The sequence below is a fragment of the Lissotriton vulgaris genome, chromosome 3_2 (genome assembly GCF_964263255.1).
Source record: "Lissotriton vulgaris chromosome 3_2, aLisVul1.2, whole genome shotgun sequence".
Taxonomy (NCBI): Eukaryota; Metazoa; Chordata; class Amphibia; order Caudata; family Salamandridae; genus Lissotriton; species Lissotriton vulgaris.
In genome coordinates, this window is record NC_141690.1 from 269,885,068 (window position 1) to 269,957,156 (window position 72,089).

Here is a 72,089-nt window from a genome sequence, read left to right on the forward strand (position 1 = left end):
GCATACCTGGCACACGTACGGACATCATAGAGGGCGTTGGGAGGAGCAAGGGAGGGATAAACTTCAGGATAAAATGCTGTGTCAAACCCATCGTTTGATGTGATCACAAATTTCTACCGCCCTAAAGCCATCACTGGTACTGGGAGAAAGTTGAGCTTGCTAGTATTGCTTTACATTTTGGCGTCCATTGGTAAATCCACTTGCATGTATTATCCTACGTACAACAATGTAATACTGGCCTAATGGTCTTTTCTGTTGGAAATGTTAATGGATGCTGTAAAGATAAAAATAGTTAAATAAATAATAAGAAATAAATAATGCATGTAAAATCCTACTGGCTGTTTCAGTCGTTGCAACGACTCAGCGTTATTGCCATATATGGCATTGCAGTTGCTAATTTTAATTGTCATCTCAGCATCAAAGAACCAGAAATGCTCCCCCATGACTCAATGATGACACACAGAGGAAATGGGTAATGATGCAATGCACAACATATAACCCAGGTGGAGGACCAACCGTAGGCTTGGAATCTCTCAACCATTAAACAATGAACATACAAACTATGGAAATACAAAACAGGAGGACTATGGACACAACAAAAGAGTGGGCACCTCCGGATTATAAGACACTGGAACATGCAAAATATGGGGATCGTAGACTCAATCTACAGATCATGAAACTGTAGAAGATTTAGAGCAAAAGGATCATGGACATGACACAGTGAGAACCTTCGGCTCATGAGGCAAAATAACACACAAAACTAAGACAATAAACTCAATCTATACAGCATGAGACAATGAGAACATGAGGACCAAGGACAATCTACAGCTCATGAGACAATAGAAAACATGAGGACCTCTGCAACCGACAGATCATGAGACGTTGGAAAACACGAGGACCTCTGCAACCTACAGAGCATGAGACAGCTGAAAATAAGATCATCTCTGCAACTGATAGATCACAAGACAGTAGAAAACACGAGGACACGACGACCTCTGCAACCTACAGATCATGAGACAGAAGAAAACACAAGGATCTCCGCAACCTACAGATCATGAGACAGGAGAAGACAGAAAGATCTCTGTAACCTACAGATCATGAGACAGTAGAAAACACGATGATATCTGCAACCTACAGATCATGAGTCAGTAGAAAACACGAGGATCTCTGCAACTGACAGATCATGAGACAGTTGAAAACATGAGCGCACGAGTACCTCTGCAAATTACAGATTACGAGACAGTAGAAAACATGAGCACCTCTGCAACCTACAGATCATGAGACAGTAGAAAACACGAGAACCTCTGCTACCTACAGATCATGAGACAGTGGAAAACATGAGGACCTCTGTAACGTGCAGATCATGAGATAGTAGAAAACACGAGGACCTCTGCAACCTACAGCTCATGAGACAGTTGAGAAATGAGGATTTCTGCAACTGACAGATCATGAGACAGTAGAAACCATGAGCGCACGAGTACCTCTGCAACCTACAGATCATGAGTCAGTAGAAAACACGAGGATCTCTGCAACCTACAGATCATGAGACAGTAGAAAACACGAGGACCTCTGCAAAATACAGATCATGAGACAGCAGAAAACACAAGGATCTCTGCAACTGACAGATCATGAGACAGCAGAAAACACAAGGATCTCTGCAACTGACAGATCATGAGACAGTTGAAAACATGAGCGCACGAGTACCTCTGCAAATTACAGATTACGAGACAGTAGAAAACATGAGCCCCTCTGCAACCTACAGATCATGAGACAGTAGAAAACACGAGTGCAACCTACAGATCATGAGACAGTGGAAAACATGAGGACCTCTGTAACCTACAGATCATGAGATAGTAGAAAACACGAGGACCTCTGCAACCTACAGCTCATGAGACAGTCGAGAACATGAGGATTTCTGCAACTGACAGATCATGAGACAGTAGAAACCATGAGCGCACGAGTACCTCTGCAACCTACAGATCATGAGTCAGTAGAAAAAACGAGGATCTCTGCAACTGACAGATCATGAGACAGTTGAAAACACGAACACAAGAGAAAATGGGACTTTCCAAACATGTCAATCATGGAGAGTGGGAACGTACCCAGTATGAGACAACAGAGCATACACAGTGTGAGGATTGTGGACAAGCCCCACAGATCATGTGACCCAGTCCCTCTTCGTGCTCTGACAAAAGGTTACCTGTAGATTCAGAACCTGTTGATAAAGATCACAAAGGCCATGGATATCTTTGACATCATAACAGGGTTAGAGTCTCTGAATCATTATGCATCAGAGCTCACAGAAGATCGGACCGACCATGACCACAGCATCAGTATCTAGGCAGCTTAATCATAGGATGATTAAGTACATAGGAGCTGGCACCAGGAACATGTGGCCTAGGACTGGAAAAGGGAAATAAAAGGGCTCAAGCATCACACAATAGAGCATACAGACAATGAAGATCATCAACCAACAACAAATCGAGAACCTCTCATCATCAGTCATTGGAAGACAGAGAACTAAAGAGCATTCACCAGCAAGGCATGAGACCATGAAACACAGAGAGTATGAAGAGCCTAAGCCAGTGACCGTTCGAGAGCCTCTCCATCATGAGACGTTAAAACACACAGAACATGATGAGCACAGAGAAGCAAAGACTGACGACCTCTGCGCTGTGAGAATTCATAAGACACAGGACATAAAGAGAGCGAAGCACCAACAGACTGAGAACCTCTCCATCGTGACACTTTAGAAGACTGTTGTATCCTGGTTCTAATATGGTTCATGCTATGCCATTGGAGTTCTCCCTGAATAATGTAAGATAGAATATCGGGAGTGAGAAGCTACAGTTGGAGAAGGGATGAGCAGCATTCTAGCTGCTCCTGGAGGGGCTGAACTAATGGAATTGTAACTACTACAATAAATACTCTTGAAACACTACACACTGTCTGGAGTTAGTTAAAACAATTTTATGGCGATGAGGATGGGATTCGAACCCACGCGTGCAAAGCACAATGGATTAGCATGAACCATATTAGAACCAGCATACAACAAAGATACAGGACATAAAGAGAACAGAGTTACAGCACACTGAGAATCTATCCTTCATCAGACTTAAGAAGACACAGGACATAAAGCGAACAGATTAACAAAGAGAACAGAGAAGCAGTAGACTGAGAACCTCCCCATCATCAGACTTAAGAAGACACAGGACATAAAGCGAACAGATTAGCAACAGACTGAGAACACAAAGAGAACAGAGAAGCAGTAGACTGAGAACCTCTCCATCATCAGACTTGAGAAGACACAGGACACAAAGAGAACAGAGTAGCAACAGACTGAGAACACAAAGAGAACAGAGTAGCAGTAGACTGAGACCCTCTCCATCATCAGACTTTACAGGACACAGAACAGAAAGAGAGCTAAGCACCAACAGACTGAGAACATCTCTCCATCGTGAGACTTTAAAAGACACAGGACACACAAAGAACAGAGTAGAACAGATAGAGAACCACTTCATCGTGAGAATTTATAAGACAGCAGACTGAGAACCTATCCTTCATCAGACTTCGGAAGACACAAGACATTAAGAGAACAGAGTAGCAACAGACTGAGAACACAAAGAGAACAGAGTAGCAGTAGACTAAGAACCTCTCCATCATCAGACTTTAGAAGACACAGGACACAAAGAGAACAGAGTAGCAACAGACTGAGAACCTATCCTTAATCAGACTTAGGAAGACACAAGACATTAAGGGAACAGAGTAGCAACAGACTGAGAACACAAAGAGAACAGAGTAGCAGTAGACTAAGAACCTCTCCATCATCAGACTTTAGAAGACACAGGACACAAAGAGAACAGAGTAGCAACAGACTGAGAACCTCTTTATCATGAGACTTTAGAAGACACAGGACACACAGAGAACAAAGTAGCAACAGAATGATAACCTCTTTATCATAAGACTTTAGAAGACACAGGACACACAGAGAACAAAGTAGCAACAGACTGAGAACCTCTTCACCGTGAGACTTTAGAGGACACAGGACATAAAGAGAGCAGAGTGGCAACAGACCGAGAAACTCTCCATCCTGAGATTTGAGAAGACACAGGACAGAAAGAGAGCTAAGCACCAACAGACTGAGAACCTCTCCATCGTGAGACTTTAGAAGACACAGGACATAAAGAGAACAGAGTAGCAGCAGACTGAGAACCTCTTTACCGTGAGACTTTAGAAGACACAGGACACACAGAGAACAGAGTACCAACAGCCTGAGATCCTCTCCATCATCAGACTTTAAGAGACGGAGGACTTAAAGCAAACACATTAGCAGCAGACTGAGAACGTCTCCCCTCCAGGTCTCTCCACCTGCCGCACGGCCCCAGTGTGCCAGGTCACCACTGCTGCCACAGCCACTGCTTCCTGATCGTGTGCTGACGCGGCCTCTAGGGACTTCCCTCAGGCTCCCTGCTCGTGTGCCGCCGCTGCCTCCAGGGACTCCGCCCTCAGGCCTCCCACCTCGCCGCCACCTCCGCTCTTCTTCCTGCCGTTTTTCCTTTCCTTTTCCGACCCCCGCCGCTGCTCCCCTGCGGCCCCGCCCCGCCCCCTTCCTCGTCCCCGATTCCCATTCGCCGGCCGCCCCGCTCCCGCCTCCCAGCTGCTCCTCCCTCCCACTCTCCATTTATGGCAGTCCGCACGTACGCGCAGCGGTCACGCGTGGCGGGAGCGCCGATTGTGCGCCGAAGGTGCGCCAAAGGCATGCCCGTCTGCACCCGTCCACGCCTGGACTGCGCCCAGCGCCAGACCCCCTGGCCCCTGCTGACGCGAGACCACACGACGGACCTACGACGCCGCCACCCTCAACGCACTCAACGCCGGCCGAACCCCCGCATGCCACCAAGCCACCCCGAAACGCACCCACGGACCTTTCACCTGCCAAGCCTGCAAATTCACCTGCCTGCGGACCTGCACCGCACCCGCCAAGCCGAGCACCAGCAGCAACCACCTCAAGTGCATCCTGCTCAACACCTGCTCCGTCCACAGACACGCCGTCGAACTCTGGAACCTGCTCGACAGGTCGTCACCAGACGTCGCCTTCCTGACATGGATGAACGCCTCCTCAGCGCCCGACATCGCCATCGCAATGCCAGACGGATATAAGATCACCCGGAGGGACCGCGTCAACCAGACTGGAGGAGGCATTGCCATCATACACAAGAACACCATCCGCATCACGATCAGCTCCGACGACACCTTCGCCGCCGCCGAACACCTCCACTTCCAGATACACACCGACCCCAAGACCACACTCAGAGGCACCCTCATCTACAGACCCCCGCAACCACGCACACAATTCAGCGAAGACATCACAGACTTCATCAGCCCGCACGCCCTCCCCTCCACTGACCACATCCTCCTAGGGGACCTCAACTTCCACCTGGAGAACAACAAGGACAGCAGCACCACCACCCTGCTGGACAACCTCGCCAACCTCGGTCTCAAGCAACTGGTGAACACCCCCACCCACTACGCCAGCCACACACTTGACCCAGTCTTCTCCTCCAGCAAGTACATCTCCTTCAGCCACTCCACTGGACTTCATTGGACTGACCACAGCTGTGTCCACTTCAGCTTCAGAAGAACCATGACCCACCACCACCCGCAACAGGTCCCTCGCAGGAACTGATACAAGATCACCACCGACCAACTCACCGCCTCCCTCAGCCAGAACCCTCCCGCCAGCACAACGGACCCCAATGAAGTGGCCAGCAACCTCACACAGTGGATCACTACTGCGCAGACGACCTCGCACCACTGAAGACCCCTCCCAGCAGACACGGCAGCAAGAAAGCCTCCTGGTTCACCGACGAACTTACGAACTCCAAGAAGAACTGACGCACCCTCGAGAAAGCCTGGCGCATCGACCAGACCACAGACAACATGACTGCCCTCAAGAACGCCACCCGCAAACACCACTAGCTGATCCGCACCACCAAGAAGACAGCATTCAAAGAACGACTGGACAACAACGCCCACAACAGCAAGGAACTCTTCAGCATCGTCAAAGAGCTCTCCAACCCCAGCGCCGGATACAACAACATCACTGCATCGCAAGACCTCTGCGACTTACTCGCCTCGTTCTTCCACCGCAAGATCGCCGAAATACACAACAGCTTTGGCACACCAACCACGCACCCAACCACCGAACCAACGCCCCCCACCACCACCCTCTGCGCCTGGACCCCGGTCAGCACCGAAGACACCACCCGCACGATGAACACCATCCACTCCAGATCCCCAACCGACCCCTGCCCCCACCACGTCTTCAACGAGGCCGACTCCATCATCGCACCCCAACTCCGGGACATCATCAACGCCTCCTTCAACACCACCACCTTCCCGGAAAGCTGGAAGTACGCCGAGATCAGCACCCTCCTGAAGAAACCAACAGTGGACCCCTCCGATCTCAAGAACTTTCGCCCCATCTCGCTCCTCCCTTTCCCTGCCAAAGTCATTGAGAAGACCATCAACAGACAGCTTGCCACCTTCCTTGAGATGAACGGATCCCTCGACCACTCACAGTCCAGCTTCTGAGCCAACCACAGCACCGAGACCGCCCTCATCGCAGCCACTGACGACATCAGATCCCTGCTCGACAACGGGGAAACAGCGGCCCTCATCCTCCTGGACGTCTCCGCAGCGTTCGACACTGTCTGCCACCGCACCCTAGTACAGTGCCTCAGCTACATCGGAATCCAAGATAAGGCACTGGAGTGGATCATCTGGTTCCTCACCGGAAGAACTCAGAGAGTCCGCCTCCCCCCGTTCACATCAGAGGCCACTGAAGTCATCTGCGGCGTACCACAGGGATCATCGCTCAGCCCCACCCTCTTCAGCGTCTACATGAGCCCCCTTGCAGCCATTGCACGCCAACACAACCTCAACATCATATCCTACACCGACGACACCCAGCTGATCCTCTTTCTCACCAACGACCCAGCCACCGCCAGAACCAACCTACACGAAGGGATGAAAGACGTCGCCGAGTGGATGAAGAACAGCCACCTGAAACTAAACTCAGACAAGACGGAAGTCTTCATCCTAGGATCATCGCCCTCCGCCTGGGACGACTCCTGGTGGACCCCCGCCCTGCGCACCACTCCCAAGCCAACGGACCACGCACGAAACCTGGACTTCATCCTGGACTCCTCCCTCTCGATGACCACACAAGTCAACGCCGTCTCATCATCGTGCTTCAACACCCTGCGCAGGCTCCGCAAGATCTTCCGATGGATCTCCCCCGAAACCAGAAAGACAGTCAACCAGGCGCTCGTCACCAGCCGACTGGACTACGGAAACACCCTCTATGTCGGAACCACAGCCAAACTTCAGAAACGCATCCAGAACGCCTCCGCACGACTCATCCTGGACATCTCCCAACGCAGCCACATCTCCGGCCACCTGAGAGACCTGCACTGGCTCCCCGTCAGCAAGAGGATCACGTTCAGACTCCTCACCCACGCACCCAAGGCTCTCCACGACTTGGGCCCCAAGTACCTCAACAACCGCCTGACCTTCTACATGCCCACACGTCAGCTACGGTCGACCAGCCTTGCCCTCACTGCCGTTCCACGCATTCGCAGAGCCACCGCCGGTGGACGATCCTTCTCCTACCTGGCAGCCAAGACATGGAACTCCCTCCCCATCCTTCTTCGGCTAACCCAGGACCATCTCTCCTTCAGGAAGCAACTCAAGACCTGGCTTTTCGAGCAGAAACGGACCCCTTCCCCCAGCGCCTTGAGATCCTTACGGGTGAGTAGCGCGCTATACAAATGCCATGATTGATTGATTGATTGATTGCGAGCTTTGACAACATACAAGACATAAAGAGAACAGAGTAGCAACAGATTGAGAACCTCTCCATCAAACTTTAGAAGACACAGGACATAAAGAGAACAGAATAGCAACTGACTGAGAACCTCTTTACCATGAGACTTTAGAGAACACAGGACATAAAGAGAACAGAGTAGCAACAGACTTAGAACCTATCCATCATCAGACTTTAGAAGACACAGGACATAAAGAGAACAGAGTAGCAACAGGCCAAGAACCTCTTCACCATGAGACTTTAGAGGACGCAGGACTTAAAGAGAACAGAGTAGCAACAGGCTGAGAACCTCTCCATTGTGAGACTTTAGAAGACACAGAACATAACGAGAAGAGAGTAGCAACAGACTGAGAACCTCTCCATCATGAGACTTTTGTAGACACAGGACATAAAGAGAACAGAGTAGGAACAGGCTGAGAACCTCTCCATCATAAGAGTTTAGAAGACACAGGACATAAAGAGAAGAGAGTAGCAACATGCCTAGATCCTTTCCATTGTGAGACTTGAGAAGACACAGGACATAAAGAGAACAAAGTAGCAACAGGCTGAGAACCTCTCCACTGTGAGACTTTAGAAGACACAGGACATAAATAGAACACAGTAGCAACAGACTGAGAACCTCTTCACCATGAGACTTTTAGAGGACGCAGGACATAAAGAGAACAGAGTAGCAACAGACCGAGAACCTCTCCATTATGAGACTTTAGTAGACAAAGGACATAAAGAGAACAGAGTAGCAACAGGCTGAGAACCTCTCCATCATCAGACATTAGAAGACACAGGACATAAAGAGAACAGAGTAGCAACAGGCCAAGAACCTCTTCACCTTTTAGAATTTACCGGACGCAGGACTTAAAGAAAACAGAGTAGCAACAGGCTGAGAACCTCTCCATTGTGAGACTTTAGAAGACACAAAACATATCGAGAACAGAGTAGCAACAGGCCAAGAACCTCTTCACCATGAGACTTTAGAGGATGCAGGACATAAAGAGTACAGAGTAGCAACAGACTGAGAACCTCTCCATCATGAGACTTTAGTAGACAAAGGACATAAAGAGAACAGAGTAGCAACAGGCTTAGATCTTTTCCATCGTGAGACTTGAGAAGGCACAGGACATAAAGAGAACAGAGTAGCAACAGGCTTAGATCTTTTCCATCGTGAGACTTGAGAAGACACAGGACATAAAGAGAACAGAGTAGCAACAGGCCAAGAACCTCTTCACCATGAGACTTTAGTAGACAAAGGACATAAAGAGAACAGAGTAGCAACAAGCTGAGAACCTCTCCATCATCAGACTTTAGAAGACACAGAACATAAAGAGAACAGAGTAGCAACAGGCCAAGAACCTCTTCACCTTTTAGAATTTACCGGACGCAGGACTTAAAGAAAACAGAGTAGCAACAGGCTGAGAACCTCTCCATTGTGAGACTTTAGAAGACACAAAACATATCGAGAACAGAGTAGCAGTAGACTGAGAACCTCTCCATCATCAAACTTTAGACGACACAGGACATAAAGAGAACAGAATAGCAACAGACTGAGAACCTCTTTACCATGAGACTTTAGAGGAAACAGGAAATAAAGAGAACAGAGTAGCAACAGACTTAGAACCTATCCATCATCAGACTTTAGAAGACACAGGACATAAAGAGAACAGAGTAGCAACAGGCCAAGAACCTCTTCACCATGAGACTTTAGAGGATGCAGGACATAAAGAGTACAGAGTAGCAACAGACTGAGAACCTCTCCATCATGAGACTTTAGTAGACAAAGGACATAAAGAGAACAGAGTAGCAACAGGCTTAGATCTTTTCCATCGTGAGACTTGAGAAGACACAGGACATAAAGAGAACAGAGTAGCAACAGGCTTAGATCTTTTCCATTGTGAGACTTGAGAAGACACAGGACATAAAGAGAACAGAGTAGCAACAGGCCAAGAACCTCTTCACCATGAGACTTTAGAGGATGCAGGACTTAAAGAGAACAGAGTAGCAACAAGCTGAGAACCTCTCCATTGTGAGACTTTAGAAGACACAGAACATATCGATAACAGAGTAGCATCAGACTGAGAACCTGTCCATCATGAGACTTTAGTAGACACAGGACATAAAGAGAACAGAGTAGCAACAGGCTGAGAACCTCTCCATCATGAGAGTTTAGAAGACACAGGACATAAAGAGAAGAGAGTAGCAACATGCCTAGATCCTTTCCATTTGTGAGACTTGAGAAGACACAGGACATAAAGAGAATAAAGTAGCAACAGGCTTAGAACCTCTCCACTGTGAGACTTTAGAAGACAAAGGACATTAATAGAACAGAGTAGCAACAGACTGAGAACCTCTTCACCATGAGACTTTTAGAGGACGCAATAACATAAAGAGAATAGAGAAGCAACAGACCGAGAACCTCTCCATTATGAGACTTTAGTAGACAAAGGACATAAAGAGAACAGATTAGCAACAGGCTGAGAACCTCTCCATCATCAGACTTTAGGAGACACATGACATAAAGAGAACAGAGTAGCAACAGGCCAAGAACCTCTTCACCTTTTAGACTTTAGCGGAGGCAGGCCTTAAAGAAAACAGAGTAGCAACAGGCTGAGAACCTCTCCATTGTGAGACTTTAGAAGACACAGAACATATCGAGAACAGAGTAGCAACAGACTGAGAACCTCTCCATCATCAAACTTTAGACGACACAGGACATTAAGAAAACAGAATAGCAACAGACTGAGAACCTCTTTACCATGAGGCTTTAGAGGAAACAGGACATAAAGAGAACAGAGTAGCAACAGACTTAGAACCTATCCATCATCAAACTTTAGAAGACACAGGACATAAAGAGAACAGAGTAGCAACAGGCCAAGAACCTCTTCACCGTGAGACTTTAGAGGATGCAGGACATAAAGAGTACAGAGTAGCAACAGACCGAGAACCTCTCCATCATGAGACTTTAGTAGACAAAGGACATAAAGAGAACAGAGTAGCAACAGGCTTAGATCTTTTCCATCGTGAGACTTGAGAAGACACAGAACATAAAGAGAACAGAGTAGCAACAGGCCAAGAACCTCTTCACCTTTTAGAATTTACCGGACGCAGGACTTAAAGAAAACAGAGTAGCAACAGGCTGAGAACCTCTCCATTGTGAGACTTTAAAAGACACAAAACATATCGAGAACAGAGTAGCAGTAGACTGAGAACCTCTCCATCATCAAACTTTAGACGACACAGGACATAAAGAGAACAGAATAGCAACAGACTGAGAACCTCTTTACCATGAGACTTTAGAGGAAACAGGAAATAAAGAGAACAGAGTAGCAACAGACTTAGAACCTATCCATCATCAGACTTTAGAAGACACAGGACATAAAGAGAACAGAGTAGCAACAGGCCAAGAACCTCTTCACCATGAGACTTTAGAGGATGCAGGACATAAAGAGTACAGAGTAGCAACAGACTGAGAACCTCTCCATCATGAGACTTTAGTAGACAAAGGACATAAAGAGAACAGAGTAGCAACAGGCTTAGATCTTTTCCATCGTGAGACTTGAGAAGACACAGGACATAAAGAGAACAGAGTAGCAACAGGCTTAGATCTTTTCCATTGTGAGACTTGAGAAGACACAGGACATAAAGAGAACAGAGTAGCAACAGGCCAAGAACCTCTTCACCATGAGACTTTAGAGGATGCAGGACTTAAAGAGAACAGAGTAGCAACAAGCTGAGAACCTCTCCATTGTGAGACTTTAGAAGACACAGAACATATCGATAACAGAGTAGCATCAGACTGAGAACCTGTCCATCATGAGACTTTAGTAGACACAGGACATAAAGAGAACAGAGTAGCAACAGGCTGAGAACCTCTCCATCATGAGAGTTTAGAAGACACAGGACATAAAGAGAAGAGAGTAGCAACATGCCTAGATCCTTTCCATTTGTGAGACTTGCGAAGACACAGGACATAAAGAGAATAAAGTAGCAACAGGCTTAGAACCTCTCCACTGTGAGACTTTAGAAGACAAAGGACATTAATAGAACAGAGTAGCAACAGACTGAGAACCTCTTCACCATGAGACTTTTAGAGGACGCAATAACATAAAGAGAATAGAGAAGCAACAGACCGAGAACCTCTCCATTATGAGACTTTAGTAGACAAAGGACATAAAGAGAACAGATTAGCAACAGGCTGAGAACCTCTCCATCATCAGACTTTAGGAGACACATGACATAAAGAGAAGAGAGTAGCAACAGGCCAAGAACCTCTTCACCTTTTAGACTTTAGCGGAGGCAGGCCTTAAAGAAAACAGAGTAGCAACAGGCTGAGAACCTCTCCATTGTGAGACTTTAGAAGACACAGAACATATCGAGAACAGAGTAGCAACAGACTGAGAACCTCTCCATCATCAAACTTTAGACGACACAGGACATTAAGAAAACAGAATAGCAACAGACTGAGAACCTCTTTACCATGAGGCTTTAGAGGAAACAGGACATAAAGAGAACAGAGTAGCAACAGACTTAGAACCTATCCATCATCAAACTTTAGAAGACACAGGACATAAAGAGAACAGAGTAGCAACAGGCCAAGAACCTCTTCACCGTGAGACTTTAGAGGATGCAGGACATAAAGAGTACAGAGTAGCAACAGACCGAGAACCTCTCCATCATGAGACTTTAGTAGACAAAGGACATAAAGAGAACAGAGTAGCAACAGGCTTAGATCTTTTCCATCGTGAGACTTGAGAAGACACAGGACATAAAGAGAACAAAGTAGCAACAGGCCAAGAACCTCTTCACCATGAGACTTTAGAGGATGTAGGACTTAAAGAGAACAGAGTAGCAACAGGCTGAGAACCTCTCCATTGTGAGACTTTAGAAGACACAGAACATAACGAGAACAGAGTAGCAACAGACTGAGAACCTGTCCATCATGAGACTTTAGTAGACACAGGACATAAAGAGAACAGAGTAGCAACATGCCTAGATCCTTTCCATTGTGAGACTTGAGAAGACACAGGACATAAAGAGAATAAAGTAGCAACAGGCTGAGAACCTCTCCACTGTGAGACTTTAGAAGACAAAGGACATAACAAGAACAGAGTAGCAACAGACTGAGAACCTCTTCACCGTGAGATTTTACAAGACACAGGACATAAATAGAACAGAGTAGCAACAGACTGAGAACCTCTTCACCATGAGACTTTTAGAGGACGCAGGACATAAAGAGAACAGAGTAGCAACAGACCGAGAACCTCTCCATTATGAGACTTTAGTAGACAAAGGACATAAAGAGAACAAAGTAGCAACAGGCTGAGAACCTCTCCATCATCAGACTTTAGGAGACACAGGACATACAGAGAACAGAGTAGCAACAGGCCAAGAACCTCTTCACCTTTTAGACTTTAGCGGACGCAGGACTTAAAGAAAACAGAGTAGCAACAGGCTGAGAACCTCTCCATTGTGAGACTTTAGAAGACACAGAACATAGCGAGAACAGAGTAGCAACAGAATGAGAACCTCTCCATCATCAAACTTTAGACGACACAGGACATTAAGAAAACAGAATAGCAACAGACTGAGAACCTCTTTACCATGAGACTTTAGAGGAAACAGGACATAAAGAGAACAAAGTAGCAACAGACTTAGAACCTATCCATCATCAGACTTTAGAAGACACAGGACATACAGAGAACAGAGTAGCAACAGGCCAAGAACCTCTTCACCGTGAGACTTTAGTGGATGCAGGACATAAAGAGTCCAGAGTAGCAACAGACCGAGAACCTCTCCATCATGAGACTTTAGTAGACAAAGGACATAAAGAGAACAGAGTAGCAACAGGCTTAGATCTTTTCCATCGTGAGACTTGAGAAGACACAGGACATAAAGAGAACAGAGTAGCAACAGGCTTAGATCCTTTCCATCGTGAGACTTTAGAAGACACAGGACATAAAGAGAACAGAGTAGCAACAGGCCAAGAACCTCTTCACCTTTCAGACTTTACAGGACGCAGGACTTAAAGAAAACAGAGTAGCAACAGGCTGAGAACCTCTCCATTGTGAGACTTTAGAAGACACAGAACATATCGATAACAGAGTAGCATCAGACTGAGAACCTCTCCATCATGAGACTTTAGAAGGCACAGGACATAAAGAGAACAGAGTAGCAACAGGCTGAGAACCTCTCCATCATCAGACCTTAGAGGAAACAGGACATAAAGAGAAGAGAGTAGCAACATGTTTAGATCCTTTCCATTGTGAGACTTTAGAAGACACAGAACATAAATAGAACAGAGTAGCAACAGACTGAGAACCTCTTCACTGTGAGATTTTAGAGGACGCAATAACATAGAGAATAGAGAAGCAACAGACCGAGAACCTCTCCATCATGAGACTTTAGTAGACAAAGGACATAAAGAGAACAGAGTAGCAACAGGCTGAGAACTTCTTCACCATGAGACTTTAGAGGACGCAATAACATAAAGAGACTAGAGAAGCAACAGACCGAGAACCTATCCATCATGAGACTTTATTAGACAAAGGACATAAAGAGAACAGAGTAGCAACAGGCTGGGAACCTCTCCATCATCAGACTTTAGAAGACACAGGAGATAAAGAGAACAGAGTAGCCACAGGCTTAGAACTTTTCCATCGTGAGACTTGAGAAGACACAGGACATAAAGAGAACAGAGTAGGAACAGGCTTAGATCCTTTCCATTGTGAGACTTTAGAAGACACAGGACATAAAGAGAACAGAGTAGCAACAGGCTTAGATCCTTTCCATTGTGAGACTTGAGAAGACACAGGACATAAAGAGAACAAAGTAGCAACAGGCTGAGAACCCAAATAGAACAGAGTAGCAGTAGACTGAGAACCTCTCTATCATCAGACATTAGAAGACACAGGACATAAAGAGAACAGAGTAGCAAAAGACGGAGAACCTCTAGAGAACAGAGTAGCAGTAGACTGCAAACCTCTCCATCATCAGACTTGAGTAGACACAGGACATAAAGACAACAGAGTAGCAACAGACTGAGAACACAAAGTGAACACAGTAGCAGTAGACTGCGAACCTCTCCGTCATCAGACTTTGGGGGACACAGGACACAAAGAGACCGAAGCACCAACAGACTGAGAACCTCTCCATTGTGACACTTTAGAAGACACAGGACATAAAGAGAACAGAGTAGCAACAGACTGAGAACCTCTTTATCGTGAGACTTTAGAAGACACGGGACACACAGAGAACAAAGTAGCAACAGACTGAGAACCTCTCCATCGTGAGACTTTAGAGGACACAGGACATAAAGAGAGCGAAGCACCAACAGACTGAGAACCTCTCCATTGTGACACTTTAGAAGACACAGGACATAAAGAGAACAGAGTAGCAACAGACTGAGAACCTCTCCACCATGAGACTTTAGAGGACACAGGACATAAAGAGAGCGAAGCACCAACAGACTGAGAACCTCTCCATTGTGACACTTTAGAAGACACAGGACATAAAGAGAACAGAGTAGCAACAGACTGAGAACCTCTTTATCGTGAGACTTTAGAAGACACGGGACACACAGAGAACAAAGTAGCAACAGACTGAGAACCTCTCCATCGTGAGACTTTACAAGACACAGAACATAAAGAGAGCAGAGTGGCAACAGACCGAGAAACTCTCCATCCTGAGACTTGAGAAGACACAGGACAGAAAGACAGCTAAGCACCAACAGACTGAGAACCTCTCCATCGTGAGACTTTAGAAGACACAGGACATAAAGAGAAAAGAGTAGCAGCAGACTGAGAACCTCCAGACTGAGAACCTCACCATCGTGAGACTTTAAAAGACACAGGATACACAAAGAACAGAGTAGAACAGATATAGAACCTCTCCATCGTGAGAATTTATAAGACAGCAGACTGAGAACCTATCCTTCATCAGAGTTAAGAAGACACAGAATATGAAGAGAACAGAGTAGCAACAGACTGAGAACACAAAGAGAACAGAGTAGCAGTCGACTAAGAACCTCTCCATCATCAGAATTTAGAAGACACGGGACATAAAGAGAAGAGAGTAGCAACATGCTCAGATCCTTTCCATTGTGAGACTTGAGAAGACACAGGACATAAAGAGAACATAGTAGCAACAGGCTGAGAACCTCTCCATAGTGAGACTTTAGAAGACACAGAACATAAAGAGAACAGAGTAGCAACAGACTGAGAACCTCTTCACCGTGAGACTTTACAAGACACAGGAAATAAAGAGAACAGAGTAGCAACAGATTGAGAACCTCTTCACCGTGAGACTTTAAAAGACACAGGACATAAAGAGAACAGAGTAGCAACATGTTTAGATCCCTTCCATTGTGAGACTTGAGAAGACACAGGACATAAAGAAAACAGGGTAGCAACAGGCTGAGAACCTCTTCACCATGAGACTTTAGAGGACGCAGGACATAAAGAGAACAGAGTAGCAACAGACCGAGAACCTCTCCATCATGAGACTTTAGTAGACAAAGGACATAAAGAGAACAGAGTAGCAACAGGCTGAGCACCTCTCCATCATCAGACTTTAGAAGACACAGGACATCAAGAAAACAGAGTAGCAACAGACTGAGAACCTCTCCATCGTGAGACTTTAGAAGACACAGAACATAAAGGGAACAGAGTAGCAACAGACTGAGAACCTCTTCACCATGAGACTTTAGAGGACGCAGGACATAAAGTGAACAGAGTAGCAACAGACCGAGAACCTCTCCATCATGAGACTTTAGTAGACAAAGGACATAAAGAGAACAGAGTAGCAACATACTGGGAACCTCCAGACTGAGAACCTCTCCATCGTGAGACATTAAAGGACAGCAGACTGAGAACCTATCCTTCATCAGACTTAAGAAGACACAGGATATGAAGAGACCAGAGTAGCAACAGACTGAGAACACAAAGAGAACAGAGTAGCAGTAGACTAAGAACCTCTCCATCATCAGACTTTAGAAGACACAGGACACAAAGAGAACAGAGTAGCAGTAGACTGAGAACCTCTCTCTCTTCAGACTTTAGAAGACATAGGACATAAAGAGAATAGAGTAGCAACAGACTGAGAAGCTCTTCATCATGAAACTTTAGAAGACACAGAACATAACAAGAACAGAGTAGCAACAGACTGAGAACCTCTTCACCTTGAGACTTTAGAGGGCAAAGGACATAAAGAGAGCAGAGTAGCAACAGACCGAGAAACTCTCCATCCTGAGAATTGAGAAGACACAGGACATAAAGAGAACAGAGTAGCAACAGGCTGAGAACCAAAATAGGACAGAGTAGCAGTAGACTGAGAACCTCTCTTTCACCAGACTGAGAACCTCTTTATCGTGAGACTTTAGAAGACACAGAACACACAGAGAACAGAGTAGCAACAGGCTGAGAACCTCTCCACCATGAGACTTTAGAGGACACGGGACATAAAGAGAACAGATCGAGATCATCTGCTATGTGGCAGTGGAGCACACAGAACATGAGGACCACAGACCAGACAACTGAAAATATACAATAAAGGATTCATGGACCTCCAACAGACTAATACCCTGCCCGCCATGATACTCTAGAACAGAAAGAACAAAGAAAGCATGGACACGCAACATATTAGGAACGTCTCCATCATGAATTATTAGATCAAATCCAAACAGAAGGTCATGGATCTTCTAAAGACTTTAACCTGTCCATCATAGCACAACAGAACACACAGACGTTGAAGGGCGTTGACCACTGTTCGATTGCAAACGATTCCATTATACGACAACCCAACATGGAGAATGCACAGATTGTGCATTAAAAACAGATCGAGAACTGCTCCATCAAGAGGCTTTAGATTGATAACCGTCCATTAGAAGGAGCTAAAGCATACAGAGCAGAGAGACCAGGAAGTAAAAAAACACTAAATGATCAGACAAAAGAGAGTAGAGAACATGGTGGGAAAGGTTCAACAATGCAAAACATGTACATTTTATCATCGAATATTGGAACAGAAACAAAACAAAGACAAGTAAACAAAGTAGGGACAAGTAATTAACAACAGATTGAGAACCTCACCCTACTGAGAACCTCATGATGAACAGTTTGAAAACATATCCATCATGAGAAAATTGAACATGAAGAAAACATGTGTTATAAATGAGAGACCGAGATTGCTTCCATCATAAGTCACACGGACATGCAGAACACATGGGTCATGGACCAATAACAGAACAGGAGCATCTCTATCATGTGGCATAGAAACATACAGAACTAAAAAACATAGACCTCCAACAGGTTGAAAACAGGGATCATAGATGGAAAATAAAGGTATAAATATCTCAATGTACTGGAATCTAACAATCACCACACATTAGAATATCTAGAACATAGCGATAATGACGAAAAAAGTCGTCAAACCCTGTTCAGATATCAATAAATGGAACTGAGAGAGCATGGGGAAATAACAGATTCCAAATATGTCAGTAGCAAAGTAATAGAACAAACACAATCAGGGACCTGTAGACCAACAACAGAGTCCAAACCTCTTCACTGATCAGATAAAAGAACATATTGAACAGAGAATCGTCCCTCAGTTAAATGGATTTCATGGACAAACATCAGATCTAAAAACTCTTGCGACAGTAGGAGTAGGCCTTTTCTCATTCCTGATCACAGACCCTACTTGTGGAATCCTCCACGACTGTCCACTATTGGTACTTCTTTCTAGTCTTCATATTCACTCTCTCTCTACTATTTATGACATAATGGGCATCGGACCCTAAGAAGCTCTAACACCCTCCTGTTGCAACCTTCCAAATTCTAAAAAGAAAAGAACCTACAACCGTGCCTTCTCTGGTCTTGCACCAAGAATATGGAACGCTCTTCCTCCTGAGATTAGATCTAATCTCGCTACCGCCTCAATCAAAAAACAAGTTAAATGTTTACTACTGAATGACCATCTACAGCAATAGTCCCGAAGCCACCTTAACTAACTTTTATTTCCTGTTGATATTCTTTGATATCTTTGTTCATCACTGAAATTATGTCTTTCCACGTGCTCCATAATATTTGTTGCTCTTGTTGTACTTTACTTATCCCACAAGATGGGTTGTTGCTTTTGTTTTTTTATATTTGTGCTTGTTAAGGTCCTCTATGGTGTTGTATTAATGCCTCTACCTCCTTTCACTTCCGCTCCTTTGTACAGAGTTCTGATACCCATACGGGTCATGTATGCGCTTTATAAAACTTTTCAAATAAACTGCCAGTGCTATGCTGACTTCAGCCCGCTATATGTACATGCTTTTAACTAGCCCAATAATGTTGAAATGTCATCAAACTGTCTAATTACCATGAACATGGACATGTCTAATAGCTGATCTATCTCAAGCATGAAAAGTGCTGATTGTTGGACCACCCAAAACTGCGAAAGTCCAGTATCATTTATTTTGCTCCCCCACTCTTTATTCACTCTTACTCCTAGGAATATGTTTTGAATGTGTTCTCTTCCTTGGGTACCAGTCTTACACTAATTGTGTACATCGAATATGTTCGACCAAATATCTAGATTGGACAACGCCCCATACTTCTCTTCATTGTACAATATGGACTACAAACATATTGTCAATGTAAGTTAATGAGGAGTCAGTATAGTAAATCCATTCTCCCCAGAGTTTGCTTTCTTTGACGATATGTTCAAAGTCGACATTTGTGCAGTTGATATAAGTGAAGGTCAATATATTTTTGACCTAAATATTTTGAGACCAAACTGTACAGCAGTGATGTCATATATGCTTACTACTTCCAATTGAAATGAAGAAACTCAAACACTTTCTTCTTCTAACCCATCTGGATAAACTTCTCATAGCAGCGACTCATTACTGCTAGGATTGACTGTGTTGACTCCCTACACTCTGGGCTGCTGGCCAATGCTGTCATTGAACATCTAAAGGGTCCAGAGCATGACTCTGGGCTTCATTTAGACCTCGGCGGACGGGTTACTCCATCACAGCGGTGACGGATGTCCTGTCAGCCAAAATATAAATTCCATAGGATCCTCTGAGGTTAATATTTTGGTGCACGGGATGTCCGTCGTCGCTGTGACGGGATGAGCCATCCGACAAGATCTGAATTACGCTCCATGTGTTTAATATGTGGCCTGAAGAAACATACCATCAATATCCTTGGCTTGCATTGCTCTTAAGGTACAAATTAAGGCATATGTGTTGGTTACAGATGCCTCTTTCCCCTCTTGTCTATGAGGCAAAACTCAGCATTGGGCAACACAGATCCCTTAACAGGTCTACACTTTGGTTAACCTACTTCAGAAGTATAATAAAAAATGACGGATACCTAGGACACTAGGACTCCCATCTCTGGAAACCCTCCCCATAAAGCAACCAACCATCTTCAATTCTGAGTCCACCTGAAATCCCCCTTTTTAATGTTGTGTTCCTCTTTCTCTCCAGTTGTGCAGTATTATCAGTGCCAGGAGGTGGACCACCCCATAGTGCACCCTTTTCAGATAATACTTCAAAAATAGAGTCAGAACATTCCCACCATGAGACAATGCTAGACACGGCCAAGGTGCTGTAAGTGAAGACTCCTAACAACAGACATTGGGGTTTAGGACCTCCTCCAGGTATAGGAGGCAATGACTGCCAGCGGGACAATGTGCTTTTGGTGTGTAACCTTGCGTAAACGAGGGACTACGAAAGTTTAGTTTCTTCATGTCCATATTATATGACCGATTATTTTGTCATCAAGAAGAAGGTCAAAGACTTCTCAATATGGAAGGAATTGACGATGAGGACAGTGATGAATACTGACTACTGGAAGAACCAATGGACGGCAAATAACTTGAAGATGTTGACAACAAAGATGTGACGCTTTGATGGGTAGAGTAAAAATGTGTGGCCTGAAATGCTATCTGAGAGGATGAAGAACTAGGGGATGACCTAAGCATGGATCCCAACGACTGTGTGACCGAGGTTTGAGCAGGATCCGCTGCACCGGCAGGTCATAGCACCATGGCAAGAGGATGATTCACAGCTGAATGACCTGAGGAAGTCATCTGATTGGTCCCATCAGCCAACATCTGCAGCACACACAGGTTTCTCAACGGGCTGAGGAGATGCCAGAAGGAACAAGGGAGAAGTGGAATAGTGCGGACATGGACATGTGAAATGGAACAGGTCTTGGTAGGGCAGAGGAGGGCAGCTCCCCAATGCCTTTAGCTGAACCCAGGAAAGGAGGTGTAACTCAATCGGATCTCTTCCCCTTCCAGCAGTTTCCTGAGGAGCAAAACATAAACACAAGCATAATTTAGAAACAGTCTATGGTCTTGGAGTGCTTCCTAATACTGCATTGTGCATTAGCAACACCAACAATCTTGGTCTGAAAGATATATGAAAGGCTGTCCCATATCTACAAACTTCAGCTAATTCTGAAAAGCAAGTCTAACATTGAGTGTTTTTCATAATTTCAAATGAGGATAAGGAACGCCCTATTTGATTAACGTTAGGTTTGGGATCAGTGGGAAAAACAGAAACCATAAACTAAAGAACGTATCCCACACGGCCTGCCTTTCTGCATTTCCGCATTTGGTGGCCTGACCAAAGACAAGTTCAAACAATTTATAGTTAATACATTTACATATATTTTATTTACTTTGTATTATGAATTGGTAAATATATACTTCAGTGCTTGTTCATCTCATATCCACAATATTATTTACAATTCTCAAGATCATCAGATTTTTACTTTTTTCTTCATGTATCAAAAAACATTTTTACAAAACGTTTGTGAATTTTCCATAAAAACCTTTTACACTGCACAATATCACGATTTTCTTACATGTATGTACCATCGGCTTTAGACATCCAAAGAGGCACTCCACCCAGGGTAGAGGGTAGAGTTTGCCTTCTCAGCAGGTTAGAGTAGAGAGTAGATGTTGCCTTCTCAGCAGGTTAGGTTAGAGGGTATATTCTTACTTATCAGCAGGTTAGGGTAGAGGGTAGCGTTTGCCTTTTCCGCAGGTTAGGGTAGAGAGTAGAATTTGTCTACTCAACAGATTAGGGTTGAGGGTAGATTTTGCCTTGTCAGCAGGTTAGGGTAGAGGGTAGATTTTTCCTTCTCAGCAGTTAGGATAGAGGGTAGATTATGCCTTCTCAGCAGGTTAGGGTAGAAAGTAGGTTTTGCCTACTCAGCAGGTATGGGAAGAGAGTAGATTTTGCCTTCTAAGAGGGTTAGGGTAGTTGGTAGATTTTGCCTTCACAGCAGAGTAGGGTAGAGGGTAGATTTTGCCTCCGCAGCAGGTAAGAGTAGAGGGTACAGGTAGCCTTCTCAGCAGGTATAAATAGGTGTTGCCTTCTCAGCAGGTTAGGGTAAATGTTGCCTTCTCAGCAGGTTAGGGAAGAGGGTAGATTTTGCCTACTCAGCATATTAGGGTAGAGGGTAGATTTTGTCTACTCAGCAGGTTAGTGAAGAGGGTAGATTTTGCCTTCTAAGAGGGTTAGTGTAGTTGGTAGATTTTGCCTTTACAGCAGGGTAGGGTAGAGGGTAGATTTTGCCTTGGCAGCACGTTTAAGTAGCGGGTAGAGGTTACTTTCTCAGCAGGTTAGGGTAGATTTTGCCTTTTCAGCAGGTAAGGGTAGAAGGTAAATTTGCCTTTTCAGCAGGTTAGGGTAGATTTTGCCTTCTAAGCAAGTTAGGGAAGAGGGTAGATTTTGCCTTCTCAGCGGGCCAGAGTAGAGGGTAGATTTTGCCTATTCAGTAGATTAGGGCGAAGGGTAGATTTTGCCTTCTCAGCAGGTTAGGGCAGAGGGTAGATTTGTCCTTCTCAGCAGGTTAGGGCACGTTATGGCAGAGGGCAGATTTTGCCTTCTCAGGAGTTCAGGGCAGAGGGTAAATTTTTCCTCATGAGCAGGTTAGGATAGTGGGTAGATGTTGCCTTCTAAGCAGATTAGGGTAGAGGATAGATTGTGCCTTCTCAGCAGGTAAGGGCAGGGGGTAGATTTTGCCTTCTCAGCAGGTTAGGGCAGAGGGTAGATTTTGCTTTCTAAATAGGTTAGGGTAGAGGTAGGTTTTGCCTTCACAGCAGGTTTGAGTAGCGTGTAGAGGTTACCTTCTCAGCGGGTTAGGGTAGATTTTGCCTTCTAAGCAAGTTAGGATACAGGGTAGATGTTGCCTTCTCAGTAGTTAGGGTAGGGGGTAGATTTGCCTTTTCAGCAGGTTAGGGTAGGGTAGATTTTGCCTACTCAGTAGATTAGGGCGGAGGGTAGATTTTGCCTTCTCAGCAGGTTAGGGCAGAGGGTAGATTTTTCCTTCTCAGCAGGGTATGGCAGGCTAGGGCAGATTTTGCCTTCTCAGCAGTTTAGGGCAGAGGGTAGATTTTGACTTATAATCAGGTTAGGATAGAGGGTAGATGTTGCCTTTTAAGCAGGTTAGGGTAGAGGATATAGTTTGCCTTCTCAGCAGGTAAGGGCAGAGGGTGGATTTTGCCTTCTCCGCAGGTTAGGGTGGATAGTAGATTTTGCCTTCTCAGCAGGTTGGGGCAGAGGGTAGATTGTGCCTTCTAAGTAGGTTAGGGTAGAGTGTAGATGTTGCCTTCTAAGCAGGTTAGGGTAGAGGGTAGATTTTGCCTTCGCAGCAGGTTATAGTAGAGGGTAGAGTTTGCCTTCACAGAAGGTATGGGTAGAGGGTTGATTTTGCCTTCTCAGTAGTTGGGGTAGAGGGTAGATTTTGCCTTCTCAGCAGTTAAGGGCAGAGGGTAGATTTTTCCTTCTCAGCAGGTAAGGGTAGAGGGTAGATTTAGCTTTCTAAGCAGGTTAGGGCAGAGGGTCGATTTTGCCTTCTCAGCGGGCCAGAGTAGAGGGTAGATTTTGCCTACTCAGTAGATTAGGGCGGTGGGTAGATTTTTCCTTCTCAGCAGGTTAGGGCAGGTTAGTGCAGGTTAGGGCAGAGGGCAGATTTTACCTTCTCAGCCGTTTAGGGCACAGGGTCGATTTTGCATTATAAGCAGGTTAGGGTAGAGGGTAGATGTTGCCTTTGCAGCAGGTTATAGTAGAGTGTAGAGGTTACCTTCTCAGCAGGTTAGGGTAAATTTTGCCTGGTAAGCAGGTTAGGTCAGAGGGTAGGTTTTCCTTCTCAGCAGGTTAGGGTAGAGGGTAGATGTTGCCTTCGCAGCAGGTTATAGTAGAGGGTGGAGGTTACCTTCTCAGGAGGTTAGGGTAGATTTTACCTTCTCAGCGGGTTAGGGTAGAGGGTAGATGTTTCCTTCTCAGCAGGGTATGGGGAGTTTGATGCTTGGTGGTTGCAAGCTATACGGATGTCAAAACCTGGTTCACAGATCTAGTCTTTGGTAGCGGATGTATGTCATTACAACGCATACTTTTACAATGCATACCTTTACAACGCATTTTTTACACTGCAACATCCATTACAACGCATTCCATTACAACGCATGCCATTACAACGAAATCTTTGAAACTACCTTTACAACGCATTCCACTACAACGCATACTACATTTACAACGCTTACCATTACAACGCATACCATTACATTGCATGTATGGTAAGTGTTGGATAGTGTAGGGGTAAAAATTACTATTCTAACTCCAGGGGGTGCAACAGTAGAGTAAGTGTTGGATAGTGTAGGTATGCTTTGTAATGACTGTGTTGTAAAGGTATGCGTTGTAGTGGTATGCATTGTAGTGTCATGCGTTGTAATGGTTGCGTTGTAATGGCATGCGTTGTAATGGATGTTGCAGTGTAAAAGTTTAGTTGTAAAGGTAGTGCGTTGTAAAAGTTGCGTTGTAAGTGTTGTTTCCCATTGGTAGCATCTCCTGCAGCATCAATATCTATGTGCACCTGCTGGCATTCGAATACCCCCTCTCTGGGTCATGTCCCAGTCAGGGGGTACTGATCAGTGTCTGTGGTGGGTACTTTTGCCATTTAGTTTTACAAAAAGATATCCCTCCTGGAACCTCGAAAGGGCCTATGGTGGTGAAATGAGAAAAAGTAAAGGAAGGGGAGAACAACCGTCAGTGATGTAGGAGATGAACAGAACACCTATAGGAGTCTGCACCTTACAGATTAAGTAATGGACCCGGGCTGTAAGGTAGGAAGGGAGGGAGACCCTTTTGTTATTATAGCCCTCGCTCACTCTCGTAGTGTCATGCTTCATCGTCGGGCTCATCCTGGCTCCTAAAGGTCAGGGTGGGCTCGACCGCATTCCAGGGAGCACTTGTGGAGATTTTGGGTAGGGGTGGTGGGGGGGGGGGGGGGGGGGTAATGTTAAACATAACATTTCTCTCCCACTTCTAAAGTATCCTTTATTCGTGGAGTTGGGGTTGATTAAACAAGCATTGAAAATGCAATAGGTCTTACCTTTGATTAAGTTAAAGCCATTTGCATTGCTAATGGTATCGTATAGCAAAGCAAATGGTGTTAAATTTAATTAAAGGCGAGACCTATTGCATTTTCAATGCTTATTATTAAGTGTAAGGCGAAAAGGTTATCAACCTTTACAGTGTAGGCTTTGTTCTGCAAAACCAGCTCAGTCCCTTTTATAAGGAAAAAATCTGAAGTCCAAGCAAGTTTTCCACATGGCCTGGACCAGCACTGAAGGCACGGCCTCCCAAACCGGGTCTTCCTAGGCAGGGGCAACTGCTTGAAGGCCTTTGTGGTGCCCTAGCACCCTCGGTGAAAGGCTGTGATGCGTTAAATGTAAGACTTGTACAGAGGCCATGGGAAGGTGTAGGGCACCTGGAGGTGCACACAGCGTTGGACACCTGAAAGAGGCGAGACTAATGTCGTAATATACCCATCCATGCAAGAAGGGACACTCAACAAAATGGATGGAGACGCTGCTTGGCATAAAGACCCTGATGGAGGACAGGTTAAAGGTCACGCCTGTGGATATGCTGCTTACCAGTGGTACAAGCTCGTCTTTCTGAAGGGGAGCGTAAACATCGAGTTTAGAAGTGAGTAACATATTGGCGCCCTGTTTATTTCAGTGAAAGTTTGGTGAACCCCAGGCTAGAACTTGTCTGATTGTGAGCACTTCGATTAATCTCCTTGTGCCTACGATTGTAAATGTGTAGCCTGTGATACACCTGTGTAATTCAAAAGAAGTAAATCTACACTTAATGTATGTGATTTGGCATCATCTCGCTCTGCTCAGGTAGATTTGTGCTAAGTAACCATGAATCCATGCAATGGGCATCCATTAACACCTGGGGATGATAGGGTGAGACCAGCAGGACTGAGGAAAGATGAGAGAAGAAGAACAGAAGAGAGGCGAGACAGGTGGGAGCACTGAGGAAAGATGAGAGAAGAAGAATAGAAGAGAGGCGAGACAGGCGGGAGCACTGAGGAAAGATGAGAGAAGAAGAACAGAAGAGAGGCGAGACAGGCGGGAGCACTGAGGAAAGATGAGAGAAGAAGAACAGAAGAGAGGCGAGACAGGCGGGAGCACTGAGGAAAGATGAGAGAAGAAGAACAGAAGAGAGGCGAGACAGGCGGGAGCACTGAGGAAAGATGAGAGAAGAAGAACAGAAGAGAGGCGAGACAGGCGGGAGCACTGAGGAAAGATGAGAGAAGAAGAACAGAAGAGAGGCGAGACAGGCGGGAGCACGGAGGAAAGATGAGAGAAGAAGAACAGAAGAGAGGCGAGACAGGCGGGAGCAGGGAGGAAAGATGAGAGAAGAAGAACAGAAGAAAGCCGAGACAGGCGGGAGCACTGAGGAAAGATGAGAGAAGAAGAACAGAAGAGAGGCGAGACAGGCGGGAACACTGAGGAAAGATGAGAGAAGAAGAACAGAAGAGAGGCGAGACAGGCGGGAGCACTGAGGAAAGATGAGAGAAGAAGAACAGAAGAAAGCCGAGACAGGCGGGAGCACTGAGGAAAGATGAGAGAAGTCAAAATAGAAGAAAGCAGAGACAAACAGGAGGACTGAGGAAAGGAGAGACAAGTGAGATTGAGAAAAGGTGTAGCGAAGAGTGAACAGGACAGTGTGGTGAGCGATAGTGATGGAGTGTGGGTTAAGGCATACAAGAGGCAAGGGACCATTTGTTGGGGCATGAAGGAGAGGTGTGGTGAGACTCAGTGAAGTGTGGGGAAGGCATAATAATAATAATAATAATCTTTATTTGGATATAAATATCCTTAAAGAGAGCGCCAACAACAATAGACGTTATTAAGACAAAAAAAAAAAACAATTAAACAACAGTGATTAAAAGCAAATCTTCCAAGAAACTTTGAAACCTAAGAAGTTTGTGGTACTATCAAGTTAACAATATTGGGATTTAAAAAAATGGTCTTGTAGTCGGCGAATAGCTACAAGTTATGATAAAATGGGATCAGATAAAAAGTAGCAGCAACAGTTCAATAGCAGCGGGTTGTGATAAAATGCGATCAGATAAAAATAAGAAAACAGTTTTAGCAGCTTAGAAATGAGTGCAAATTAATTTAAACTATTGCTTGCAAAGGAGAAGCATACGTAAAATTACGATATGCAAAGCGTATATAGGTTGTAAGGCCTATATTTAAAGCTGTGTTTTCGGGGCTTAGAGCTGCAATAATTGCCTGTCTGCAGGTCCGAATACCCAACCTATTCCACTCCGTTTTCAGTTTGCGTCTGCACTGTGGCATGAGGGCAGGGCAGGGCAGAGACAGACCACGTGCTCCAAGGTTTCAGCCGTCTTGCCGCACCCTCTGCACCATAGAACTTCTGACGTACGACGCTAGCAGGGCAAATCTTTTAAGAATTACCAGTCACCCAGTCTAATAGCCATGAAGCTAAGTTTTAGGTACAGGGAGTAAGTGCAGGACAGATAGGTGGCAGGAGATAGCCGCCCATAAGAATTCATAATTGCCCATGCGTGTCTGCGTTTGGCAAAATGGGCTTTGTCAATGATAAGGGAGCTCATTCTGACACATTTCTTAATGCTAGTTTCGAATGCTGTCGTACTGGGGTTGAGGGCCCTGGGCCCAGAGCTCGCCCGCAGACATTTCGCGGATGGAATCCTTGAAGAGGCGACCATACGAGCCCCATGGATTTTTCTCGGTAATGTCTAATCAAACTAGTGACTCTAGTGAGCCAGTGTCTGCTTGTCTAAGTTTGTGGCAAAGATTTAAATATGTGCCGATGTTGGATACTCATAATTTAATAAGCCCAGTTCTAATCTGATCTGGGCAGCAGAAGCGTTTTTTGGCAAATGGGGAACTTTTTTGTAAATATTGGTCACGTGTTGGTTTAAATTGGTGTTTAAATTACCAATGAAAATCTCAATGCCATATGACAAGGTCGGTCCAATTTTTGCTCTCATAACTTCCAGTAAAGGTGATAGACTTGGACCAGACAGATTTTTTGAGAGCTTAGAGAGGGTCACCTTTAGGGTCATGGCTTTTGCTGATATCTCATTGCGCTGTTTAACAAAGTTACCCCTGGGGTCAAAATTGACCCCAAAGTACTTGTATGTCCTTCCTATTGCAAGGCTCGCGTTGTTATACAACCAGCCACTCCCGACGTTACGTTTTCTTCCAAAGATAACCACTTGGGTTTTCTTTAGGTTAACCTCTAATTTATTCGCGGTGGTGTAGTTGTATAGTTATTCCAGAAGCCTTTGCAGTCCCACACGTGTAAGACTCAAGAGAACTAAGTCGTCAGCGTAAAGAAGGTTGCTTATAGGCAAGCCTCCCATCTTTGGGGGGTGACTGTTGATTTCTTCTAGGGCTGCCGGCAGGTCTGCTATAAATAAGTTAAAAAGAAGTGGGGCCAGCACACATCCCTGTTTAACGCCTCTGGTTGTCATGATTTTCAGAGAGAGATGTGTGCCGGACTCCAACTTTACTTGAACCCAAGTGAAGAATGTAACTGAATAATTAACTCTAGAAGTTTTATGGGATCCCCCATTTCTTTAGCTTTTCCCATAGGATAGCCCTGGGAACCCGGTCGAAGGCAGCTTTAAAATCAACAAAATAACAAAAACCAGCCCTGGATGTAGAAGATACTCTGTCAACAATTATAGACAATGTCAGTAAGATAGTCAGAGTGCCAGATTTGGCGGTGAAGCCGGTTTGATTCATTGGAATCAGGTTGTTCTGTTCCGCCCATGTTCTCAGCTCCTTCAAGAGAATTCCTGCGTAGTGCTTAGCCTCAAAGGCAGACCAACTGGATTCTTGAATGTTAGCTGACCCTGAGCTGGACTAGAATTGTGGCGATTGATTAAGGCCCAAACTTTTCTTGCATTGCGGTTTTTGCTCTCCCATATTAATTTGCACCAGAATTGACTTTGGTGAGATTGATTAACTTTTTGTATAGCCTGCCTGAATTATTTTTGAGCAATTTTGTACAGATTTAGGAGCTTGTTGTTTCCTGGGGATTTCGTAAGAGACCGCAGGGCATTGTTTCTGGATTTCTTCAGCACCCTCATTTCGCTTGAGATTGAGAACTGACGACTGGAAGAATCCTTGTGGTGGAACTGTTTAGCTGGGAAGAGGGTTATCAATTGTGAGCAGAGCATCGTCCATGCAGCAGTTGGAGAGAGCGCCGGGTCAGTACCAACTGATATAAGAGCCAGACTTGCCTTCATGACATTGGGGCTTATATCTTCACTCCATCTTAGGCGCTTCAAGTTTTCACAATACGTTCCTGTACATGCTGTTGAGTCAGGTTTATGGAACTCTGGCTTTACATTGAGGGTCACAGTCTGGGGACGATGGTCACTTTCTGTTCGAGGGTGAATACTGAAGTTGCCCAGGTGTTTAAGCAGGGCCGAATTGCAGATGGTATAGTCTAGGTAGGATTGTTTGCGGCCGTTTGTCCAGGACCATTTTGATGGAGTGTCTTCCGTGGATCTGCCATTCATTATCAGGAATCCGGCACTGTGCTGTTGCAGCACACAGAGTTCTCCCAGACCACAGTAGGCTTGGTTTGGTGGTTTTGACTGTGCCTCTGCCTCATTGGATACGAATGGAATAAACCCTTCGTAGTCTTCAGTGTTACCCTGAAAGAGATTGGTGTTAAAGTCCCCTGAAACTATGCAGTCGGAGTTAGGTTGATCCGCAGCCAGGTCGCACACAATTTTCATTAAGCGGATTAGATGGGCCATTTTTGTGCTTGTACTCGGGTTGATGTAGATGTTAAGTAATAGTTTAATAACACTGTGGGGTAGCCTGGAATGGAATAGGGGTAGATTTTGATACCCCATTCCCAAAAGGTAGCCTTGTTTTTCAAGAATGCTCGTGCTCAAGTGGTGGATCTGAATGACACTAGAGTAACCTCGGAGGGTTGTGTTCTCTTGGTGGAAGGAATTCAATGGACTCAATGTTATCCGATCTAAGGGCCTCAAAACCCGGGGCACCATTCGCTAATTTTAATATATTTGACCTGTTGAGGGTGTCATGCTGAACTTTTGACTTATATTCAGGGGCGAAGAGTATTTTGGAACCCTGTAGGTCGCATTTAGCACCCTTACTGCTTGGGCTATGGTTGGACTGAGTTGTTTTATTGGTTAAGAAGCCCACGTCCGATCCCAGTTAAAGTTGGGGAGGATTTTGTGGGGCCCTGCTCCGTATCTGGGTGTTTAAGAGTGAGGTTGTTTTTTTTTTGTAGATTACTTTTGAAAGGTTAGGTCCAGTGTTTAGTTTTCCCAACCAGGGTAAGCTTGAGGAGAGAACTGGTTGGGATTGGATTGTCATTACTGTGGTCATCGATTGAGTTGGGTCATTAGGTTTAACCCATAATGTTTCAGTGGGGGCTGAAGGTCATGTGCTGCTGGTTCTGCAGATGTGGTAATACCATCTTGGCTACGACCGGAGGTCTGTTGACAGGCACTCGAAGGTGAGTCACCCGTGAGTGGGTTTTGACAGGGGGTTGTTGACGTTGATGGTGATTGTGGGACACTTGGGACTTTTTTGTTGACAGCAGTTACGAACAACGGAAATAGTTTGTCAGGGTCGACTGTTGAATTTAGTCTTAGTTTGTTTCTTTGTTTGCGCTGACGTTTGCGCTCTCTATTGCTAATGCGAGGCATGGTGGCAGGGAGTGTTTCAGGGTTGGGAGTATCTACAGCGGCTGAGTTGACAGGCGCCCCTACCACAGTAGTGCTGGTGGGGTGTGCTTGCCCGCTTGCTGCCCAATTTTTTATGGCCAGTGATTCGGTCGGCAATGCTGGAGTAGGGGAGCCTTTAGGGTGGTGGGGGTCGTCTAGATAGTCAATCTGAATTGTTGGGGGTTCTGATGCCCCGATCGGCTGAATCCCGGTTGCAGGTGCAAGCAAAGGATTGGCTAATTCTGAATATACAATTATGGGTTTTTGGGGTAGCTGGTGTAGACATTCTGATAAATTACCTCCCTTCAATTGCTTAACCTCGCTTATGACGGTGGATAGGAAGGCTGGAAGCGAGGAAAGTGAATCAATGATGGGTGAACAGCAGCAGAACGACTGTACTAATTTTGAGGATGATTGTGCTCCTATAATTAAATTATTCGATTTATCCAAATTGTTGTTGATCCCTGCTATGAAGAGTGCTAAAGTGTTCAGTAGATCAACCTGCGTGTCCAATTTATCCGAGTGATAATTTAGGGCAGTGACTGTCAATTGAAAGGTTTGAAGTAGTTGAGGCCAAACGCTCGATTTTGTGGAGACGTCTTGGTGTGGCTCTTTTTTTGGTGTTAGATTGGGTGAGTTTTGAGGGTTTTTGAAGAAAAGGACAGGTCCGCTAACAAGTTGGTCATTTGAGTCAGTTTTTTGTGGCAATTTTAAAGTGGTTATTGTTCCTGCTGATGGTGGGCGTGAACGTTGTTGAGGATTTGTCGAATCTGGGCTCCCCTCTGAAGCACTTGGGACGTGTAATGTGGGGGGACTAAATATGTCAAAATTGGATGCCGGGTTCTTTCGTGCGTGAATTTGTGGGAAAATTAAATGAGAGTGAGGCGCTGGGATAACCTCCCTAGGCACGTCAGAGAATTGAGGTAGGGGTGTTGAGAGATTCTCAGATTGCTGTGGTTGCAGTACTTGAGGACTTAGGTTGTAGGTTAGGCTCACAGGAGGTGATTGCCTGGAGCAGGCCTCTTGCTTGTGAATGCCATGTGGGGGAAGTAGCTGACTTAGAGAAGATTGGTAGCTTGGTGAGGGGTTTTGAGTAACCCTCGCAAAGTCCTCCGAGACGATGTTCTGGTCGACGCGTGCAGACCCAAAAATGTACACATCCGGGGCAAGAACAGACTTATTAGTTGATGTTGACAGCGTTTGTAGCGAGTATGTGGTTGACTCTGCAGATAGGTCGGCGTCGCAAGGCTTATTTACCTCTCAGGATTGAGGGAAAGAAGGGAACTTAACCCCACCGGGTCTTTTTTGAAGTAGTCCAAAAGGGTGAGGGATTTTAAACCATTCAGAGATGGTACACATGAGGAGTGCGTACTGCTATTGTCAATTTGTTGCCATCCGTTTAGTGGTGATTTTGGGGCCTTCAGTGTGACCGTAGCGTCCAATGGGCTCGTATGGTCGGCAGTGGGACTCTCTGCATCAGTTAGCGACTGTTTAGGTTTCTTCCGTTTTAGTGTAGAGGAGGCTTTTCTTATTTTCCCAGATCTCATCTTCTGTTGTTGGACAAGCTCTCCCGAACCAATAGGGTTATGGACTAGGTCAGGAGGGGATTCTTCAAAGCACACTCTATCTTACTGACAGCGCTTGGGTTTATTTACTCAGTGCCAGAAAAATCGTCAAGAATCGTGAGAGGTCCAGAATGGTCCTGGAGCGAGAATGCCGATCTTATCCTATCCTGACTTGAGTTATCATAGGCAGTGAGATGATGTAGCCTGTGCTAAGCGCATGGGCACCCCCCCACACACTTGGTCCCTACGCAACCCCTTACCCGCGGTCCCAGCTACCCCTGTCGCCTGTGGCCCGTGCTTTGGCTCCTAGGCGCCCCCCCCCTCGGTGCGACACCACAGCTACACAGGTACAGCTACTAGATGGGGTCACAAGTAGGGGGGGGAGCGTGTGAGCTGTCGTGGCTCAGTTCCAACAGGGGCAGTGGGGCCAGCAGTGGTGGCAACGGACTGTAGGGGTTGGAGGGGGCGGGGGGAGCAGGGCCAGAGCTGGAAGGCCTTACTGGCGAGCGCCCTAGACGGCTGAGCGACCAGGGTTGGTGGGGCAGCAGGGGGGAAGTGGGTAAGGCAAAGCGGGGAAGCAAGGCGGGGACACGAGACAGCCGGGACTTGGGCCCGGGGCCTGAGGTGTCATCACAAGTGGCGCAGAGTGGCACGTTGCAAATGGCCCTGCCGGGGACCAACACCAGAGGAGGAAGAGTGAATCAGGGTAATTCAGGGACAGGCTGGGACGGTTTAGCGGGGGGGCACAAGTGCGTCCGTGGGGGGAATGAGATCTTGATTTTAAGATCTCGGGAGCGGCTCAGGGGGCTCGCCTTATGCCAGAGCTGTTACAATCGGGCAAGGCAAAGCAAGCAAACACCGCCACCTCTCACCCCTCACTTGAGGGGACTTACTTGGCCCCGTCCTCGCAGTCCTCACCGCGTCACTACTTCTGACTTCCTCACCAGGTCACGACTCGCAGCAGCCCGCACCTCGGTCTCAGCCCGCCGCGGGTTACACGCAGCCAGCGCCTTGACGCTTAGCCCGTTACAGCCCGTAGCAGCCCGTAATAGCCCGTAGCAGTCTCAAGTAGCCACAGCCTCTGCGCTCCTCGCCGCCCGCTGCTCGCCGCTCGCACAACTCATCCCACAAGCTATAGCCTCGCCCACCTGCGACAGCACTTCTGTCACTCAGTAGTCCGCGGCCTCATATTGGGGAAGACATTGTGGTGAAGCATGGAGGAGAACTGTGGGCAACCAACCTAGATTGGTGAAATAATGTGTGGTGGGTAAGTTGGTGTGAAGAGGGAAGAAAGAGAAGGTGGTGAGGTTTGGAGTAGAGTTGTAGGAGGAAGGGCAGCGCACTGGGGTTTGGGAGCAAGGTGGGTTGAGTGGTGTGGAAGGACATTTAAAGATGGAATGGGATCAAGTCCTACCACCGGCACATCCACAATGACCTCACTGCTAGCAAAACAGGGAAAGAAACACAGACTAGCACTCGACAAACTAAAGCTTTCAGGCATGGAAAGAGCCCTAGATGCAGCAGGTTTCAATTTATGTTTCATAGCTGCCCAAATCCAATGGGTGCCCTGAACAACCACTTCCAAGGTCACACAACTGCTGCAGGGAGCACCCGTGCTTACTGCGTGCAGCACTACCGAGTTGGAGAGGGTATGCACAGAGAACACCCTCTCCATACAGAAGATACCTGGCACCTATATATGCCTTAGGCCTGCCATTGGTAAAAATAAAAAAATGGAAATTGATACTTGTATAGCGCACTACTCACCCGCAAGGGTCTCAAGGCGCTTGTACGAATACCGCTGTGGAACCCATCCTGGCTTTCCCTGTGAGACGTCCACTCCTGGGTACCCCCAAGGAGGAGGCCGGGCATCCTTAGCGTTGTGGGGGCCGTTGTGGAGATTAAGCAAGCTATTGCCCAGAGTTGCAGAGTGGGACTCCATGATTGGAATAGGCACCGAGGCGAGAATTATCAGGTCCGTGGAATTTTTGAGCACAAGACCCGCCGAGGCGGGGAATTGAACCCTGGTTCCGGGCTAGACCTCTGCATCAGGGTCTGCCGCTCTAATCATTGAGCCACACTTCTCCACACAGATCCAGGGCATACTAAACACAACAACTGGAAGCCTAGATATGGGCAGGATTAGCAACTATAAAGGACTGCTTCTCCTCAAGCAAATAGAATTTTTTCTTTGATTTGACTTAGGGTGTGAACTTTTACACCATGAATTTTCCGAGATGTCGCTGGAAGACTGTTTGACGTTGTGGGTGTGTGTCTATGGTGGGTGAGGGGGAAGGGTGTCGGCCCTCTGCCCAAGAATGGATTGCCATTTTTGGCTTTCACACATGTGGTGAGAGGGTTGGGGAACAGCTCGTGTCATTGGATGGCGGTTCGAGGTCCGGTCTTTCATCCGCCTGAGGACGGTTGTACCTTCGATTTATATTGCAGATATGATGGTTTGGATGGGAACCCAACAGGATGTTATGTGAGGTGGAGGGGAGGTGGTTGTGCAGAGTGGGTACCATGCGGTGTTGAGAAATGGCAGAGCAGCAGTTCGGGCGCCATTCACGAGAGGATGGATGTTTTTGTCGGGCTCGGCCCACGGACATGTGCCCAGCTGGGGAGGGAGGGGACGTACTGCAGGGTGATTCAATGCACGCACGAGGACGAGGGCAGGGGGAGGGGGTCGCTCAGGAGATGGAATTTTGGAAGTGGGGAGAACAAGGTGGGGGCCGGCGATGGTACATTGGGTGGTCCCTCACATCTGGTTGGTACGGGGGAGCTGATTTGCAGGCATGACAGGGTGTGCTGCCTGAAGATAGGGGGTTTGGCGCCATTTCGACAATGGACAAAGTCTGTTGATTTTGCAAGCGATAGCGGTTTAGTATAACACAAAAGTGCGATGGACAAAGAAGGGAATTGGATAAAACACAGAGTGAATATTTGGAGAAGGTACTTTATGTGACGCCATCTGACAATTCTCCTCCGATGTTGGAGCTCCTACCTCATCAACAAAGAAAACCCACTTCATGTAAAGAGAGATGAACTGGCCATAATACAGCTCATCAAACCCGGAGACAGCACAAGCGTAATAAGACTCACAGCAAGTAAGGAGCAGAGACGGTACAACGCTTAGAGCGCACCTAGACACAGAGGGTTGTTAATGACTATTTCAGAAAGACACAGTGTTTCCGGTCTCAAGATTTCATTTAGCACCTAGATTGGCGGAGGCCCTCAGCGCTGGCACCGTGCCCGTCCCTGCGACTTTAAAGCAAGAGCCGGGCTCTGGGATCAGCGTCTGCCAGCAAGGTGCACGCGGCGCGCCGAAACTGCCAAGCGAGGGAGGCCCAGGCTTTCTCGGGAGAGGCCTCCCTTCCCCGCTCAAGCTCGGCATCAGGTCCCGGCCCCTGGAAAGATGCCCGCTCTGTTGTTCCTGCTGTAAGCCCGCTGCCTAAGAGGGAGCTGACACTGTCTGCCTGACCCGCTGCGTGCCAATGACGCTTCCCTTGGAGCTCCGGGGCTGCGCACTAAGCAGGGCAGTCAGCCACAGGGGCAGCTAGAGAGCACGCGTCCTCACCCCAGCTGACTTATAAACAGAGGGCACGCGGGATGCATGCACACAGCACGCGCGCGGTCTTGTCTGCTTTATGGCCATCAAGACTTTTCTTATCTGCTTTTAAAATAAAGAAGCAGATAAGAAAAGTCTTCACGACAGCCGCAAAGCAGGAAATCGTGGCCGGAGGGGCCGTCCTAAAAGGGGAAAGGGCGGCAACCAAAAAACCCTCCTTTCCAATGGTAAGCCAGCATTTGCCATAAACGCTGACACGACCCAATGGAAATGAGGGGCAGGGCTTAGAGTCCCCTTCTTGAAACTGCCTTGATGACTATAGCTCTCACAGGCGAGGAGCACATGTGCGCTCTAACGGCAGGCGAGACCTAAAAAGAACAATGGTACGGTTGGAGCATGTGATGGTCCTATGACCCTAACTGAACACCAACATGTTTCAGCCCTATCGCTGGCCAATTTATGGTCCTGGGCTTTCATCAGGACGGGATACGAGGAGGTGACTTGCCCCAGAGATGTGAGTGCGGTGTGATCATGCAATTAACATGTAACATATTTTATAAAAGAGGGACAAGTCTAATACCTGTCATTGTTCTCTTCAAGGAATTACCTGTCATTGTTCTCTTCAAGGAATTTCCGCGGTAGGACAAGGAGTAAGCTCCCAACAAGGGGCTGGGAGGGGGAAGCCTTCTAGCCACACTTTCGTCAAAGGTCCACCCCTTAAGAAACCTACTGTGCTCCGCTCCTCTGCTTCTCTCATTGCCATTTACCAGAGGTGACCCAGGTACTGAAGTGCTAGTGAACTCATTTAGAAAGTTCCCTTCTTTGTACACTTGGGTAGTGAGACTGAGCAGTCAATTGGCAGGAGAAGGTATGAAGTTCAGATACAGTCGGACAAAAGCAATAAACTCATAGTACAGTCAGAGCTATACCTTTAGGTGTTTACCCATGTTGGTGGAATTAACATGATGAACAACAAGACAAACCAGAGGTCTCATGGAGATGTTAGGTCTGAGCCGCAACCTCAAACACATTTGATAGAGTTCGAAGAAGTTGCAAGTCAAGCATCATAAGCATCGCTAGACGATGGTATCTGAAGCAGTCTGGTTTGTGATTTTTTTGGGCAATTCTTGAAAACAATCTTATAACCGTTTTGTAAAACATTCAGAGGACAGTGAACTACAGGCAGGAGGCATCCACCAGAGATTTACAAAGTATCACGTATGCTATAAATCCACCCCCTACCCCGGTTGTTCTGCATCTCTTAGTGGTATTGGCAGTACTGGATCCCTCCAATCGTGTCAACGGTTATATGGGTCTAAGTAGATTTTAACAATAGATTGTGGGTGGGTTCTCTCCAAGGGGCAGAAGTTAAACAAAATGGTGTCTATTACAAGGATCTCAGCTACCACCAACCATCTGTCTCTCTATAACCTGCTGAGAGTGTCATATGCTACCATCTAGAGTGGGTGGAGATGGTCTTAGGATGCATCGTTGGTGTCCACAGTTCTTCAGTTGGATCATACAAAGAATTAAAACAGCTCTTCTTCTGTTGGGTCATTCAGAGAATCAAACCAGTTGTTCTGTTGGGTCAGATAGAGAATGGGAACAATTCTCCTGGTAGGACATAAAGAGAGTGGGAACAGTTCTTATGTAGGGCCATACAGAGAATGTGAATAATTCTTCTGTTGGGTCATACAGAGAGTGGGAACAGTTCTTTTGGGCCATACAGAGAATGGTAACCAGTTCGATTTGATCATACAGAGAATGGGAACAGTTCTTCTGTTGGGTCATACAGAGAGTGGGAACAGTTCTTCTGTTGGGTCACACAGATAATGGAACCAGTTCTATTGGGTCATACAGAGAATGGGAATAGTTCTTTTGTTAGGTCATACAGAGAATGGGAACAGTTCTTCTGTTTGGTTATACAGAGAATGGAATCAGTTCTTCCGTTCGGTCATACAGAGAATGGGGACAGTTCTTCTGTTGGGTCATACAGAGAATGGGAACAGTTCTTCTGTTAGGTCGTACAAAGAATGGGAACAGTTCTTCTGTTGGGTCATACAGAGAATGGGAACAGTTCTTCTGTTAGGTCGTACAGAGAGTGGGAACAGTTCTTCTGTTGGGTCATACAGAGAATGGGAACAGTTCTTCTGTTGGGTCTTACAGAGAATGGGAACAGTTCTTCTGTTGGGTCATACAGAGAGTGGGAACAGTTCTTCTGTTAGGTCATGCAGAGAATCAAACCAGTTCTTCTGTTGGATCATATAGAGAATGGAACCAGTTCTATTGGGTGATACAGAGAATGGGAACAGTTCTTCTGTTGGGTCATACAGAGAGTGGGAACAGTTCTTCTGTTAGGTCATAAAGAGAGTGGGAACAGTTCTTCTGTTGGGTCATACATAGAATGGGAACAGTTCTTCTGTTGGGTCATACAGAGAATGGGAACAGTTCTTTTGTTGGGTCATACAGAGAATGGGAACGGTTCTTCTGTTAGGTCGTACAGAGAATGGTAACAGTTCTATTGGGTCATACAGAGAATGGGAACAGTTCTTCTGTTGGGTCATACGGAGAGTAGGAACAGTTCTTCTGTTGGGTCATACAGAGAATTGGAACAGTCCTTTTGTTGGGTCATACAAAGTATGGGAACAGTTCTTCTCTTGGGTCATATAGATAAGCGGAACAGTTCTTCCATTCGGTCATACAGAGAATGGGAACAGTTCTTGTATTGGGTCATACAGATAATGTGAACAGTTCTTCTGTTGGGTCATACAGAGAATGGGAACAGTCTTTCTGTTGGGTCATACAAAGAATGGGAACAGTTCTTCTGTTGGGTCATACAGAGAATGGGAACAGTTCTTCTCTTTGGTCATATAGAGAAGCGGAACAGTTCTTCCGTTCGGTCATACAGAGAATGGGAACAGTTCTTCTGTTAGGTCGTACAGAGAGTGGAAACAGTTCTTCTGTTGGATCATACAGAGAATGGAAACAGTTTTTCTCTTGGGTCATACAGAGAATGGGAACAGTTCTTCTGTTAGGTCGTACAAAGAGTGGGAAAAGTTCTTCTGTTGGGTCATACAGAGAAGGGGAACAGTTCTTCTGTTGGGTCATACAGAGAAGGGGAACAGTTCTTCTGTTGGGTCATACAGAGAATGGGAACAGTTCTTCCGTTCGGTCATACAGAAATAGGAACAGTCCTTCCGTTGGGTCATACAGAGAATGGGAACAGTTCTTCTGTCGGGTAATACAGAGAATGGGAACGGTTCTTCTGTTGGGTCATACAGAGAATGGAACCAGTTATGTGAGGTCATACAGAGAATGGGAACAATAATTCTGTGAGGTTGTACAAAGTATGGAACCAGTTATGTGAGGTCATACAGAGAATGGGAACAATAATTCTGTTAGGTCATATAGAGAGTGGGAACAGTTCTTCAGTTCAGTCATATGGAGAATGGGAACAATTCTCCTGGCAGTACATAAAGAGAGTGGAAACAGTTGTTCGTTTGGGCCATACAGAGAATGGGACCAGGTTTTCTGTAATGTCATACACAGAATGGAACCAGTCCTTCTGTTGGGTCAAACAGGGAATTGGATCAGTTCTGTTGAGAACCGGACCAGTTCTGTTGTGTCATACAGATAATTTTACCAGTTCTGTGAGGTCATACAGGTAATGAGAACAGTTCTGTCATCGAAATACACAAAACAGAAATGTTATCATTTAAGTCAAAAGCTAAGCAAAAGTGCAGAACATCACAGTTGACTGCCCAGCTTCAGCACTCTATGCCAACCTTCTATGGTGGTGAAAAAATCTCACATGTGAATACCACCAGTATTTCATTCAATACTCTCAGTAATATACAGTCTGCAACATAGTCTTACTTACTAATTTTAAATAAAATGCAGTGTGTTCATTCTCCTTTCCCTCTATTATCCCAAGTTCATGTCCTGTCAGTCCAGTTTATCATATCTTAGTTTCATACTTTAGTAGTCTTGCTCCCTCCCAGGTACCGATGGTGCTTCGCTATCCCACCCCATCATCAATGGATCACCCTACACCTGGTACCACCATGTCTGAAGACTTGCTCTCTTACCGGTATGCAGCGATCTCAATGTCTAGCGCCATTTTGACATTGAGCAGCTCCTGGTACTCTCGCAAGTATCGCGACATCTCCTGTTTAGCATCTCCGATATCATTCTCAAGTTCATTAATTTTTTCCTGTGAAGGAAGAATAGAAACAGATATGTCAGAACCAAAGTTCAGCACAGCTGTTCAGTCCTAATGATTTCAATTTATAGACCTTATCTAGACTGACTGAATCATCTCGTCGTGTGGGGTCACTTCAGTGAGATCGAGAATACAAAGTCTACTGAGTTACCACGTGAAGAGTCGTACAGTTGGGAGTATTTATACCTTCCTTGATCATTGACATATGGACCAAACAATTAAAAAACAGAATGAATCAATTTTGCAGAGGAAGAACCACCCAGTCGCCGATTATCCTTTAATTCCAAGGAAACAGGCAGATAACAACAAAACAAAACGTGTTTGGAACATGGAATTATGATTGAAATCCTAATAAAATAGGTATAATTGAGTTAAAGAGTGAAGAACTTACCAGTGCACTTGAACTTAAACCGACCACTATAGAAATACCCACATGACCTGAACCTCAGTATATAAAATCAGTTATTATATTACGTCCATACAGAATTCCTGAGGAAGGCTGTCGCCGAAACGCAATGAGATTAGACATAATCAATTCTGTATATTATCAATAGGACTGTAATTTAGTATTTGTATTCATTCATGCTGATGATTTGTTGTATATATAATATGATATGAAAATTGAATCATGTTAAACAAAAATATTTATAAAGTGATCAAGTTAAGATCAACTATGATGTAAAAAAAGTTTTAAAGAAAAGATGAGAAAAGATGCCTATAAAGAAAGAATTTAATAAAAAGAAAATATTTTTCTAATAATCTAATAAATGATATTGTCTTTACAATATATTATTTGTTGGTTTGTCTTCATCCATATGCACAAAACCCGGTGCTGTTTCGTTATTTCAAAAAAACAGTCACCATCAGTGCCACAGTCCTAGTCACCATCAGTGGCACTGCCCCAGTCACCATCAGCGCCACAGCCCAAGTCACCATCAATGCCACAGCCCCAGTCACCATCAGTGGCACTGCCCTAGCCACCATCAGTGCCACTGCCCCATTCACTATCAGTACCACAACCCAGTCACCATCAGCGCCACAGCCCAAGTCACCATTAGTGCCACAGCCCCAGTCACAATCAGTGCTACAGCCCAAGTCACCATTAGTGCCACAGCCCCAGTCATCATCAGTGCCCCAGCCCCAGTCACCATCAGTGCCACAGGCCCAGTCACCATCAGTTCCGCTGCCCCAGTCACCATCAGCGCCACTGCCCCAGTCACCATCAGTGCCACTGCCCCAGTCACTATCAGTGCCACAGCCCCAGTCACAATCAGTGCCACAGCCCAAGTCACCATTAGTGCCACAGCCCCAGTCACAATCAGTGCTACAGCCCAAGTCACCATTAGTGCCACAGCCCCAGTCACAATCAGTGCCACAGCCCCAGTCATCATCAGTGACACTGCCCCAGTCACAATCCGTGCCACAGCTCCAGTCACCATCAGTGCCACTGCCCCGAGTCACCATCAGTGCAACTGCCCCAGTCACCATCAGTGCCACTGCCCCAGTCACCAATAGTGCGACAGCCCCAGTCACCATCAGTGCCCCAGCTCCAGTCACCATCAGTGCCACAGGCCCAGTCACCATCAGTTCCACTGCCCCAGTCACCATCAGCGCCACTGCCCCAGTCACCATCAGTGCCACTGCCCCAGTCACTATCAGTGCCACAGCCCAAGTCACCATTAGTGCCACAGCCCCAGTCACAATCAGTGCTACAGCCCAAGTCACCATCAGTGACACTGCCCCAGTCACAATCAGTGACACAGCCCCAGTCACCATCAGTGCCACTGCCCCCAGTCACCATCAGTGCAACTGCCCCAGTCACCATCAGTGCCACTGCCCCAGTCACCATCAGTGCCACTGCCCCAGTCACCATCAATGCCACTTCCCCAGTCACCATCAGTGACGCTGCCCCAGTCACCATCAGTGCCACAGCCCCAGTCAACATCAGTGCCATAGGCCCAGTCACCATCAGTGCCACTGCCCCAGTCACCATCAGTGCCACAGTCCCAGTCACCATCAGTGCCACAGCCCCAATCACCATCAGTGCCACAGCCTCAGTCACCATCAGTACCACAGGCCCAGTCACCATCCGTGCCACAGTCATCATTGGTGCCACAACCCCAGGCACCATTGGTGCCAAAGCCCTGAGCTACCACCAGTACCACAGCCCCAGTCACCATTGGTGCCACTGCCCCAGTCACCATCAGTACCACTGCCCATCTCTGCTGCTAGAAGGGCAGGGTAGTGGTGCAGTGTAGTTGTAGTGATGGTGACTGGGGCTGTGGCACTGATGGTGACTGGGGCAGTGGCACTGATGGTGACTGGGGCAGTGTCACTGATGGTGACTGGGCCTGTGGCACTGATGGTGACTGGGGCAGTGTCACTGATGGTGACTGGGCCTGTGGCACTGATGGTGACTGGGGCAGTGGCGCTGATGGTGACTGGGGCTGTGGCACTGATGGTGACTGGGGCAGTGTCACTGATGGTGACTGGGCCTGTGGCACTGATGGTGACTGGGGCAGTGTCACTGATGGTGACTGGGGCTGTGGCACTGATGGTGACTGGGGCAGTGGCACTGATGGTGACTGGGGCAGTGTCACTGATGGTGACTGGGCCTGTGGCACTGATGGTGACTGGGGCAGTGTCACTGATGGTGACTTGGGCTGTGGTACTGATGGTGACTGGGGCAGTTGCGCTGATGGTGACTGGGCCTGTGGCACTGATGGTGACTGGAGCAGTGGCACTGATTGTGACTGGGGCTGTGGCACTGATGGTGACTGGGGCAGCGTCACTGATGGTGACTGGGCCTGTGGCACTGATGGTGACTGGGGCAGTGTCACTGATGGTGACTGGGGCTGTGGCACTGATGGTGACTGGGCCTGTGGCACTGATGGTGACTGGAGCAGTGGCACTGATGGTGACTGGGGCAGCGGCACTGATGGTGACTGGGGCAGCGTCACTGATGGTGACTGGGCCTGTGGCACTGATGGTGACTGGGGCTGTGGCACTGATGGTGACTGGGGCTGTCGCACTGATGGTGACTGGGGCAGTGGGGCTGATGGTGACTGGGGCAGTGTCACTGATGGTGACTGGGGCAGTGTCACTGATGGTGACTGGGCCTGTGGCACTGATGGTGACTGGGGCTGTGGCACTAATGGTGACCGGGGCAGTGGAACTGATGGTGACTGGGGGCAGTGGCACTGATGGTGACTTGGGCTGTTGCACTGATGGTGACTGGGGCTGTCGCACTGATGGTGACTGGGGCTGTGGCACTGATGGTAACTGGGGCTGTCGCACTGATGGTGACTGGGGCTGTGGCACTGATGGTGACTGGGGCTGTGGCACTGATGTCGGCTCAGGGCTGTGGCACTGATGATGACTGGGGCTGTGGCACTGATGATGACTGGGGCTGTGGCACTGATGGTGACTGGGGCTGTCGCACTGATTGTGACTGGGGCTGTCACACTGATGGTGACGGGGCAGTGGAAGTGATGGTGACTGGGGCAGTGGCACTGATGGTGACTGGGGCAGTGTCACTGATGGTGACTGGGCCTGTGGCACTGATGGTGACTGGGGCTGTGGCACTGATGGTGACTGGGGCAGTGTCACTGATGGTGACTGGGGCAGTGTCACTGATGGTGACTGGGGCTGTGGCACTGATGTCGGCTCAGGGCTGTGGCACTGATGGTGACTTGGGCTGTGGTACTGATGGTGACTGGGGCTGTGGCACTGATGGTGACTGGGCCTGTGGCACTGATGGTGACTGGGGCAGTGTCACTGATGGTGACTGGGGCAGTGGCACTGATGTCGGCCCAGGGCTGTGGCACTGATGGTGACTTGGGCTGTGGTACTGATGGTGACTGGGATTGTGGCACTGATGGTGACTGGGGCTGTGGCACTGATGGTGACTGGGGCAGTGGCACTGATGGTGACTGGGGCAGTGTCACTGATGGTGACTGGGGGCAGTGGCACCGATGGTGACTGGGACAGCGTCACTGATGGTGACTGGGGCAGTGGCACTGATGGTGACTTGGGCTGTGGCACTGATGGTGACTGGGGCTGTGGCACTGATGGTGACTAGGGCTGTGGCACTGATGGTGACTGGGGCTGTCGCACTGATGGTGACTGGGGCTGTTGTAGTTATGGTGACTGGGGCTGTGGCACTGATGGTGACTGGGCTGTGGCACTGATGGTGACTGGGGCTGTCGCACTGATGGTGACTGGGGCTGTTGTAGTGATGGTGACTGGGACTGTGGCACTGATGGTGACTGGGGCTGTGGCACTGATGTCGGCTCAGGGCTGTGGCACTGATGATGACTGGGGCTGTGGCACTGATGATGACTGGGGCTGTGGCACTGATGGTGACTGGGGCTGTCGCACTGATGGTGACTGGGGCTGTGGCACTGATGGTGAATGGGGCAGTGGAACTGATGGTGACTGGAGTAGTGGCACTGATGGTGACTGGGGCAGTGTCACTGATGGTGACTGGGCCTGTGGCACTGATGGTGACTGGGGCAGTGTCACTGATGGTGACTGGGGCAGTGTCACTGATGGTGACTGGAGAAGTGTCACTGATGGTGACTGGGGCTGTGGCACTGATGTCGGCTCAGGGCTGTGGCACTGATGGTGACTTGGCCTGTGGTACTGATGGTGACTGGGGCTGTGGCACTGATGGTGACTGGGCCTGTGGCACTGATGGTGACTGGGGCAGTGTCACTGATGGTGACTGGGGCAGTGCCACTGATGTCGGCTCAGGGCTGTGGTACTGATGGTGACTGGGGCTGTGGCACTGATGTCGGCTCAGGGCTGTGGCACTGATGATGACTGGGGCTGTGGCACTGATGATGACTGGGGCTGTGGCACTGATGGTGACTGGGGCTGTCGCACTGATGGTGACTGGGGCTGTCACACTGATGGTGACTGGGGCAGTGGAACTGATGGTGACTGGGGCAGTGGCACTGATGGTGACTGGGGCAGTGTCACTGATGGTGACTGGGCCTGTGGCACTGATGGTGACTGGGGCTGTGGCACTGATGGTGACTGGGGCAGTGTCACTGATGGTGACTGGGGCGGTGTCACTGATGGTGACTGGGGCTGTGGCACTGATGTCGGCTCAGGGCTGTGGCACTGATGGTGACTTGGGCTGTGGTACTGATGGTGACTGGGGCTGTGGCACTGATGGTGACTGGGCCTGTGGCACTGATGGTGACTGGGGCAGTGTCACTGATGGTGACTGGGGCAGTGGCACTGATGTCGGCCCAGGGCTGTGGCACTGATGGTGACTTGGGCTGTGGTACTGATGGTGACTGGGATTGTGGCACTGATGGTGACTGGGGCTGTGGCACTGATGGTGACTGGGGCAGTGGCACTGATGGTGACTGGGGCAGTGTCACTGATGGTGACTGGGGGCAGTGGCACCGATGGTGACTGGGACAGCGTCACTGATGGTGACTGGGGCAGTGGCACTGATGGTGACTTGGGCTGTGGCACTGATGGTGACTGGGGCTGTGGCACTGATGGTGACTAGGGCTGTGGCACTGATGGTGACTGGGGCTGTTGCACTGATGGTGACTGGGGCTGTTGTAGTTATGGTGACTGGGGCTGTGGCACTGATGGTGACTGGGCTGTGGCACTGATGGTGACTGGGGCTGTCGCACTGATGGTGACTGGGGCTGTTGTAGTGATGGTGACTGGGACTGTGGCACTGATGGTGACTGGGGCTGTGGCACTGATGTCGGCTCAGGGCTGTGGCACTGATGATGACTGGGGCTGTGGCACTGATGATGACTGGGGCTGTGGCACTGATGGTGACTGGGGCTGTCGCACTGATGGTGACTGGGGCTGTGGCACTGATGGTGAATGGGGCAGTGGAACTGATGGTGACTGGAGTAGTGGCACTGATGGTGACTGGGGCAGTGTCACTGATGGTGACTGGGCCTGTGGCACTGATGGTGACTGGGGCAGTGTCACTGATGGTGACTGGGGCAGTGTCACTGATGGTGACTGGAGAAGTGTCACTGATGGTGACTGGGGCTGTGGCACTGATGTCGGCTCAGGGCTGTGGCACTGATGGTGACTTGGCCTGTGGTACTGATGGTGACTGGGGCTGTGGCACTGATGGTGACTGGGCCTGTGGCACTGATGGTGACTGGGGCAGTGTCACTGATGGTGACTGGGGCAGTGCCACTGATGTCGGCTCAGGGCTGTGGTACTGATGGTGACTGGGGCTGTGGAACTGATGGTGACTGGGACTGTGGCACTGATGGTGACTGGGGCAGTGGCACTGATGGTGACTGCGGCAGTGTCACTGATGGTGACTGGGGCTGTGGCACTGATGGTGACTGGGCCTGTGGCACTGATGGTGACTGGGCCTGTGGAACTGATGGTGACTGGAGGCAGTGGAACTGATGGTGACTGGGGTAGTGGCACTGATGGTGACTGGGGCAGTGTCACTGATGGTGACTGGGCCTGTGGCACTGATGGTGACTGGGGCAGTGTCACTGATGGTGACTGGGCCTGTGGCACTGATGGTGACTGGGGCAGTGGTGCCAATGGTGACTGGGCCTGTGGCACTGATGGTGACTGGAGCAGTGGCACTGATTGTGACTGGGGCTGTGGCACTGATAGTGACTGGGGCAGTGGCACTGATGGTGACTGGGGCAGTGGCACTGATGGTGACTGGGGCAGCGTCACTGATGGTGACTGGGGCAGCGTCACTGATGGTGATTGGGGCTGTGGCACTGATGGTGACTGGGCCTGTGGCACTGATGGTGACTGGGGCAGTGGCACTGATGGTGACTGGGGCAGCGTCACTGATGGTGACTGGGCCTGTGGCACTGATGGTGACTGGGGCTGTGGCACTGATGGTGACTGGGGCTGTCGCACTGATGGTGACTGGGGCAGTGGCGCTGATGGTGACTGGGGCAGTGTCACTGATGGTGACTGGGGCAGTGTCACTGATGGTGACTGGGCCTGTGGCACTGATGGTGACTGGGGCTGTGGCACTAATGATGACCGGGGCAGTGGAACTGATGGTGACTGGGGGCAGTGGCACTGATGGTGACTTGTTAATTAAGTATATTTAGCAAGGACCCCCTGAGTATGTGAATCTTATAATTCCTAGGTCAGGGAAAACAATACATTTGAAAAACAACAACCTAGACAACTAATATTTAAAACACAGTAATGATAAAAATGAACAATTGGCTACAGCTGGCTACAAAACTTGGTATTTTATTAAGCCATTAAAAAATAGACAAATCATTGGCACAACACAATATTAAGGTTAAAATTTCACAAAGTACATTATTGTAAAAAACATTATACAGAAGTCAATGAAAAAACACAATTTTTAAAAAAAGTTTTTTATCTATAGTAGATGGGTGGCAACAATGAGTCTCTACGCGCGTTTCGGCGGCCAGCGCCTTCTTCCTGGAGCAGCCACGTAATTTTAGTAGGAATTTTGTTTAAAAAGATGGTCGAATAAAGTTTCTGCTTCTTGTTTGATTCTTTCACGGTCAGGTATTGCCGGAGCTGATTGGTTAGAAGTTAAATAATTATTTCCCGCCAGCCGGAGCCCTTTATATAGAATAGCGCTGGATAATATCCAAGGGTGAGTTCCTCCAAGGTTTTTCTGGATGTCTATTGAGTTTGTACTATTTTTTCAATGTCTTGAGCCCAGGTTACGATCTATGATGTGATCTGTTAGCGATGAGTTGCTTTAGATGGCTTCCTAAAAAAGCGGTTTCTTATATTCCAAAGGTATGGATGATGTTTTAAAAGATTCTCGAATTTTGTACACGAAGGATTAATGTTAAAAGATCTGCCTGCCTGAGGATAATCGGCAGGGCTCTCTATGTCCGGCGGCGGGTTAGTCCGTATGGCAAAACAAACGCGGGAAATGGTGAACTGGGGCAGTGGCACCAATGATGACTGGGGCAGTGGCACTGATGGTGACTGGGGCTGTGGCACTGATGGTGACTGGGCCTGTGGCACTGATGGTGACTGGGGCTGTCGCAGTGATGGTGCCTGGGGCTGTTGTAGTGATGGTGACTGGGGCTGGGCACTGATGGTGACTGGGCCTCTGGCACTGATGGTGACTGGGGCTGTCGCAGTGATGGTGCCTGGGGCTGTTGTAGTGATGGTGACTGGGGCTGGGCACTGATGGTGACTTGGGCTGTGGCACCGATGGTGACTGGGGCTGTGGCACTGATGGTGACTGGGCCTCTGGCACTGATGGTGACTGGGGCAGTGGCACTGATGGTGACTGGGGCTGCGGTACTGAGGGTGACTGGGGCAGTGGCACGGCTGGTGTCTGGGCGCAGGGGCACAGTCTATGCCTTCATTTAATAAAGAGGACTCACACCTGGGTGTTTCATAGCGTGGACACGAGGCTGTTTGCTTCTAAGTGGAAATATCTAATATACATGACCCCAGTACATCAGGTTGCGCAGTACGCATGCGCGTGCTTCACGGCGCATATCGTTTGCAAATCACGAATCCACCCCCTGCTGGTTCTGCTTATTGATGTCAATTCACCAAATTCCAGACGTATGAAATGAAAGTGACATCCCACGTCCTTTGACTTTCACTCGCACACACACTTACACACACTCAGACATTCCTACTTACAATAACTCTCACATAAAGGGTTAATGCACCTGTGTACAGAGTAGCCTGCAGCGGCAGGTCGCGATGTCAAACGCTGGAAGAAAGGCGAGGCTGGCCCGGCCCCGGCGCCCAGGCGTTCATTCAGCACCGCCTGGCAGGGACAGCTACATACCCGCCCCCCTCCTCCTCCCCCCCCCCCCCCCCCTCCGCCGCCCGCCACCACCCCCACACGTCCATATTCCTGTATTGTGCCATGTAACTACTGCTAGAGGCTTGTTTTATGGGAGTCTACGTCATGTTATGTGTCATTGGAGGCGATACTATGAGGACCTTTGGCCTGCAGGGATGCTGAGCTGCCCATTCTCACCGCTGCAGGCCAGGGTTTGCTGATTAATAGCCACACAGACCAGCCTAGCGCCTCGACTCAACGACTGCATGCAGCGTCAGTCAATGAATGTCCCTTCTTTAAGAATCTTTGGTGAGGGAGGTCTGTCAAGGGTCACCCCTCCACGTCTCTTTGTGCAGCAGCAGACTCGGCCCTATCTGGTAGTGGTTGGGGAGAGGGGGCAGCACGGTGGGGGGGGGGGAGGCGCATGGGGGAGACTCAGTCTTGGAAATTCAATACATGAGAATATCTCTCAGAGTGATGAAAGGCTGTGTCCGCTCTGCCGGGACTGAAACTTGCAGGATAAACATGGTTATCAGCAGCATGCGCGCTAACCCGCCGTGCTATCTTAGCAAAAGATAAGGTACTGTTTCCGTTTATAGAAACGGAACCCTTCATTAACTAGAGTTATTATTTTCCATCTCACTGATGCTTTTGTGGATATCACAAGGATGAAAGGCTGTGCTGGCCCAGCTGGGATTGCAGTGCGCTGCATGCCGGGTACAAAAAGAACCCAGTAAAGGATACTTCATCAGCTGAGCCTTTTTACCTGATGGCCGTGATCTGGCCATTTTTACCTGTGTAAATACATCAAAGCAAACACAAGGAGATGATGGACGCCACGCTGAAACTTTTCAGACAGCCACCCCCAGTCACAGATCTGGGTTGAATCCATCATCATTATTTAGCCTACTCTGCCACCCCAGTTCAGACCCAGCCGTATTCAAATCAGTCTGACCCTGCGCCTCATGGGAACAGTCCAGCCCGAACTGCCAAGCCATGTCTTCCCTGGACCGGAAACAAGCATCCTAGGACCGGTTTTACCTGAGTGCCATGATTTTTACCTGATGGGGGTGATCTGACCATGGACATGATTTTTACCTGAAGGCCAGGACTGACCCTGTTTAGATCTGAAGGCCAAGGCGCCCCTTACCTGATATTTGGCCACCTCCTTGGACTGTTTGTCCTCCATGTTCTCCAGCTGCTTGTTGAGGGAGTCGATGAGGTTCCTCAGCGCCTCAATCTCCAGGGACCTGGACTGCAGGAGGCGCCGGTACTCGGACGTCTCTTCACGGATGGTCCTCACGGCGTCGTTGTTCTTGCTGGCCAGCTCGGCCACGGAGGCAAACTTGGAACGGTACCAGTCCTCGGCCGTCTGCATGTTCTTGTTGGCCAACTTCTCGTACTGCGAGCGCACGTCCTTGAGCGCCAGCGAGAGGTCCGGCTTGGCCACCTCCACCTCAATGCTAATGCTGGCCGACTGGATCTGGGCCACCAGGTCAGCGTTCTCCTCGCCGAAGGCCTTCTTCAGGAAGACAATCTCATCTACAAGGGAGTTGATGCTGCCCTCCACGTCGCTGTTGGCCAACAGTGCCGTGTCGGTCTCCTCGCGGACCTTCTGCAGGGCATCTTCCGCCTCCATCCGCAGGCGCACCTCGTCCTCATACCGGTCCTTGATCTGGCCGCAGACGTCCCTGAGGTTCTCCCTCTCGCCCTCCATCCGCATCTTCTCGTTGGCCTCGTCGTCGAGCTGGGCCCGGAGGCTCCTCAGCTCCTGCTCGTAGACCATGTGCAGCCTGGAGGGGTCGGCCTGCCGGCGCCTCAGCGCCTCCAGCTCCACGGTCAGCAGCTTGTTCTGCTGCTCCAGCTGGTGGACCTTCTCGATGTAGCCGACGAAGCGGTCGTTGAGGTTCATCAGCTGCTCCTTCTCCTGGGCCCGGAGGCCCAGGAGCTCGGTGTTGATCGTGCCGGCCTGGGCCACATCGATCTTGTCGTGGTACTCCGGCGCAGCGGACAGCGCGCCCATCCTCACTGACCGCTTGATGGGCAGCGTGGACCGGTGGCTTGCATAGCTGGAGGAGAGGGCTGGCTTGGAGGGCCGGGTGCCCCGGTACTCGTCCCAGGACCTGCGGTGGCTGTAGAGGTCGTAGCTCATGGTGGCAGAGGGGGGAGGGCACAGACCAGCTCGACAGAGGGCAGAGAAGCTCGATGGACCACTGCGGTACTCCAGGATTGGTGCAGTGCCAGCCCTTTTATACCGCTCCCTCCTCCCACCTCCCGCCCAGGAGCGCGAATCAATCACATTGATCGCCGAGAGGGCCAATGGGCGCACGCTGCGGCGAGGAGCAGAGATTGGTTTCACGTTTCACGACCAAGATAAACCAAGCCAGGCAGGCGGGAGGGCGAGTCTGTCTCTCGCTCTCTCTCGTTCTCTTTCTTTCTCTCTCTTTCTCTGTCTCTTTCATTCTCTCTCTCCTTCTATCTCTGTCTCTATCCATCTACCTAGTATCTCGTTCTCTCTCTCCCTCTCTCTCGTTCACTCTCTCTCTCTTCCTCTCTCTGTCTTTCTCTCTCTCCCTTTCTTCCTCCTCTCTCTCTCAATATAAGTATTATTACTGAGTTCAGTATTTATGTGTGAAAATTTCATATATTCCTCGTTTATTTTCATTATTCTGCATAATGTGCCACCACGTGGCATTGGAAAGGTCTGTGCCAATCGATGCTGGCACCGACCAGAGTCACTTTCAAGGAACGCTTCGCTTTCCCTTTTGCCAGTGACGTGAGGTTTTGCTTTGCTGTTCACCTGCTGAATATCTAAACACTTCCCGGGCTCCCTTCAACGCTCACTGATTTATTGCTTCTGTGCACGGGAAAAGTGAAGATCTATTTGGAAACTGCAGACTTTTACACACGACGAACTACACGTTTTTCTCTTCATTTTTGAACCGTGCTTGATGCCAATGCGTGGCACGCACGTCCCGCAGTCATCCCCAGGACAGCCCCCCTCTCCCCCCCCCCCCTCGCACACCCCTCCCCCACGCCCCCGCACGCAGGGCAGGGGGTGACAGCATTGCCCCTCGGAGGAGGAACGGATTATGAACCACGGAATAAAGAACACGAGGAAATAAAAAATAAATGTACAAGGCGCTCTAATGCCAGGAGCTGTCCAGGCGCTAATCCAAGAGAAGGAGGTAACCAAACCGAGGTGGAGGGCAGCCGATGACCTGCTGAAGGTCTGACAGCGGGTGGGGCACAAGGCTGCGCACAGTGGTCATCGCAGTGTCTCTTGACCCACCCCCTGGGGACGGGGTACAGAGGTCTGAGAAGCTGTAAGATCTTCCCCACAGGACTGCCCAGTCTTTGATTGGAAGTTTTAAGCCGTCCCCGAGGTGCAGCAGTGGCTGGAACAGGGCTGGTTTACACCCTGCCCAGACCTGGCCAAGAATATACCCCGGGGGTTGTTAGAATCCAGCTCTCAGCCCGAGGGTGATAGAATCGAACCCCCAATCCGAGGTTGACAGAGTCGAGCCCTCACCCTTAGGTTGTTAGAATTGAACACTCAAACTGAGGTGGACAGAATCGAGCCCTAACCCTGATGTTAGAACAGAGCCCTCAACCCGAGGTTGGTAAAATCGAGCCCTCAAACTGAGGTAGACAGAATCGAACCCTCAACCCGAGGTTGGTAAAATCGAGCCCTTAATCCGAAGTTGTTTGAATCGAACCCTCAACCCAAGGTTGTTAGAATCCAGCCCTCAGTCTGAGGTTGTTAGACCCGGGCCTTCAGCCCGAGGTTGATAGAATCGAGCCCTAAATCAAGGTTGACAGAATCGAGCCCTCAATCAAGGTTGACAGAATCGAGCCCTCAACCTGAGGTTGACAGAATCGAGCCTTCAACCCGAGGTTGACAGAATCGAGCCCTCAACCTGAGGTTGACAGAATTGAGCCTTCAACCCGAGGTTGATAGAATCAATCCCTTACTTTCAGGTTGTTAGAATCGATCCTTCAGCCTGAGGTTGTTAGAATCGATCCTTCAGAATGAGGTTGTTAGAATCGAGTCCTCACCCTGATGTTGTTAGAATCGAGCCCTCAACCTGAAGTTGTTAAAATCGAGCCCTTATTCCGAAGTTGTTTGAATCGAACCTTCAACCCAAGGTTGTTAGAATCCCGCTCTCAGTCTGAAGTTGTTAGACTCGAGCCTTCAGCCCGAGACTGATAGAATCGAGCCCTCAACCCAGTTTGACAGAATCGAGACCTCCCAGGTTGTTAAAATTGAGCCCTTAATCCGAAGTTGTTTGAATCCAACCCTTAACCCAAGGTTGTTAGAATCTAGCTCTCAGTCTGAGGTTGTTAGACTCCAAATTTCAGCCCGAGGTTGATAAAATCGAGCCCCCAATCCGAGGTTGACATAATCTAGCCCCCAATCTGAGGTTGACAGAATCGAGCCCCCAATCCGAGGTTGTTCGAATGGAGATCCCAATCCGGGGTGTTAAAATCGAGCCCTTAATCCGAAGATGTTTGAATCGAACCCTCAACCCAAGGTTGTTAGAATCCAGCTCTCAGTCTGAGGTTGTTCGACTCGGTCCTTCAGCCCGAGGTTGATAGAATCGAGCACTCACCCGAGGCTGTTAGAATCGAGCCCTCAAACTGAGGTGGACATAATCGAGCCCTCACCCTGATGTTTTCAGAATCGAGCCCTCAACCCAAGGTTGTTAAAATCGAGCCCTAATCCAAAGTTGTTTGAATCAAACCCTTAACCCAAGGTTGTTAGAATCCAGCTCTCAGTCTGAGGTTGTTAGACTCGAGCCTTCAGCGCGAGGTTGATAGAATCGAGCTCCCAATCCGAGGTTGACAGAATCTATCCCCCAATCCGAGGTTGACAGAATCGAGCCCCCAATCCGAGGTTGTTAGAATGGAGATCCCAATCCGGGGTTGTTAAAATCGAGCCCTTAATCTGAAGATGTTTGAATCGAACCCTCAACCAAAGGTTGTTAGAATCCAGCTCTCAGTCTGAGGTTGTTAGACTCGGGCCTTCGGCCCGAGGTTGATAGTATCGAGCACTCAACCCGAGGCTGGTAGAATCGAGCCCTCAAACTGAGGTCGATAGAATCGAGTCCTCACCCTGATGTTGTCAGAATTGAGCCCTCAACCCCAGGTTGTTAAAATCGAGCCCCTAATCTGAAGTTGTTTGAATCAAACCCTCAACCCAAGGTTGTTAGAATCCAGCTCTCAGTCTGAGGTTGTTAGTCTCGAGCCTTCAGCCCGAGGTTGATAGAATCGAGCCCCCAATCCGAGGTTGACAGAATCTAGCCCCCAATCGGAGGTTGACAGAATCGAGCCCCCAATCGGAGGTTGTTGGGATGGAGGTCCCAATCCGGGGTTGTTAAAATCGAGCCCTTAATCCGAAGTTATTTGAATCGAACTCTCAACCCAAGGTTGTTAGAATCCAGCTCTCAGTCTGAGGTTGTTAGACTCGAGCCTTCAGCCCGAGGTTGATAGAATTGAGCCCCCAATCCGAGGTGACAGAATCTACCCCCCAATCCGAGGTTGACAGAATCGAGTCCCCAATCCGATATTGTTAGAATGGAGATCCCAATCCGGGGTTGGCAAAATTGAGCCCTTAATCCGAAGTTGTTTGAATCGCACCCTAAACCCAAGGTTGTTAGAATCTGGCTCTCAGTCTGAGGTTGTTAGACTCGGGCCTTCAGCCCGAGGTTGATAGAATCGAGCACTCACCCTGAGGCTGTTAGAATCGAGCCCTCAAACTGAGGTGGACAGAATCGAGCCCTCACCCTGATGTTGTCAGAATCGAGCCCTCAACCCCAGGTTGTTAAAATAGAGCCCTTAATCTGAAGTTGTTTGAATCAAACCCTCAACCTAAGGTTGTTAAAATCCAGCTCTCAGTCTGAGGTTGTTAGACTCGAGCCTTCAGCCCAAGGTTGATAGAATAGAGCCCCCAGTCCGAGGTTGACAGAATCTAGCCCCCAATCTGATGTTGACAGAATCGAGCCACCAATCCGAGGTTGTTAGAATGGAGATCCCAATCCGGGGTTGTTAAAATCGAGCCCTTAATCCGAAGTTGCTTGAATCAAACCCTCAACCCAAGGTTGTTAGAATCCAGCTCTCAGTCTGAGATTGTTAGGTTCGGGCCTTAAGCCAGAGGTTGATAGAATCGAGTACTCACCCGAGGCTGTTAGAATCTTGTCCTCAAACTGAGGTGGACAGAATCGAGCCCTCACCCTGATGTTTTTCCGAATCGAGCCCTCAACCCTAGGTTGTTAAAATCGAGCCCTTAATACGAAGTTGTTTGAATCGAACCCTCATCCCAAGATTGTTAGAATCCAGCTCTCAGTCTGAGGTTGTTAGACAGGAGCCTTCAGCCCGAGGTTGATAGAATCGAGCCCTCAATCAGAGGTTGATAGAATCTAGCCCCTAATCCGAGGTTGACAGAATCGAGCCCCCCATCTGAGGTTGTCAGAATGGAGATCCCAATCCGGGGTGTTAAAATTGAGCTCCTAATCCGAAGTTGTTTGAATCGAACCCTCAACCCAAGGTTGTTAGAATCCAGCTCTCAGTCTGAGGTTGTTAGACTCAGGTCTTCAGCCCGAGGTTGATAGAATCGAGCACTCACCCCGAGGCTGTTAGAATCGAGCCCTCAAACTGAGGTGGACAGAATCGAGCCCTCAACCTGATGTTGTCAGAATCGAGCCCTGAACCCCAGGTTATTAAAATCGAGTCCTTAATCCACAATTCTTTTAATCTAACCCTCAACCCAAGGTTGTTAGAATCCAGCTATCAGTCTGAGGTAGGTATACTCCGGCCTTTATCCCGAGGTTGATAGAATCGAGCACTCACCCCGAGGCTGTTAGAATCGTGCCCTAAAACTGAGGTGGACAGAATCGAGCCCTCAACCTGATGTTGTCAGAATCGAGCCCTCAAACCCAGGTTTTTTTAAATGGAGCCCTTAATCCGAAGCTGTTTGAATCGAACCCTCAACCCAAGGTTGTTAGAATCCAACTCTCAGTCTGAGGTTGTTAGACTCGAGCCTTCAGCCCGAGGTTGATAGAATCGAGCCCCCAATCTGAGGTTGAAAGAATCTAGCCCTCATTCCGAGGTTGACGAATCGAGCCCCCGATCTGAGGTTGTTAGAATGAAAATCCCCATCCGGGGTTGTTAAAATCGAGCCCTCTTATCCAAAGTTGTTTGAATCAAACCCTCAACCCAAGGTTATTAGAATCCAAGTCTGAGGTAGTTAGACTCTGGCCTTCAGCCCGAGGTTGATAGAATCGAGCACTCACCCGAGCCCTTAATCCGAAGGTATTTGAATCAAACCCTCAACCCAAGGTTGTTGGAATCCAGCTCTCAGTCTGAGGTTGTTAGACTCTAACCTTCAGCCCGAGGTTGATAGAATCGATCTCCAATCTGAGGTTGACAGAATTTAGCCCCCAATCCGAGGTTGACAGAATCGAGCCCCCAATCCGAGGTTGTTAGAATAGAGATCCCAATCCGGGGGTTTTAAAATTGAGCCCTTAATCCGAAGTTGTTTGAATCGAACCCTCAACCCAAGGTTGTTAGAATCCAGCTCTCAGTCTGAGGTGGTTAGACTCGAGCCTTCAGCCAGAGGTTGATAGAATCGACCACTCACCCAGAGGTGGTTAGAATTGAGCCCTCAAACTGAGGTGGACAGAATCGAGCCCTCACCCGGATGTTGTCAGAATCGAGCCCTCAACCCCAGGTTGTTAGAATTCAGCTCTCAGTCTGAGGTGGTTAGACTCGAGCCTTCAGCCAGAGGTTGATAGAATCGACCACTCACCCAGAGGCGGTTAGAATTGAGCCCTCAAACTGAGGTGGACAGAATCGACCACTCACCCGAGGCTGTTAGAATCGAGCCCTCAAACTGAGGTGGACAGAATCGAGCCTTCACCCTGATGTTGTCAGAATCAAGCCCTCAACCCCAGGTTGTTAAAATCAAGCCCTTAATCCGAAGTTGTTTGAATCGAACCCTCAACACAAGGTTGTTGGAATCCAGCTCTCAGTCTGAGGTTGTGAGACTTGAACCTTCAGCCCGAGGTTGATAGAATCGAGCCCCCAATCCGAGGTTGACAGAATCTAGCCCCCAATCCGAGGTTGACAGAATCGAGCACCCAATTCGAGGTTGTTAGAATGGAGATTCCAATCCGGGGTTATTAAAATCGAGCCCTTAATCCGAAGTTGTTTGAATCGAACCCTCAACCCAAGGTTGTTAGAATCCAGCCCTCAGTCTGAGGTTGTTAGACCCGGGCCTTCAGCCCGAGGTTGATAGAATCGAGCACTCACCCCGAGGCTGTTAGAATCGAGCCCTCAAACTGAGGAAGACAGAATCGAGCCCTCACCCTGATGTTGTCAGAATTGAGCCCTCAACCCCAGGTTGTTAAAATCGAGCCCTTAATCCGAAGTTGTTTGAATCAAACCCTCAACCCAAGGCTTTTAGAATCCAGCTCTCAGTCTGAGGTTGTTAGATTCTAATCATCAGCCTGAGGTTAATAGAAACGAGCCCCCAATCCAAGGTTGACAGAATCTAGCCCTCAATCTGAGGTTGACAGAATCAAGCCCCCAATCCAAGGTTGTTAGGATGGAGATCCTAATCCGGGGTTTTTTAAATCGAGCCCTTAATCCGTAGTTGTTTGAATCTAACCCTCAACCCAAGGTTGTTAGAATCCAGCTCTCAGTCCGAGGTTGTTAGACTTGGGCCTTCAGCCCGAGGTTGATAGAATCGAGCACTCACCCAGAGGCGGTTAGAATTGAGCCCTCAAACTGAGGTGGACAGAATCGAGCCCTCACCCGGATGTTGTCAGAATCGAGCCCTCAACCCCAGGTTGTTAAAACCGAGCCCCCAGCCCGAGGTTGTTAGAATAGAGCCCTCAGAGTCGAGCCCTCAACCTGAGGTTGACAGAGTTGAGCCCTCAACCCGAGGTTGAAAGAATCGAGCCCTAACCCTTAGGTTGTTAGAACTGAACACTCACCCGAGGCTGTTAGAAATAGAATCGAGCCCTCAAACTGAGGTGGACAGAATCAAGCCCTCACCCTGATGTTGTTAGAATAGAGCCCTCAACCTGAGGTTTTTAAAATTGAGCCCTTTATCCGAAGTTGTTTGAATTGAACCCTCAACCCAAGGTTTTTAGAATCCAGCTCCCAGTCTGAGGTTGTTAGACTCAAACCTGAATTGAGCCCTCAACCGAGGTTGACCTAATCGATTCCTCAATCTGAGGTTGACAGAATCGAGCCTTCAACCCGAGGTTGACAGAATCGAGCCCTCAACCCGAGGTTGACAGAATTAAGCCCTCAACTTGAGGTTGTTAGAATCAATCCCTTACTTCCAGGTTGTTAGAATCGAGCCTTCAGCTTGAGGTTATTAGAATCGAGCACTCACCCCGAGGCTGCTAGAATCGAGCCGTCAAACTGAGGTGGACAGAATCGAGCCCTAATCCTGATGTTGTTAGAATCGAGCCCTCAACCCGAAGTTGTTAAAATCGAGCCCTTAATCCAAAGTTGTTTGAATCGAACCCTCAACCCAAGGTTGTTAGAATCCATCTCTCAGTCTGAGGTTGTTAGACTTGAGCCATCAGCCAGAGGTTGATAGAATCGAGCCCTTAATCGAGTTTGACAGAATCGAGCCACAAACCTGAGGTTGACATAATATAGCCTCAAACCGAGGTTGACAGAATCGAGCCCTCAACCCGAGGTTGACAGAATTGAGCCCTCAACTTGAGGTTGTTAGTATCAATCCCTTACTTCCAGGTTGTTAGAATCGAGCCTTCAGCCTGAGGTTGTTAGAATCGAGCACACCCCCGAGGCTGTTAGAATCGAGCCCTCACCCTGATGTTGTCAGAATCGAGCCCTCAACCCCAGGTTGTTAAAATCTAGCCCTTAATCCAAAGTTGTTTGAATCGAACCCTCAACCCAAGGTTATTAGAATCCAGCTCCCAGTCTGAGGTTGTTAGACTCGAGCCTTCAGCCCGAGGTTGATAGAATCGAGCCCTCAATCAAGGTTGACAGAATCGAGCCCTCAACCTTAGGTTGACAGAATCGAGCCCTAAACCAGAGGATGATGGAATTGAGCTCTCAACTTAAGGTTGTTAGAATCAATCCCTTACTTCCAGGTTGTTAGAATCGAGCCTTCAGCCTGAGTTTGATAGAATCGAGCACTCACCCTGAGGTTGTTTGAATCCAGCCCTCAATCCAAAGTTGTTTGAATCAAGCCCTCAACCTGAGGTTGTTAGAATCGAGCCCTCAACCTGTGGTTGTTAGAATCGAGCCCTCAGTCCGTAGTTGTTAGAATCGAGCCCTCAACCCGAGGTTGACAGATTCAAGCCCTCAGCTCTTGGTTGTTAGAATCGAGCCCTCAACCTGAGGTTGATAGAATCGAGCCCTCAATTCAAAGTTGTTAGGATGGAGGCCACAACCTGAGGTTGATAGAATCCAGTCCTCAACCCAAGGTTGACAGACTCGAGCCCCAAACCCAAGGTTGAAAGAATCGAGCCCTGAACCTGAGGTTGACAGAGTCGCGTCCTCAACCCGAGGTTGACAGAATTAAGCCCTCAACTTAAAGTTGTTAGAATCAATCCCTTACTTCCAGGTTGTTAGATTTGAGCCTTCAGCCTGAGGTTGTTAGAATCGAGCACTCACTCTGAGATTGTTAGAATCAAGCCCTCAATATGAAGTTGTTAGAATCTAGCCCTCAACCCGAGGTTGTTAGAATCTAGCCCTTAGCCTGAAGTTGTTGGAATTGAGCCCTCAACCCGAGGTTGATAGAATCGATCCCTCAACCCGAAGTTGACAGAATTAAGCCCTCAACCAGACATTGACAGAATTGAGCCCTCAACCTTATGTTGACAGAATTGAGCACTCACTCTGAGGTTGACACAATCAAGCCCTTAACTTGAGGTTGTTAGAATCAACCCCTCACTCCCGGGTTGTTAGAATCCAGCCATCAGCCCGAGGTTGTTAGAATCAAGCACTCACGCCAAGGTTGTTAGAATCCAGCCCTCAATCCGTAGTTTTCAGAATCCAGCCCTCGATCCGAAGTTGATAAAACTGAGCCCTCAACCCATGGCTTTTAGAATCAAGCCCTCAGCTCGAAGTTGACAGAATCAAGCACTCAGCCTGAAGTTGTTAGAATTGAGCCCTCAACCTCAGATTATTAGAATCGAACCCTCAACCCGAGGTTGACAGAATCGAGTCCTCAACACGAGGTTGACAACATCGAGCCCTCACCCTGAGGTTGTTAGAATTTACCCCTCACCCGGGTGTGCTGAGAACATTGGTACCAAACTTGTCAGCCTTCAGTGTAGCCATTATGGTGCTGTGGAGTTCGTAATGGTGACCTCCCAGCACCGTATACTATTAATGGCATCACTGCACTTACAGTGCCCAGGAATGGCTCTGGGTACTGTAGGGGCACAGGGCTTCGGCACCTGTGCCCACACCTCTGGAATAGGGCACCCAGCTAGAGGGGTAACTGAAGTATGCCAGGTCAGTGGGTTCTGTGGGCCTGGCACAGAGGGATGGGTGCCATGTCGACTCTTTGTTTGGTTCTATACTGAGACACTCAGCCCGCAGAGGCAGTGTGTGGGTGTCAGGGTACAGGGCCCCTGAGGGTGGCATAATAGGTGCTGCAGCCCTCAGGGGTCTTCTCTGTTCACCATTCCCTGGGTACCTAGGGTACCATTTACTAGGGGCTGACAGGTGGCCAGAGATGCCTATTGGGTTTTAGTTGTAACACAGTTTTTTAGGTAAGGAACACAGGCCCTGGGTACCTGGTTGGCAGAAGCCCAGGGCACACTCAGTCAAAGCACATCAGCAGTCAGAAAAATTGGGGACATACCAATGCAAGAAAGATGGCACTTTCTCACACAACCCCCTCCCCCCTCCCCCCCACCCAAACGAAAGGTGATGAGACTAACCTTGCCGTAGGGAGTCATCATTGTCTAAGTGGAAGAACCTGGAAAGTCCATCTGCGTTGGCATGGGCAGTCCCTGGTCGGTGTTCCACTTCAAAGTCCATTCCCTGTAGGGAGATTGACCATCTCAATAGTTTAGGATTTTCCCCTTTCATCTGCATTAGCCATCTGAGAGGTCTGTCGTCAGTTTGAACCAGGAAGTGAGTTCCAAACAAGTAGGGCATCAACTTTTTCAGGGACCAAACCACAGCAAAGGCCTCCCTCTCAATGGCACTCCAACGCTTCTCTCTGGAGAGTAGCCTCCTGCTTATGAAAGCAACAGGTTGGTTTTTGCCTTCCTCATTAATCTGGGAGAGGACTGCCCCTATCCCCATCTCTGAGGCATCAGTCTGTACTATGAACTGCTTGGAGTAGTCTGGTGCTTTTAGAATGGGTGCTGAGCACACTGCTTCTTTCAGGGTGTCAAAAGCCTTTTGGCAGCTAACAGTCCAGTTCACTTTCTTGGGCATTTTATTGGATATGAGTTCTGTTAGGGGAGTCACAATGGACCCATATCCCTTCACAAACTTCCTGTAGTGTCCATTCAAGCCAAGGAATGCGCTGACTTGGGTCTGGGTGGTTGGAGCCGCCCAGTCTAGGATGCTCTGGATCTTTGGCTGTAACGGTTGAACTTGGCCCCCACCAACAAGGTGGCCCAGGTATACCACAGTGCCCTGCCCTATCTGGCATTTTTGGATGCCTTGGTAGTCAGTCCTGCAGATTGCAAGGCTTCCACACAGGACACTCTGCACCTAGTCATGCTTTGTGAACATTATTTGGTGGCTCGTAAAAAATTTCTTGTCCCTATCCTGAAAGACTTAAACTTTGTTCAGGTACGGCCGGCTCTATTATACCTACAGATGCTGAATTCGGTACAGGTCACATATGGTGTAGCTTGTTTCTTGGTAGCAGCCGCTAGACAAAATAAATTAAGAATTGCCCCAATAATCAACCACCAAACCTGACACTTGCAAAAAATTCGGTGGGAATATTCTAAATATACTGAAATGGGTACTCCCTATATCTATCTATTTTTTTTAAACTTGTTTTTGTGAAGCCTTTTTTAATATGTTTTTTTATCCAGGATTAGCAATCACCTTTATACTTGTTTAATTGTATTTTAACTTGGTTTTATGAATTATGTATTGCTTTTATGGTTTTAATTAACCGAATAAAGTTCTTTGACTGACTGACTGACTGGCAAGGCTTGTAGAACCTTCCCAAGGTGGATCAGGTGATCCTGCCAGGTGGAGCTAAATACAGCAATATCATCCAGATAGGCTGCACTAAAGGACTCCAATCCAGTAAGGACTTGATTCACCAACCTCTGGAAGGTCGCAGGGGCATTCTTTAACCCAAAAGGCATCACAGTAAACTGGTAGTGTCCATCAGGGGTGGAGAATGCTGTTTTCTCTTTGGCTCCTGGGGCCATGCCAATCTGCCAGTACCCTGCAGTTAAGTCAAAGGTACTGAGGAATTTAGCTGCCCCTAGCTTGTCTATCAACTCATCTGCTCTTGGAATGGGGTGAGCATCTGTCTTGATGACAGAGTTGAGTCCTCTATAGTCCACTATAGTCCACACAGAACCTCATCTCTCTGTTTCCACCCTGTTGATGAGGTTTGGGGACCAGAACCACTGGGCTAACCCAGGGGCTCTCAGAGGGTTTAATCGGCCCTAGTTCCAGCATCTTGCTGACCTCAGCTTTGATGCTTTCCTTGACTTGGTCTGATTGTCGATAGATGTTGTTTTTGACAGGGTTACTGTCACTAGTGTCCACATCATGGGTACACCAGCTGGTCAGGCCAGGGGTCAAGGAAAAGATGCTAACAAACTGTTGTAAGACTTGCTTGCAGTCAGTCTGCTGTTGGGGAGAGAGGGTGTCTAAAAAGACCACTCCATCTACTGACCCATCTTTGGGGCTGGAAGAGAGGAGATCAGGAAGAGGTTCACTCTCTGCTTCCTGTTCCTCATCAGTCACCATCAGCATGGTGAGGTCAGCCCTGTCATTGTAGAGCTTAAGGAGGTTCACATCGATAACCATTTTGGGTGTCCTGCTGGTGCCCAGGTCCTCTAAGAAAATGACCTTACTCTTTTTCTCCAGGATAGGGTAAGGGCCACTTCATCTGTCTTTGTTCAGGTTGAAATCCAACCATGGCAGCTTTTTGGTCATACAAGTGCCTCTGCAGCTCCTGGCTGGCCTCAAGATTCTTGGATGCCTTGTCCATATACTCAGCCATTCTGGACCTTAGGCCAAACAAATAGTCCACTATGTCTTGTTTGGGTTCTTGAAGAGGCCTCGCCCAACCCTCTTTTACTAGACAAAGTGGTCCCCTTACAGGGTGGACAAACAGAAGCTCAAAGGGTAAAAACCCCACTCCTTTCTGAGGCACTTCCCTATAAGCGAAAAGCAGGCATGGCAACAGGACATCCCATCTCCTTTTGAGTTTTTCAGGGAATCCCATGATCATACCCTTCAATGTCTTGTTGAACCATTCAACACGACCATTGGTTTGTGGGTGGTATGTGGTAGAAAACTTGTACTGCACCCCACACTCCTTCCACATGTGTTTCAGGTAAGCAGACATGAAGTTGGAACCTCTGTCTGAAACCACCCCCTTAGAAAACCCTACCCTGGTGAAGACACCCAGGAGGGCCTTGGCAACTGCAGGAGCTGTATTAACCATAATGGGAATTGCTTCAGGGTACCTAGTAGCATGATCCACTACTACTAGAATGAATTTGCTCCCTGAGGCTGTGGGAGGTTCAAGTGGATCCACAATGTCCACATCCACCCTTTCAAAGGGTACCCCGACCACTGGCAGTGGTATCAGGGGGGGCTTTGGTTTGCCACCTGTATTGCCACTGGCCTGACAGGTAACACAGGAGCTCATAAACTCCTTCACTTTTTGGTTCATCTGGGGCCAATAGAATTGGCTAACTAGTCTTTCCCAAGTTTTGGTCTGCCCCAGATGTCCAGTGTTGGACCCGGCCCTTTTTGGCAGGTTTACCCCGAAACGTTTTGCTTTTCTCTAGCCTGTTTCTGTAACCTGGTGTTGGTGATTTTAGGTCTCTGCGCACTTTTTCACTGTGGTCCAGTGTAAAGTGCGTGCGCTCTCTGTGTGTGTGGTGAGAGTGACATGCCCTCCCATAGGAATGCATTGGGAATATGTGTGACCATGGTAGTTCCTGATGTGCAGGGAGTGCAGGTTCGAGTTTGGTATGTGCGAACTCATGAGATTGAATGCTGCGCAATGATATATGCGGCATGACTGTGTCTAGTGTGGAAGTGCCACTTCTAGACATGGGTGTGCATGTGTAGTGAGTGTGCTGGCACTTGATTGGCTGGAGCTGGCTGGTGAGCCTGGCTCCAAGAGTCTGGATGGGTCTGCCCCGGTGGAGAGTGGAGAGATTAACATGCTGATGTGAGGGAGGGGTGCACCTGGGACCTGAATAGGGCTGGGCTTTCCCCACACAATGCTGGCTCCGCCCCCTGTGGTGCGACTGATGACCTTAGCCTGACTAGTGAATGGGAGGGGTGGCTGCGCCTGGTTTTCCCCCCACCCTGCAGACACAGACAAAGGAAAATGCTGTATAAAAAGGGTGCTGTGACACCCTGAAGATGTTCTTGTCTTGCTACTTGAATTCTGCCAGGGGCGTGCTGCTGCTTGGGCCCAGGGGAAGGCTTGCCTCCCTGGGCCTTGCCTAGGCCCTGGATCCCTGATGGATGTCCTGGAGGACTTATTTTGGACCCCTTTTGGACTTTTTATTCACAAAGATGCAGGGTTTTAACTCACAGGGAATACTTGCGCTCCGCTATGTTTCTGACTGCCTGTCCGGCTGAATAGTTATAAGTGGTGGTGCCACAGGAAAGGGGAGACCCTCTCAACCCCTTAAGAGATGTTGCTACACAACATCTAAAAATTTGAAAACAATTTCCTATGCACACACAATATCAATATCAATTCAAACACAAAGTAATGTAGTCGTTAGTCCGGTCAGTATATTCATAGAAATTATTTTCCATTTCTTCTTGTATGAGCAATTTTTTCTTTATTGCTCAAGCAATGTCACGCCAGCCGACATGTGTTTCGTCAGAGTACAGATTGCTCTGACTCTTCAGGGCTTTCTTCTAATAATGGCGTGTGTTGTAATTCCACTTGACCGGTGATAATTCCAACCCGGTAAGGGTATCTTTTATGGTTTCTGTGAATAAAGATCTTCACTCGCGTCTTTATGAAATAATTATCATGATCTGTGCGCCGTATTTATGCGCAAAGCGGAACAGGAACAATCCTTATGTTATACTGATTAATGCTATTATGAAGGCCCAGTCTCCGCGTGATAGTTCTCGTAATCTGGTGGTTCTCCGTGTTTGCACCACAAAAAGTCAGAATATCCCTGGACCTCCTATTCCGCCCGGCCGCGAGTCCGGTGTCTCACTGCAATGGTATTGATCGAGTAGCTCATACAAGAAGAAGTGGAAAATAATTTCTATGAATATACTGACCGGACTAACGACTACATTACTTTGTGTTTGAATTGATATTGTGTGTGCATAGGAAATTGTTCCCTTTTGGACTTTTGTCCTCAAAACCTTTCCCAGGACCATTTGCCAGATGGGAGCGCTGTATTTTTACTTTGGGTTGCTGAGGCCCCTTTGCTATGGGAGCCCTTCTTGGGGGGGCTAGAGGTATGCCTGCTCCCTAGCGCTTCATGAGCGCTTTATTTTCAACTGCCAGATTGTATTTTTTGGTGCTTTCCCTTTGAAATTCGCAGGAGCCTACCCTGCGTTATGCCCCGATATTCGGAGGGTGCCTACCCCTCGTCTGTGCATTTTTCTTAAATTAATTAGCACCGCGGGTGCCCACCCGGCTATTTACTTTCACTACCGAGGGAGCCCACCCCTCGTTGTGGCCCCCAAGAGTTCACCGCCGCCGCCCGAGTTGTCTGGTGCAACGTTGTCGGGCCGCTGTCTAAGCGCGACCCGGAAGTAGAGGTGGTGGGCGGGGCCAGTGCTTGCAAGCATGTCCGGAGCCTTGTGGGCTCCGATACAAGTCCCGGTCCCCGAGGAGAGAAGACCGGTTGAAGTAGGTGCCTTGCAAAGGCGGGACTCTCGTGTGGAGAGAGCCCCGCAAAGCGCCTCCGCCAGCACCGTAAGACGATTTCCAGCAGGCGGGAGCACCAGGCAATGGCCGGTGCCTGCCCCCGCCGCGATGACAAGAGAAGCAGCCGCCAGAGACAGGAGCCGGTAAGGAGGGGGCTCGGGTTGGTCCCTAGAGTCCCCCCGGGTGTCCCCACGTGGCAGCGGGCTGCCCCTGCATTCCGGGGCATCCTGTTGTCGAGAGCCCACGAGAGGCTCAGGGAAATTGCTTTGTTTTTGAGCTCACAAGAGGCTCAGGCGGCATTTTTGTGAGTTCGAGTCCCCCGAGGGGGACTCTACCAATGAGGGGCATTTTGTTCAGTTCGAGCCCAAGAGGGCTCCGGGGCCAGTTCTTTTTCTTTAAGTGTGGCCTAATGATTTCAGGAGCCCGGGTGCTCCATGGGGACATCTTCATTTACAGAGCCCCGTGTGGCTCCAGACTGCACATATGTGTTTTCAGAGCCAGATGGCTCAGTTTGGCGCAGTTTTGTTTCAAAGGGCTAATGAGAGCCCCTGCCTCATTTTGAAGTTTCCAGCTGCCCAGCAATTAGTGGGCAGCTGCACCGTTTAGGCGAAATGTGAGAGAGAGAGTCCTTTTGAGGGACAGAGATGGCACAGAGGTGCCAGGCCTTCTACAGCTGCACAGCACTTAGTGCCAGCTGCAACGTTTAGGCCCTGTTACTGTTCTCAGCTGCCCAGCAAGTAGTGGGCAGCTGCAACGTTTAGGTTTGCGCCGGTGGCGCACCCCTGACTGGCGCTGCGTGGCAGCGAGCCCTGACATTCTGGAAACAGGGCTTTTTGAGTCCCTTTATTAGATGGCGTGTTGGCCAGGGGGATGGTATGTGGGTAGGGCGCAAGGCCCTAAGTTGATTTCTGCGCAATGTGATTTTACTATGTTTATAATGGTAATTGCCTAATGCGACTTTTGCGCAATGTGATGTTACTATGATTGTGAGGTTATTTTACCTATGTAGGTGTATGTTAGTGAAAGTTTTACTTCACTGTGAGTTACGCCCCTAAATGTGATTTATTCTTAGGCGGCAGAGTCTAACGTGTTTAGACTAGTGAGAGATTGCCTACTGTAGTTTTACTGGCTAGGCCTAAATGTGATTATGCGTAATGTGCTTTGCCTTTATGCTTGTATTATACTTCTAAAGCTGCTTATGCTTAGAAGTCTGCTTTGCCTAGTAGGTTATACTAGAGAGGTTATGTGTCCATGCGTGATCTAGGCCTATGATTATTAGTATTGCGTAGTGTGTACCTACCTGTTACCAGTGGTTACTGGTTGTGATCTTTAATTGTTATTTGGTATTACAGTTATTCTAAGTGCTAGTTCTACTAAGTGCTGATTCTGACAGTGGCCCACGTGACCCAGTCCTGATGTAAATAATCCCGTGTGAATATTGCCCGTGCCAGTCGGCACAATGTATATTGTGTGATTACTATCTGATGTTCTTTGACAATACAAACTTTATTTTTATATGACCTTGTGTGAAGTTCCTTTTGTGGTGTGCCTAGGATGTTGTTGCTGTTGTGTGCGTGCGCAAATGCTTTACACATTGCCTCCGGGATAAGCCTGTCTGCTCGTGCCAAGCTACCATGGGGGTGAGCAGGGGTTATCTTGGCGTGGGACTCCCTTGCCCTGACTAGAATGGTGGTTTCTGCCTGGCTTTGGCGTAAGCCTTAGCCAACTAGAAAATCCCAGTTCTAACATCCAGTTAGGGGGATGTCATGAGCTAGAGTTAGGAGGAACTCCCTGTACTTCTGTGGCACTACCACCCTCCTGGTAGCTCCAGGATTGGGGTTTCTTGCCTCAGCATACAGTAATCCCTCTTCCCAATAAGCTCTGTGGGTACCACTGACATCTCCCTGCGCTTCTGAAACAGCTTGCTGCCTCAGGCATTCAAGAGTGGGGCAGTCTCGCTGACCCTGGCACATCTCTTCCCTAGTGGGTCCCCCTAGGCCCAGGAGTCCAACCTGGTAAGGTTCAAGCTCCATGGGCTCAGTTCCCTCTAGGGTTTCCAAGTCCTCTCCCTGAGGAGAGGGGTCTTGAGATGGTTGCTGTGTAGAAGTTGGTCCCCCAGTCTTCTGGCTTTTTCTCTTGGTTGGTTGGGCCATATTTTCAGGCTCCACCCCTATTTGTTCACCCTTCTTTTTACTCTGTGCTCTGGTTTGCACACACACCAGTCTAGGGATACCCAGCATTGCTGCATGGGTTACTTGCTCAACCTCAGCTCAGGCTGAGGTTTCCAGATCATTTCCAACCAGACAGTCAGCCGGCAATTGTGGAGAGACCACTACCAGTTTCAGGCCAGTAACCCCCCCAACCTAATGGGACCCTGCATAGGGCATTGGGTGGTAATGCTGTCAGCTTTGCTGACTGGGTACGTTTTCCCAATCAAGTATTGCTCTGGGGAAACCCGCATTTCTTTCACCATAGTGATGCTGACACCTGTATCCCTCAGGGCTTCGACTCTAGTTCCATTAATGGTGGGGTACTGCAAATACTTTTTACAGATGGGTGACCAACCAGCTACAGTGGCAAACTCCATATCCCCCAAGGAGACTAGACTAGCTTGAGTGTATTCCCAGATTTGCTCTGGGCACTCCTCTGATCTCATCTATAGACTACCTGTTCCCGGAGTAGCTGCATTGGGTGCCTTAAGGGCTTTATTGTAGAGTACTTGGGGACCCACCCACATGTACAGGTTTTTGGGGCCCTTTGGAAGACTCAGACTTTTTATCTTGGGGATTCTCACTACCTTCCCACTGGGGAGGTTTTGTAACCACCTTCTTTTGGTCACCCCCAGTGGCTGTCCTTGTCACCCCAGTCTTGACCCAATGGTCTGCTTTCTTTCCTAATTCTTGGGGAGAAATTAGACCTAGGTCTACCAAATGCTGATGCAACTTTTCATTTGTGCAATTACTTAAAATGTGTTCCTTCCTAAACATATTATAAAGTCCAGTAAAATTATTCACATTGTGTCCAGTTAACCAACCTCCCAGTGTATTTACTGAGTAGTCCACAAAATCTATCCAGGATTGGGTCTGGGTTTTGTGAGCCCCCTGAACCTAATTATGTGCTCCTCAGTAGTGAGCCCAAATCCCGCAGAGTCTTCTTCATGAGATCATAGGACCCTGCATCTGGCCCAGAGAGGGTCAGAAGCCGGTCTCTGCAGTTACCAGAGACCAGTTCCCACAGGAGTGCCCCCCAGAGAGGTTTATTTAGTATTCTGATATCACAAGCCCTCTCAAAGGATGTGAACCACTCGGTGATGTCAATACCTTCCTCAAACTTAGGGACAATCCCTTTGGGGATTTTAGGATCATAAGATTCTCTTTATCCTTATTGTTGGAATTGCTGCCACCAGAGATAGGGGCTAAGCCCATCCCGTCTTTTTCCAGAGCCAGGAGTCTGGTCTCTAGGTCTAATCTCTTGGCCAACTTTGCTAAGAAGTTGTCCTCTTCACTGGGGCTCTCCTCAATGTGTTCTCTGGGGCCCAGTCCACCTGTGTGGTTCTCAGGCCCCCAGAGGTTGACTCTTGGAGTTAAGGGTACAGTGACCCCTCCTTCTCTGGGTATGGTGGGGGGATCATTATCAGCCTCCTCTACCGCCTCTTCTTCCTCTGGCTGGGTGTCACCCTGTGCAGAGGGGTGGCCTTTTGCATACTCAGCCAGGAGCTCCTGGAGCCCTGTTTGGGTGGATGCAGGCCTACCACTATTTTTTAAACTTTGCATAGGGACCTCAATTCCTTGAAGTCCAAGTGCAAGTAAGGTGTGAGGTCGAGTTCCTCTACCAGGTTTATGTTATCTTCACTAACAGCTGGGTTCTTTATAGACATTCTAACCTGACAGTTCTAACCCTCTACCCTAACTATAGTGACTTTTATGTTTTAAAATTCTAAAGGGACTTAAGCAAGACCCTACCAGACTTTTAGTATTTTGGAAAAACCAATTTCAGAATTCTAAAGGCAATTTATGAGTTCTGTCGTGTGATCAGATGGTAAACAAGTAGTCCAACAAATGCAAGTTTGTATCCCACCGCTGATTCACTAAAGTGAGAAAGTGGCTCAATATATACTGGACCAGTATAAGGTACAGTGTGTATAGAGTTCACAAACCCCAGAGGTATAGCAGAGGTTAAAGTCAGGACTGACCTTACTCTTCAAAGTGGTAGCTTGGTCGAGCAGTAAGGCAGTACAAGAGGACAGTGTAATGCACCTTCAGTCAGCAAAAGGTTTCACACACCCAAGGACTGAACTCTAGGCCAATGGGTTTTATATCCACAGATATAGGTGTTTTATTTTTAGAACCAACAGGCATAAAAATATACTTTTCTTGATATGAGTACTCTCATGTAATTACTTTTCATAAAGGCAATAGACTTTGTGAACACAGTAGATACAGGGGTTGCAGTAGGCAACACAATTCTAAACACACTATAGCATTGAGCTCAATGGGGTTTCATCATATAAGTACAGTTGATTACTTTGTAGATTACTTTGGAAGTTCAAGGACTGGATCCTAAATTCAGTCCTGGGGTCTAAACTGAAACCAATTTAGGAAAATCGTTTTAGGTACAGTAGTGATTTTTCAGGAATATAAAGCTGTTTTAAAAGTTCACACTTAGAAAATTTTCAAGGAAAATCTGGCAATGTTATCCAATGGGAGAACATTCAGGTTGCATGTAAAGTATGATCTTGTTACTTTTGTAATCCTGTACTAGGCTCCTGGGCCCAGTACTGGGGCCTCAACTTAAAACAGGTAAGTAATTGCGTTTCAGTATTTCATACAATTTTTAAAGAATATTTGACTTGGCCCCAGCCCAACCGGCCTGTCGATCCTGGAACCTGCTCCTGCCTAAATCCCGGCGACCCCTGCGGACAGCAACCTTGGGACACCCAGAGGACCTGCCTGCCTTGACTCTCCTAAAGATTGGGACTCCCATCAGCAGAGATTCTGCTGCAACAACCCCCCTGGTGCCAGCCAGGAAGCTCCGGACCAGCCCACTCTGCACCCGCCAAGCCAGGGCAGGGCCCAACCGAACCAAGACTGCAAGGACGTTCCCCCAGCAACTGGGACCCAAAGTCCAGTGCCCAAAGACCCTCCTCGATGAACAAGACGACGCCTGCAGATTCAGAACCAGGGGCCACCCCAACCGCGACCAGCCGAGGGTAAGCTTTTCCGACACCCAAAGACACCCCTGCACCCGGCGCTCTACAGCTTCCTGTGCCTCCCTTTGGGGTACCTACCTGTGCTCCAAGATCCCAACTTACATCTCTCAAAGTGCTGGTCGCCCCTGGAGAGACTCCGTCCCCGAGCCTGCAGCCTTTGTTTTCTTTTGACCTTTCCCATTGAATAACATTGAGCGCCCAACGGCTCAAAAGCACCCTGCACCCAGCTGCCCGAGTGCTGCTGGCTGTGCCACCTTTGCCCTAACCTACTTGCCCCATTGCCCTGAGCAAGTGACCAGGAGCTCAGCTCCCACAGCCACGTGGCCTGCTAGCTAGCAGCCACCAACCAGAGGCCCCCTTGCCCTCGTTGGATAACATTGGGCCTAACTACCTCTGCACCCGGCCGCCCCTGTGCCACTGGGGGTGAACCAACTGTACTTACCTGACCCTGGGAGACCACTGAGTCTATGTTCAGAACCCTAACTTCACCAGCCAAGTACTCACCTGGAAACCGGTAACTCACTTACCTGCCGTTGGATAACATTGACTGGTTTGACTCGAAAAATCTTTCAAGTGTGAAGTTTTGGAAACTAAAAATATTCATATAAAATCATCCGAATTCTGACTTCCGAAGTACTCACCTGTGATCAGGGGAGGATTCAGTAATGTACCTTGTAGCCCAGTACTGAATCGCTAAAGTAATCCTTACTGGGTTTACTGGTAATCT

General features: G+C 48.3%; 1 protein-coding gene across 1 annotated transcript; it reads right to left on the reverse strand.

The window, feature by feature from the left end:
- Positions 1–18,190: 18,190 nt before the first annotated feature.
- On the reverse strand, positions 18,191–51,295 carry LOC147725660 (neurofilament light polypeptide-like). Its single transcript, XM_086964566.1, has 3 exons — positions 50,227–51,295; positions 40,164–40,288; positions 18,191–21,176 (listed from the first exon to the last, which is right to left on the reverse strand). Exons 1-3 carry the CDS (start codon positions 51,226–51,228, stop codon positions 21,116–21,118), a joined length of 1,188 nt encoding a protein of 395 aa, XP_086820692.1. The 5' UTR covers positions 51,229–51,295; the 3' UTR covers positions 18,191–21,115.
- Between the last annotated feature and the right edge of the window lie 20,794 nt (positions 51,296–72,089).

What these genes read in the sequence shown, in the direction of transcription:
- LOC147725660 (XM_086964566.1), bottom strand. Translation starts at nt 51,228, where the DNA reads ATGAGCTACGACCTCTACAGCCACCGCAGGTCCTGGGACGAGTACCGG. An exon ending in AGGAGGTGGCCAAATATCAG is followed by an intron (nt 40,289 to 50,226) that starts GTAAGGGGCGCC and finishes CTTCCTTCACAG; the next exon opens with GAAAAAATTAATGAACTTGA. An exon ending in ATTGAGATCGCTGCATACCG is followed by an intron (nt 21,177 to 40,163) that starts GTAAGAGAGCAA and finishes TTTGCTCCTCAG; the next exon opens with GAAACTGCTGGAAGGGGAAG.